The sequence below is a fragment of the Macaca mulatta genome, chromosome 8 (genome assembly GCF_049350105.2).
Source record: "Macaca mulatta isolate MMU2019108-1 chromosome 8, T2T-MMU8v2.0, whole genome shotgun sequence".
NCBI lineage: Eukaryota > Metazoa > Chordata > Mammalia > Primates > Cercopithecidae > Macaca > Macaca mulatta.
In genome coordinates, this window is record NC_133413.1 from 24852740 (window position 1) to 24914134 (window position 61395).

At 46.6% G+C, this 61395-nt stretch overlaps 1 protein-coding gene, 1 long non-coding RNA gene and 1 pseudogene across 5 annotated transcripts in view; 1 reads left to right on the forward strand and 2 right to left on the reverse strand.

Moving 5' to 3' along the window:
- Positions 1-19996, reverse strand: part of LOC106999707 (tumor necrosis factor receptor superfamily member 10D-like) — a 24911-nt pseudogene extending 4915 nt beyond the window's left edge. Inside the window, exons 1-7 of the transcript XR_013396863.1 lie at positions 19970-19996; positions 19749-19893; positions 10636-10738; positions 6080-6193; positions 5248-5359; positions 3954-4211; positions 2736-2949 (exon numbers count right to left, since the gene is read on the reverse strand). The product of XR_013396863.1 is annotated as a tumor necrosis factor receptor superfamily member 10D-like (transcript). The remainder of the gene's footprint in view (positions 1-2735; positions 2950-3953; positions 4212-5247; positions 5360-6079; positions 6194-10635; positions 10739-19748; positions 19894-19969) is intronic.
- LOC144330749 (uncharacterized) lies at positions 12757-19089 on the forward strand. Its single transcript, XR_013397170.1, has 2 exons — positions 12757-14876; positions 18955-19089. It is a non-coding gene; the product is annotated as an uncharacterized LOC144330749 (long non-coding RNA).
- A 4685-nt stretch (positions 19997-24681) lies between the features above and the next one.
- On the reverse strand, positions 24682-53846 carry TNFRSF10D (TNF receptor superfamily member 10d). Of its 3 annotated transcripts, XM_028852462.2 has the most exons (9): positions 53287-53761; positions 42855-42957; positions 36446-36559; positions 34986-35097; positions 33708-33958; positions 33101-33132; positions 32496-32678; positions 27210-27282; positions 24682-27039 (listed from the first exon to the last, which is right to left on the reverse strand). In XM_028852462.2, the coding sequence occupies exons 1-9, from the start codon at positions 53434-53436 to the stop codon at positions 26909-26911; spliced, it is 1149 nt and encodes a 382-aa protein (XP_028708295.2). In that variant the 5' UTR covers positions 53437-53761; the 3' UTR covers positions 24682-26908. The 3 variants fall into 3 exon arrangements, with proteins under 3 accessions (XP_028708295.2, XP_077799370.1, XP_077799369.1); XM_077943244.1 differs by lacking the exon at positions 33101-33132 and having other exon boundaries at positions 33691-33958; positions 53287-53846; XM_077943243.1 differs by lacking the exon at positions 33101-33132 and having other exon boundaries at positions 32496-32699; positions 33691-33958; positions 53287-53846.
- Between the last annotated feature and the right edge of the window lie 7549 nt (positions 53847-61395).

A 61395-nucleotide genomic window follows, 5' to 3' on the forward strand; every position in this document is an offset into this window, starting at 1 on the left:
GCTCATCATCATGAACCATGAGAAATGCAAATCAAAAGTACAATGAGATACCATCTCATACAGTCAGAATGGCGATTATTAAAAAGCCAGTAACAGGCTGGGCGCGGTGGCTCACACCCGTAATCCCAGCACTTTGTGACGCCGAGGCGGGCAGATCACGAAGTTAGGAGATCGAGACCATCCTGGCTAACACAGTGAAACCCCGTCTCTACAAAAATTACAAAAAATTATCTGGGCATGGTGGCGGGTGCCTGTAGTCCCAGCTACTTGGGAAGCTGAGGCAGGAGAATGGCATGAACCCGGGAGACAGAGCTTGCAGTGAGCTGAGATAGCGCTACTGCACTCCAGCCTGGGTGACAGAGCGAGACTCCGTCTCAATAAAAAAAAAAGAAAGAAAGAAAGAAAGAAAAATAAAGCCAGCAACAATAAATGCTGGCGAGACTATGAAGAAAAAGGATCATTTATATACTTTTGGTGGGAATGTAAATTAGTTCGGCCACTATGGAAGGGAGCTTGGAGATTTCTCAAATAATTTTAAAACAACTACTATTTAACACAGCAAACCCACTACTGGGTACATATAGAAAACAAATCTGCCAGGCGCGGTGGCTCACACCTGTAATCCTAGCACTTTGCCAGGCCGAGGCGGGTGGATCACGAGGTCAGGAGTTCAAGACAAGCCTGGCCAAGATGGTGAAACCCCATCTGTGCTAAAAATACAAAAAAATAGCTGAGCATAGGGGCACGTGCCTGTGATCCCAGCTACTCTGGAGGCTTAGGCACAGAATTGCTTAAACCTGGAGGGACGGAGGTTGCAGTGAGCCGAGATCGTACCACTGCACTCCAGCCTGGGTGACAGAGCGAGACTCCATCTCAAAAAAAAAAAAAAAAAAAAAAGGAAAACAAATCATTCTACCAAAAAACACCACTATCCATAATAGCAGTGACATGGAATCAACCTAGCTTCCCATCAACAGTGGATTGGATGAAGAAAATGTGGTATACATACACCATGGGATACTACACAGCCATAAAAAACAATGAAATCATATTGTTTACAGCCACATGGATGAAGCTGGAAGCCATCATCCTAAGTGATTTAACGTAGGAACGCAAAACCAAATACCGCATGTCCTCACTTATAAGTGGGAGCTAAACATCAGGTACTTACGAACATAAAGTCGGCAACAATAGACACTGGCGACTACCAGGGCGGGGAGGGAGGGAGGGAGGAAGGGTTGAAAAACTAACTGTTGTATACTATGCACACAACCTGGATAAAATCATTCATACCCCAAATTTCAGCATCAAACAATATAACCAGGTAACAAATTTGCATAAGTACCCCCGAATCTAAATAAATTTGAAAAAGGAAAAAGAAAAAATGAAAACAAGTTTCCCTCAGCAGTGTATTATATGTAACATAATCCCTGTAATGTAAACAAAATGTACATATGCTTGTATGAATATACGTGGCATATGCATAAAGATTTCCACAAAGAACACAAGATATTCTCTGTTGCATTTACCTGAATTAAGAAGGGCTGGGGCTGGAGGAAGTGTTGGGGGACTACCACTATGACTGAGAACTTTCCTGTAGTGTGGCAGACGTGTGGCTCTGCATTTACCACTTTCAAAAAATATGCAACGTGGTCAGGTGCAGTGGCTTATGCCTGTAATCCCACCATTTTGGGAGGCCAAGGTAAGAGGATGACTTGAGGCCAGGAGTTTGAGACCAGCCTGGGCAACATAGCAAGATCAGATCTCTACAAATTACAAAACAAAGGTGCAATGCGGTTCAGCAGCATGGAGTAATTGCTGACATTTTTTGTTTGTTTTCTTCCCTTTTAATACTTCATTAAAAAAAAAACATGGGGTGTAGCTATAGGAAAGGAAGAAAACAGGTGGAAAGTGATCCTTGTCCAGAAAAGCATTTGACAAATGATCAAAGAGGAGCCAAAAGCAGAGAACAAGAGGAGAATCCCTTCTTAAACAGGCGAGGAGGAAGGAGACAGTGACTCAGAACAGTTCAGAGAGTTCCTCACTTCACACAGCATCACAAAAGAAATGGCACCTACATTCCACTGGTGAATGCTACAAACCAAATCGTTCTTTAAAAGTCCATAAGAAATTAGATAGGATCATCTTATCTTGAAGGAAAGAACTTTCGAAGCTTAAAAAAAAAAAAAAGTGTGTCCAGATTTCACACCTACTTGATGTCATATCAAAACTGGTGAATCCAAGTGAATAGATACGTGTGTTTGCGTAATACAAAAGCACTTCTACGCACTGACTCAGAAATCCTACTTCCTCCCAGAAGCCTCCTTACATACTTGATCAGATATCCGGACAAAGATTTACTGTGAAGTATGTTCAATGTAGTGAGAATTTTGAAGTACATCCAAAACTTCTGCAGTTTCAAGCAGGGGCTCCCTGAGTTTTGTTAAGAGCACACGATAGAGACTGTGCAGCCTTAGCCAGTCATCAAAGAACCCTGTGACACCCACTGTATGCCTGTGGAGATCCAGGTTCTGGGGACAAGGAATAAGAAGCAGATGTCCTGCAGACTGGCACAGTCACCACCTCAGTGCAGCTGCTCCATCCCCTGCAGTCCCTTCTCCCAAAGGCTTCATGTCCCCTTGGGCCAGGAGAACAGAGGCACTGCCATCTCCCACTGTCCTCAAAGTCCTGTGCAGGCAGCAGGCCAGGCATGGCACAGTCCCTGCTCAACTCACCAGCAGATGCTGTGGCTCCTCCGGCAACTGTACAGTCACATCTGTTGGCTCTGCTGGCTCCTGACCTTTGATTTCCTGCTCAGAGACCTGGGTGGGATGCAAGAATCTGGTACTCAGGGTCTCTTTGTGGGCATTGTCCTCTGTCCCGTGAAGGGACATGAACTCGTGAAGGACGTGAACACCAGAAAAAGTCCTTGGGAAGGCAAACAGCCCACTCCAGTCCACACCCAGGGCTCAGCTTCAAGGTCCCCAGTTGGCAGCTGGACCTGCCATCCCCAATCCCTTCCAATGAGGTCACCCCAGGCAGCTGAGGCTCAGCACATCCAGCACCCACTGCTGAGGTGGGTCAGGTGAGCACCCCATCCCCACGGGGCCAGCTGTGGAGTGATGGTGTCACCCAGGCTGCAGGAAGGACGGGGCTGCAGCACGGCCCGCCAGTCTGTGTGCTGCTCAAAATGGCCATGTATCCCCCACAGTCAGCCCAGATACCCCAGGCCACGTCAGAGAGTCAGGGCAGCTACGAGGACAAGGAATTGTGCCCACCCGGGCTCGGCAGTGGTCGGGAAGCAGTTCCTGAACCCATGAAGCCCCCAGTTTCTGGAGAAACCAACTTACTCTGTGCACACGTTCGGGGTCCCCTCCACCACCTGGAAGAGAAGGAGTCTCCATAGCAGGCAGGGAGGGGCCCACACAGCACCTCCCTCCCAGAGGACAGCGGGGCACAGGGGTAGGCTGGGGGCAGGGACACTGGACAAGGAGCCCTGGGGCTGGGAACAGGAATAGGGCCTTGCAATTCGGGGACACCCTGAGGAAGGGGGATGAGAAGGGGAACTAGAGTAAAAACCAACACGTGGAAAATCTCTATGTTCTGTTCTGACCAAGGCTGAATAAATCCTGCAACCACTTCTCATCCTGACCCTTGTCACCCAGTTGAAGAGCCGACCGCCCCCTGCCTGGCTGGGCCTGAAGGTGGGAGGAACTGGCCCTGCCCTCCTACACTTGGCTGGGAGATGAGGGGACCCCCAGCCCTGAGAGAAGCGATGAGACCAGGGTCCTGGGGGATACACGGGATGTGGGGATGGGGCGATCACAAGGAGGAAGATTGAGCCAGGCTTGAGACACTTGGACCAGGGGCAGGGATGGGGATTACTGTCTGTGGGAACAGAGTGGGAGGGGGCAGGGCAGACAGTGTCCAGCGCCCCCACCCTCAGCCAGCACCTACCTGAGCAGATGCCTTTCAGTGAAGAAATGTGTTTCTTCCGACGTAAAATGTAAACAAACGCAACCGCAAACAGAATGATGAAGACTGTAACGATGCCGCCTATGAGGAGACCGCGACGGGCAGGAGTCCCCAGGCTGGTGATCACTGTCTCCTCCGCCACTGCGGTTTTCTCAGTGGAAGTGGCAGCTGATGTAGTGCAGTTGATGTCACTCCAGGGCGTACAATCACTGACCTTGATCATCCCTCTGGGACACCTGGGTACACACAGGGACGGAGACGGGGACTCCTGATGGAAAGCTGGCCAGGTGAGATGAAAGAGGAGCCACCCTCCCTGCCTAATGTCCTTGAGAAGACGTCAGAGGAGGACAGGCTCCTCGTGTCTGCAGGGGGTCCCCCTATGCTCCCTTCTTGAGGCTGGGGAAGGGTCTGAGCATGCGCACTTCAGCCCCTTGGCCTCCCTGCTCTGGGGTCAGAGCTGCAGCTCCAGGAGCCTTCTGTGCTGGGCACACACGGAGCTTCCCTGGGCTGCAGGGGAGGCTGCCTTAGGAGGAGCCACACTCCAGGGGAAGATCACAAGCCCCTGTGGCCACAAGCTGAGCCCCTTCCTCCAGTTAACCCACAGTACCAGTGAGCCCTCGCCCCACCCTGTCTGCTGCTGGGTCCTCCCAATCACAGCAAACAGTGGAGGGCCAGAGAAGAGCAAGTTCCTCTTTGCCCCTAAAACCCAAATAGGAAAAAGAAGGACTTATTGAGAAGTCAGGGACCAGGAGTGAGGCCGGCGGGGTGGGCTTAGGTCCTCATGGGAACTTAAGGCACCTCCACCCACGGCCTTAATATCACTTTTGTGAGCTACAGGCACTTTTTCCTTCATGGGTCCCCGCCTGCATAAAAAATATGAAAAATTACATTTCTTAAAGCAATTTGGAATAAGGACAAATACAAGCCACACTGGATCAAGTGTTTCTTCTGATTTCAAAGGAAATCCCATTTCCTAGATCCCCTGAAAAGGTTCAAGGGACCTAGAAAGTCACCTCCTGTGCCCAGTGAACAATTCAGCCTGGCCAAAGGGACTCATGCTGGGGAGGGGTGGGTAGGGGCTGCTGCAGGGGGTAGGGCTGGGACAGGCAGATGGACCAGGAAGGGCCACTGCAGGCTCAAGAGACTCCAAAGGCTCAGGGATGCCTCATGGGGCTGGAGGCTCCACGGGGTAAGCGGAGATAGGGGTACCAGGTGACTCAGATCTTCTCAGGTTCCTGACAGCTGTCGGGAGCCCCTTGGCTGCTGTCTCACCCTGTGCTGCACTTCCGACACATCTCAGTGGAATTGCCATTCCAGAAACTTCCTGGTTTGCACTGACACACTCTGTTGCTGGTCGTGGTGCAGGGACTCATCTCTTCTTCATCTGATGACAGAGCACAAGGTATTGGGAATGTGTTTCCCTGATGTTTCTCTTGACCCTTCCTCACCACCCCAACCCCTCCCCCTCAGCTCAGCTCAATTCAGTTCGCCAAGGAGTTCTGAGGGCCGGTTTCTGCACCAGCACACTCAGGGCTCACACAGGACACCCACCCTGTACATAAGGACCAATACAAAAGGTCCGTGATTCATTATTCATTACATCAGATTAGGGAAAAAGCACCATTTAGATGACATGGTCAGTAGCAAAGGAGGCACAGGGTATCATCTGAGAGACTCTGCAAGGAGAGGAGCCCTTAGGTGACTTCCCAAAAAACCAGCCTGCTGGGGAGGCGGTAGAGGCCTGAGAACCTGAAGGCTGAGCAAGCCCGAGCACCTGCCAGGAACACAAAGCCCGGGGAAGAGAGCCTGGCCACAGAGCAGACCCGTGCCAACCCTAAAACTCAGCCCCATCCACTCAGCCAGGACTTCTCTGTGCTGTAATGATGCCCCCAGCTCCTTGCAGCCAATAGTTTAGAAGATTTCCCAGCCAGGTGGCATGCATCATAGAAAATATTTCTTTCTATTTTTGTTTAATCAACCAAAGTCATAATCATGAAACAGGGTGATGAAGACCAAGTTGGGCTGGAACTTGGTTCCCTGACTCATGTCGGCTACAACTCCCACCTCATTCCTGCACTCCACCTCTGGACGAGAGGTTCTGTACCTGATTTACAAACTGCACATAGGAGGCAAGAAGGTTCATTGTTGGAAGCATTGGTGTAATCCACACCCTCTGTGCATGGGTTACAGGCTCCAGTATGTTCTGATCTATGAGATCCTGGGAAGGGAGAGAAAAGCCAATGAATGGGTCACTGCAGAATTCCCAGAGGCTGAGAGTGGTGGGGAAACTTCTCTTTTGGCCCTCAGTGGAATCCAGAGAGAGAAATCCACTCTTGTCATCAATTCTGCATCTATTACATACCTTTGACTGGCACTACTGACAGAAATATAATACAAACCACATAAGAAATTTAAATTCTATGAGAACCATATTAAAGTGGTAAAAAGAACGAGGTCAAATTAATTTTAACAATCTAATTTTAACCTAAAATATCCAGAACACTACATTTCAATATGTAATCAATACAAATCTTTGAAATATTTTACTTTTGTGTTTTTGTTGTTCTTGTGCTGCTGTTGTTGTTGTTTGGAGACGAATTTTGGAGATGGAGTTTCACTCTTGTTGCACAGGCCGGACTGCAGTGGCACGATCTCAGCTCACTACAACCTCCACCTCCCAGGTTCAAGCGATTCTCCTGCCTCAGCCTCCCGAGTAGATGGGATTACAGACACCCACCATCACGTCCGGCTGATTTTTTGTAGTTTTAGTAGAGACGGTGTTTCACCATATTGGCCAGGCTGGTCTCAAACTCCTGACCTTAGGTGATCCACCCGCCTGGGCCTCCCAAAGTGCTGAGATCACAGGCATGAGCCACCACACCACACCACACTCAGGCTTTTTTTTTTTTTAACAATAAAATAAAATAACAAAATAAAATCCAACCTCGTCTACATGTGATCTGCCCATGCTGGTCCACCTGACCTGTTTGCTGTCCACTCACTATGGTGGCCCTGTCTTTGCTCAGTATCCCCCAGCCCCTGCACCCTGCGGCTCTCATTCCTAGGCAGGCTGCTCAGGAGCACTATTTCTGGCTCTGCACAACTATCGCTGTCCAACTTTGGATACTGGCCAAAATCACCATCCTCGAGAGGCCCCACCAACCTCGTCTTCGTCTCACTCATCACCTGATTATTCTTCATGGTTCCGATCAGGAATTTCTGACTGTTATTTTGATCTGTGTATCTTAATACTATCCCAGAGAAAAGGTTCCATGAGGGCAGGGCCTCTTATAATTATCCCCATTAGCATGGTGCCTGACTGACAGAAATCATCCAACGTATCCCTATGGAATAAAGAACCATGAAGTGTAGGAAACAGAAGTCTAGAAGCACATAGAGATAAGGGCATGATAAGCTAAGATATCAGTCTTAGATTGTGCCTTCAGGCTAGCACTACAGACCCAGGATCCTGACCCAACTCCACAGATTCAGCTTCCAGGTCTACCCTAGTGCCACATCAGTCCCCATGAACTCAGGCTCCAGGTCCTTGCCTGTGGACCCAAGGATGAGGCCCATCGCAGCACCTGGCTGATATCTGCAGACCCAAGTACAAGGCCTACTCCAGTGCCAGTTCAGCCCCCATGGAGCCAGGCCTCAGGTCACCTCTCTGGATACAGGCTCTGACCACCCTTGAAACACGCCACATGGTCTGTCGAGAATCTGTGAACAGGCCGACTGGTGAAGGGAGTTCCCTGACAAAGCCAGTCTGTAGATACTGCAGTTAATCCCAGATTCATCAAAGTGCACATTCGAACACATTGCCACAGGCTCCTGAGCAATCAGGGAACTGTGATGGCATCAAAGAAACAAAATGAAGCACAAGTAACCAACCTGAAACAAACAGACATTTACAACAGCCTGACAAAGAATTGAAAATACTCATCTTAAAGAAGCTCAGTCAGCTACTAGAGAATACAGATGGACAACTAAGTCATGTCAGAAAACAATACATTATCAAAATGAGTAGTTTAATATATACAGACAGCATAATAAAGAACCAAGTAGAAATTCTAAAATTAAACAGCACAATATCTGAACTAAAAAATTCCACAGAGAATGTCAACAGCAGAGTTGATTAATCAGAAGAATCAGTGAGCTTGAAAACAGAGCATTTGAAATTACTAAGTCACAAGAAGAAAAAGAAAATAAAGAATGAAAAAGAGGGAAGAAAGCCAACAGTACCAATGGTTACCATGAAGCAAAATAATACATGCATTATGGTGGTCCAAGGAGCATCAGAGAAAGAGAAAGGAACAGAAAGTGTAATTAAAGAAATAATTAAAGAAAATGTCCCAAATCTGGATGGGAATGGACATCCACATTCATGAAGCCCAAAAAATCCCACACAGATTAAATATGAAGAGATCATCAAGACACATCACCACAGCATCTAGTGGATCCACATGTACAGTGCAAATTGAAGTTTTAAGGATTGCTTTTTAGCTATACTGTTGCACAAGAAGGATAAGCCTCCATTTGCTTTCTCTATGCCTTCTGTTAATCAGAAAAGGCCTGCTTCTCATTGTCAATGGTAAGTTTTACCCTGCGGTAAATAACCAAAGAAGCAGAGGCTGTTAGAGATGTTTCAGCAAAAAAAAAAAGGGGGGCCAAAGGGGCCTTTGCTTCTGTTTCGGTAGATTTAGTAACGTAGGGGTGAGGGTATGTTTCTGTTTTTGCAGGAGATGAACAAACCATGTGGGTGCCCTCAAGATGTAAAGACCATGGAATGGGAGACTAGAGGGATCCATGGATCCCAACCATGGACCGGGTTCCCCCAGTATGAACCATGCTGAGAAACTGCTGGAGCGCCAGGGTTTTACCTTTTGTTGGGATTCAGAGGTACAATAGATGCTTAACGGACCAATGCTTTCACAAAATGGGGAAAGGACAGCCTCTTCAATAAATGGTGTTGAGAAAATAAGTTATTGACATGCAGAAGAATGAACTAACACCCTTATCTCACATCATATGTAAAAATTAACTCAAAATGGACTAAAGATTAAACATAAGGCCTGATACTGTAAAACTACTCCAAGAAAACAGGGGAAAAATCTTCAGGACGTTGATCTGCACAATGATTTCTTGGCTATGACCCCAAAAGCACAGGCAACAAAAGCAAAAATAGATGAGATTACATTAGACTAAAAAGATTCTGCACAACAAAGTAAACAATGAACAGAGTGAAGAGACAACCTACAGGTTGAGAGATCAATATCCAAAAGATCCAAGATTTTGGTTAACATCCGAAATACACAGGAACTCAGACATCTCAATAGCATGCAATCAAATAATCCAATTAAAATGGACACATGGGCAAGGGACCTGAATAGACACTTCTCAAAAGGAGACATAGAAGTGGCCAACAGATACATGAAAAAATGCTCAACATCACTAATCAGGGAAATGCAAATCAAAACTACAGTGAAATATCACTACACACCTGTAAGAATGGCTATTACCAAAAAGAGAAAAGGTAACAAGCGTCGATGATGATGGGGAGAAAAAGGAACGCTGGTACACTGTTGGTGGGAATGGAAATTAGTACAGCCATTATGCAAAACAGTATGGAGGTTCCTCAAAAAACAAAACATAGAACAACTATATGATCTAGCAATCCCACTATTGGGTATACTTTCAAAAGAAATGACATCAGTATGTTGAAGAGATACCTTCCCTCCCATGTGCACTGGAGCATTATTTACAATGGTCAAGATATTTAATCAACCTAAGTGTCCATCGATGATGAAAAGGTACAGAAAATGTAGTACACAGACACAATGGATTACCATTCAGCCTTAACAAAGTAGCAAACTCTGTGATTTCTGACAGCATAGATGAACCTGGAGATACTATGCTAAGTGAAATAAGCCAGGCACAGAAAGACAAACACCTTATGATCTCACATATGTGGAATCTTAAAAGTTAATCTTATAGAGGTAGAGAGTAGAATGGTGATTACCAGTGCTGCAGTTGGATGGTGGGTTGGAGAGATGTTAGTAAAAGGATACAAAATTTCAGTGAGACAGGGGGAAATAAATTCAAGAGATGTATTGTGCGACATGCTCACTACAGTTATTAAAACAATGTTGGACAGTTCTTCCTTCTATTCACAGGGAATGTATTCCGTGAAACAAACTGCACATACTCTACTCCCTGATACAAATCGGGATAGTATTGCATATAACTCAGGCATATATGCTTTAACTCATCTCTAGGTTACTTGTAATACCTAATATAATAAACATGCTATGTACACAAGTGCTATACTGCATTGCTTTTTATCTACTTTTATTGATGTATTATCATTTTCATTATTTTTTCCACGTTTTTGATCTGTGTTGTTTGCAACCATGAATGCAGAACCTGCAGATGAGGAGGGCGAAGAGGGCTTATCCCAGGGCTCTGTATCCGTACAGCTGAAAATTGCTGAGTAGATTTTTAAGTGTTCTTACCACAAATACATGATAAGTATGTGAATTAGCTTGATTTAGCCATTCCACAATGTGTACATATTTCAAAACATCATGGTGTACCCCATAAATATATACAATGTTTATCTGTCAATTAAAAGTAAACTGATTTTTAAAAATAAAAGTGCACCTGCTGGACACTTCTCCTCGAGGCTGCGCCTCTGTTGCTGTGAGGCCACTGGCGGCGGGGGAACTTCGTCCTGCCGGGAGATGGTGGCAGAGTCAACTTGGACCTGTGGGGACAAGGCAGAGATGGGCGTGAGTGGCTTCCAGACCTTACCTCTCCCAGGCTCCGTCTCATATTCCCTTCACCCCAAGTGACAAAACCCATCAGAGCTTGGGCTTCTTTCCAGCTCCAAACTTTCATCTTTTGCATCCATGTTTGTCCCTTGGCCTGTTAGGGCAGCTATTTTCTATAAAGAAAAACACATCTGTGTCCTTTTCTCATATTATAACTTAAAATAGCTTTACCCCAGAAAATGTGAGCAGAAGAGTTATTTTTATTTTTTATTTTTTTGATAGAGTCTTGCTATGTGGCCCAGACTAGAATGCAGTGGCTAGTCACTGGTGTGATTGTGGTCCACTACAGCCTGGAACTTCTGGCCTTAAGTGGTCCTCCTGCCTCAGTCTCCCAAGTAATGTGGATAACAGGAACACACCACTGTGGTTGGCAAGAAAAGATTTTATAAGAATACAAAAGGCCGGGCGCAGTTGCTCATGCCTATAATCCCAGCACTTTGGGAGGCCGAGGGGAGCGGATCATGAGGTCAGGATATCGAGACCATCCTGGCTAACACAGTGAAATCCCGTCTCTACTGAAAACACAAAAAATTAGCCGGGCATGGTGGTGGGCGCCTATACTCCCAGCTACTTAGGAGGCTGAGGCAGGAGAATGGTGTGAACCCGGGAGGCAGAGCTTGCAGTAAGCCGAGATCACGCCACTGCACCTGGGCAACAGAGCGAGACTCCACCTCAAAAAAAAAAAGAATACAAAAAACACATGAACCCTTCAAGCAGAAATAGCATCTAATATATTTAGTTTGATCAAGTGTTTAATTTACTAGTGGGTGAATTCTGTCTCTCTTTCTCTCTCACACACACACACAAACACACACATAAAGATACACAGTTTTACAAATGAAGGTTATAATATAACCTTAAAGAAAGTCAGGATATAGCATCAAACATTAAGTAATTTCTGCTTTACAAAGGACTTTGACAAGCTGTTCCCACTAAATATCAAAGAGTGACACGAAAAGATGAAACAGCAATTCAGGGATTCCGGCCATGATCTGTGTGTTATAAATGACAACGAGAAGACAACTGGAGAATCAGAACAGAGTCTGCTTATTAGATAGTGGTAACGTGTTGATGTTAATTTCCTTGCTTGTAGAAAGTACACAATAAATAATTCAATAATAGCTTTCATCATGCCAACAGTTATTTTTCAATTTTTTGTGTATAGTTTTTGTAACTTTTAAGTTGGGAGTGTTTTAAAGTACAAAATTAATTTAATTGTAAACTTACATTTAATTAAATTTAATATAATCTTTCTCCTGAGCAAAAACAAAGTGGTTACAACAAAAGCTACTTATGCTGGGCTCTGTTCAACTGCCTGGATCTAAACGAGACAAAATGTAGCTTTCTTCCACATCAAAGCCTGTCTAGTAGTTGGGGACGGCGAAGCTAAGGCACGTTTCCCAAATCCTTCCTTCTCGGGCTGCGGTCCCTCTAGGTTCAGGCGATGCCTCTGTCTCCGTTCTCTGCTCTCACACTCTTACTCCTTCTGAAGACCAACTTTGCATTTTGTCAATTCTTTTTTTTTTTTTTTTTGGAGACAGGGTCTCTCTCTGTCATCCAGGTTGGAGTGCAGTGGCGTAATCTCTGCTCACTACAGCCTCTGCCTCCCGAGCTCAAGTGGTCCTTCGACCGCAGTCCCCAGGTGACAGGGACCACAGACAGGAGTGTGCCCCAACGCCTGGCGAATATTTGTGTATTTTGTACAGCTGGGGTTTCACCACGTTGCGCAGGCTGGTCCAACTCCTGAGCTCAAGTGTTCTGCCTGCCTGGGCCTCCCAAAGTACTGGGATTACAGGCGCAAGCCACCACACACGGTCCGTTTTGTCAGTTCTTTTTGTGGTCTGTATTCTATTTCCTTGATTTATGTTCCTCCTTGTTACTTTGTTTAGTTTAAATTTATGCTTGTATTTTATGATTGATTAATGCAGATCTGCAGGCCATACATTTCACATTTTTTTCTTTTTTTGACAGCTTTAATTAGACACAATTCACATAATTAGTAATTATGATGATTCATATAATTCACCCATTTAATGTCTACATTTCAGTAGTTTTTAATATACTCACAGCTATGCAATCATCGCTATAATCAACCTTAGAATATTTTTATCACTCCACAAAGGAACTGCATACCCTTTGGTAGTAACTCCCCATCTCCCCAACCCCCAATTCTTTAACAGAAACATTGAAAGCTGTATTATTTCACCCTCAGCACTGTTAGCGATTTCCAATCAGTTTTGATGTTATATTGTTATTATTATTTATTTTGAAATATTTTACCTTCCCTTTTGAATTCTTCTCTGAACCACAGATTTTTTTAGAAATGTGCTGTTCAATAACCAAATTTTAGAATTCTCTATAGATACTGTTACTGATTTCCAGTTTCATTTCATTAAGTGTAGAGATCATATCATATGTTTTATAGCCCAGAACCTGGTCTCTCTTGGTGCAAGTAACATGAGCATAGAAAGGAATGAGTGTTCAGTGGATGTTCCACTCCTGCTCTTTAAATGTCAGTTAAATCAAGGTGGTTCACAGTGTGCAGGTCGCTTGCCACTTTACTGGCGTTTTCATCTGATCGTGCTACCAAGTGCAGAGAAACAGCTGATTTAATCTCTTTTTAATTCTGTTTTTGCATCATGTGTTTTGAAGCTGTATTACTAGGCATATACAATTTGTGATTATTACACTCCTTGAAGAATTAACCTTTTTAACTACAAAGGTCCCTTTTGATGTCCCTTAATATTCTGTGTCCTAAAATTGTTACAGTAGGTAGCTAGTCAGGTATGAGCAGGGCAGAAGAGGGCTCCCCGCTTCTGACACCAGCAGTGTTGGGCGACCATCAGGTGGTTGATAACTGTATCTCTAAAGTAATAACTGGTTAAAGCCGATGCCAGTAAAACGCAGTCTCCTAATACATAGAAAACACCTGAAACTGATCAGCAGCTTCCCAATGAGATTTCAGGAATGGGGAGAAGTAAGGCAAGATTCTGTAAGCATGCCAACCTATAAAACCCCGACTCAGGCGGGCCGGCTGTGCACTTAGTTTCTCAAGTCACCTGCTCAGCCATCTTCCAAGTTGTACTTTCCTTCTTTTCTTTCAATTTCTTCTTTTCCTTCCTGTTAAAGCTTTTTAATGAATTTCCACTCCTGCTCTGAAACTTGCCTCCGTCTGTCCTTCTGCCTTATGTCCCTCAGTCCAATTCTTTCTTCTCAGGAGGCGAAGAGTTCAAGTTGCTGTGGACTGGTACAGATTCGCTGCCTTCAACGTAGGGTAACTCGGATCTCGTCCACCGCTAACAAAATCAACTTCATCTGATACTGAGATAGCCACAGCAGTTTTCTTGGCCTTACACTCTGCATGGTGTATCTTTTTCCATCTATTTGCTTTCAACAGACAGCATCTGTGTCTTCCTTTTAAGTCCCATCTCGTATAGACAAGTTATAGCTAAGTCTTATTTTTTTCAGCCCTTCAAACCCTTTCTACCTTTGAACTGTAGTACCCAGTGGATTTACAGTTAGTGCAATAATTGATATCGAAATAGACCTATAAGTTTACCATTTAAACTATGATTGTCTAGTCTAATGTTTTTACTCCTTTTTCCCCTGCACATTTTAATGTTAATTACCTTTTAGAATTCCATTTTAATTGGGTACTGACTTTTTATGCAACATATTTCCATGATCTATGTGCAAGTGCTATAGGGAATACAGTATACACTCAAGCGTTCATATTCTATTGAAGGTTTTTTAAAAATAGATTTATTAAGGTATAATGGATATGAAACAAAGTGTACATTTTTGAAGCATGTAGTTTGGTAGATTGAGATGTATGTATACACTGGAACTACCGCCACAATAAGACGACATGTCTACAGTCCTGCAGTGTTTCTTCATATTTCAATGTAATCCTCTCTTCCGCTTTGCTCCTATGTCCCCAGCAATGCTTCTGCTTTTGTCACAATACATTGGTTGCATTTTAATATGATGAGGAATCAAATGGTATGCATTCTGCTTGGGTTCCTTCACACGACATGATTTTCTGTGTGTGTGTTTTTTTGTTTTTTTTTTGTTTTATTTTGGTTTTTGTTTTTTTTTGAGACAGCATTTTGCTATGTTTCCTGGGCTGGTCTTGAACTCCTGGGCTCAAGTGATCCAACCACCTTGGCAGGACTACAGATGTGAGCCATAGCACCTGCCCACCACCCTAGCCCATTGACTATTATTAATTAAAGGCTATTGAAAAACAGCAGCTGCAAGAAGATCATTTTGACCTCTTTTGTGTTTCCTAAAAGCAGGAGATGAAAGTCCCCAGGGAAACATAGGACAATCTCCTTATTCTTAAGGATGAGAAGTGGGAGCCCAAGAGAATACTCTGCAGACCTTGTTAGAATAGAACCATTCATCTTTTTAGCCTCCACACATTTACTTGCTTCTTCACAAGTTACTTGGTCTAATTCAGTATATAACTGACTCTCATTGCTTCTTCTGTGCCAGGTAAAACTTGCATTAAATAAATGTGTGTGTTGACCGGGCGTGGTGGCTCATGCCTGTAATCACAACATTTTGAGAGGCCAAGGCGGGCGCATCACCTGAGCTCGAGTTCGAGACCAGCCTGGCCAACACAGTAAAACCGCATCTCTACTAAAAATACAAAGATTACCTGGGCGTGAGGGAGGGCACCTGTAATCCCAGCTACTAAGGAGGCTGAAGCAGGAGAATGGCTTGAATCTGGGAGGCAGAGGTTGCAGTGATCTGAGATTGTACCACTGCACTCCAGCATGGGCGACAGAGCAAGACTGCATCTCAAAAAGAAAGTAGTATGTGCTTTCCTCCTGTGTACCTGTCTCATGTCAACTGAATTCTCAGACTCAGCCAAAATAAAAATCCTGTCAAGGGGAGCTTAGCTTCCCTCCATGATTCTCAATGGTGACAGTAACCAGACATCATCCTCCAGGCCAAAAATATCATATCCTATGGCCTTGCACCAGCACAGCCTCCTTCCTGCACAGCCTCTCTGGAGGAGGGGGAAGCAAAGGTGGTGAGATCTCATGCCTCCCTCATGTTACCTCCTATTAGTTATATGATTCCTGGTGTCACTTCACCCACCACACCGTGGGCTCCAGGGAGCAGGATTCACATGGGGTTCGTCTGTCCACCCTGGCTCCAGCAGACTCCAAAGACAATAAAGGGTTCACTGTCTATTTCCTGGGTGAATCACTTTCCCCCCAAGCCCATGAGGTGAACGCAGTGGCGGTCTTGGCTCACCGCCTAAGGACAGGCTCCAGGCTATGGCACAGAGAGGGGACCCCAAAGAGCCGTGTGGACTCTGCTGAGGACCCACAGGAGCTCCCCGAGGCCAAGTGCAGGACAGAGATCAGAGAAGCAGCTGCTCAGAGAACTCTAGCTCTGCAGAGGCCCAAATATGGCTGCCATTATACACAAGGTGAGGCCAAAACTGCTGGAGACATTGCTCGTGAATCTCATTTTGCCACTTGTAAGACAGGGAAAACGATCCACCCTCATCTCCCCGGGTTGTTAGGAAAATCCACTACCTGAAGATGTGCAGGTGCTGGCTGGGAGCAGGACACCAGCTGCCCAACAGCATAGGCTGAGGGCATGGCACTGCCCCCACTGTCCCCATCCCCAACCTGGAAGTTAGAGCCTCGCTGCCCCGCCACTCCCGGATACAGGACAGAGGACCGGAACCGGGACCGTGGCCTCTCAGTAGGGGCTGAATGAGCAGCCCTCTGCAGCCACCTGGATGGAGACCTTTCCTGCTCACTCTTCGAACTCCAACTCAGGCAGGGCGCCCACCAGAAGGACAACTGGAAGCGTGGCAGGTAAACCAGGCTGTGGCCCTGCAGTGCCATCGCTATCCTCACTTGAGGTCTAGCTCCTCTGTTCCTCGATGGCCCCTCCGCATGGCGCTCCACTCCAGTCTTCAAAAGCTTCCGTCCTAAGCTCAGGGAGCCGGTACTGAGGTGCAGGTAGGAGCAGGTGCAGCCTCTGCTGGGTGGAGGACATATGCCCTGGGGATCCAGAGTCCTGAGTGACTGACACCAGCCCTGAGGATGTGATTTGTCCTCCCACACCTGCTAACACAGCCCTCTGAGGTTTACACAGGGCTGTTGAAGATCTTTATCTCCTCTTCACTTTACTGGCATGAGCTGGGGCCTCACCAGTGTCACAGAGCTGGAGGGGAAGCACAGCAGGGCCCAGGTGATCCCAGTCTCCAATCTCAGGAGTCCTTGAGAGCCTCAGAGTCTGAGATTCTGAGCTGTTGGAACTTGTCACTTCCTCCTTTGATGAAGAGAGGGATGGCGTGGAAGGACCTGACACAGAGATTGGACCAGCCCAACATTAACAGAGCCAGGACCTCAGGTCAGGAACTGAGCTCAGCTCCAGGCTCATCTGATGTCCTCCTGACAGCCTGAGGATGGAGACCTTATCTCCAGTCAGAGGCATGGCAGCTGGCAGGGACTGGCCCCAGCTGACCACGGTTTTCCAAGTGCACAGCTGGGAATTTGGTCTTCCCTGCTGCCTTCCCCTGCTGTCTCATATGGATCCCCCGATCATCTACTCCCAGTACCAAAAACTCCTGTATCCTTGAAAATTCCTAATACCATGAAGGAGTGAAAATGCATAACAATGTGATGAATCACGTTTTACCTCCTAGACTAGCAACGAATGAAAGCTAAGTGTAGCAAGGGTGTAGGGGCACAGGCACATTTGTGGACCAGGTGTGACCGTAAGCTGGGTTCAGTGGTTTTTTGGAGGAAAATTCGTGAACATTTAAAGAAACTTCTGAAGTGATTTATCCCGCAGAAGGAGAAGTAGAATTCAACTTGTAAGGAATTGTCCAATAAGCTGGTGCACATGGATATGTGGACACATGATACATACAAGGGTATTTAGTATAATGCTGTTGGAATTAGCAAAGGCAAAGTCAGGATGGGATCTAACCAACTTCCCCTAGGCAGCAACAGTGAATTAACCTGTGGCTTACCCATGCAGTAAAATACAATACCCTTGTTTAAAGGAAGATCAATGTGAATGTACTGCCATAAAACATCTAACGTGATCTGTGTTAGCTTCAAAATTTTAAAAAGCGATTGTGCATTGAAATGCATTTAATAAGGCAAGACTGATGGAGGGATCAAAGGCTCCTTTGGGATGTATAGAGTTCACATTCTCAAAACTGTGAAATTCATGTTGCTGGCCTTGTCTACACTGGTCATCCACACATTCTCTCTTCAGGGCCACTGTCCTGACACAGCCATTCTTCTAGCTGCCTCAGGTAGGTCCACTCACTACAAACTATTGTAGAAGTCAGCTGTGTTATTTTTGAGAGGTGAAAATGTTACCGCTTTTTGAATTTAGTATGAATTTGTTGAAAGAAAACATGCAAACTCTCATGGTTCCTATAACCTTGTTTTGTCCTCCCTCTTTTTTGATATTATAGAAGGAGCCTTAGCTCTCTTGGGAGAAACGTCAATCACTCTGAGAAAGTCCTGGCAGTCTGCACATTTTATTTATAATATGTCCTTATTGCGCACCCCACCAATCTCAGTTTCCAAAGCCAACTCACAACGAGAACTTTACACCTTTCATGCTGAAGGAAGGGGCCAGCCTGTGGTCCTGCCCGTGGGATGCAGAGGGGACACACGGGTGACAGTGGAAGACACTGACTGCAAGCACCTTGGTTAACCGCTTCCTGCCACTCTCAGGGCAGAGGAAGTAAACGTTGTAAAAACAGCATTGGAAAGCTTTTTCACTCCCTGTTTGTTAAACCGATCTCCAAGGAACACGTTTAACAATGTAAACATAGAGTTACCTTTTTTTTTTTTTTTTTTTGGACAGAGTCTTGCCCTGTCGCCCAGGCTGGAGTGTATTGGTGCAATCTCGGCTCACTGCAACCTCTGCCTCCCGGGTTCAAGCAGTTCTCCTGCCTAAGCCTCCCCAGTAGCTGGAACCACAGGCGCACGCCGCCATGCCCGGCTAGTGTGTGTGTGTGTGTGTGTGTGTGAGAGATGGAGTCTCGCTCTTGTCCTCCCGGCTAATTTGTGTGTGAGAGAGAGAGTGTGTGTGTGAGAGAGAGAGAGAGAGATGGAGTCTCGCTTTTGTCCTCCTGGCTAATTTGTGTGAGAGTGTGTTTGTGTGTGTGTGTGTGAGATGGAGTCTCGCTCTTGTCCTCCCGGCTAATTTGTGTGAGTGAGTGTGTGTGTGTGTGTGTGTGACGGAGTCTCTCTTTTCTCCCCCATGCTGGAGTGCGATGGCGCGATCTCGGCTCACTGCAACCTTCGCTTCCCGGGGTCAAGCGATTCTCCTGCCTGTCGCTTCCTGGGTTCAAGCGATTCTCCTGCCTCAGCCTCCTGAGTAACTGGGATTACAAGCTGCTGCCACCACGTCCTGCTAATTTGTATTTTTAGTAAACAGGGGGTTTCACCATGTTAGCCAGGTGGGTCTCCAACTCCTGACCTCAGATGATCTGCCCGCCTCGGTCTCCCAAAGTGCTGGGATTCCAGGCGTGAGCCACTGCGCCTGGCCTGGGTTAACGTTATTAACAAACGAACGAACGAACGAACGAACGAACGAACGAAAGAGGCAACCGCGCTGTGGCTTCCTGAGATTCATTCCGGAGTTTCCATCTTGACTCCCTCCCTCCGTTGATTCTGGAACTTACTCCGGGACAGCTCAGTGTGGTCCTCGCCTCACGGGACAGCCAGGGGGAGCGCGCGCTCTGCTCCCTCGCGGCCGGGTCGCTCCTGCCCAGCCAGGGGACCCCAATCTTCCCGACTCCGATGACTGGGTAGTCCTGCCCCGGCACGCCCTGCCGCAGGCGACCCGGGCCAAGCGTCCCCGCCGTGTCCCCCTCTCTCTCTGCCCACTCCCGGCGCCAGGTGCGCTCTTCCCCAGCCAGGGACCGCGGCGGGTACTCACCAGCAGCCGAACCACGACGATGACGAAAACAAACGTAAGGGTCTTGCGGCTAGCAGCCATGGTGTGGTTCCCGACGCCGTCCTGGCTCCTAGAGAGCGCCCTGCTCGAGCGCTCGAGGCGGTTGGGGCGCTCTGTCCGCAAAGTCCTATGAGAAGGGAGGTGGGTGGAGGCTTTTCGTCCCCCTGAAGTTTGGGTAAAAAGCGCCAAACTCAATCAGAAACCGTCCGGAAACGGTCCCCGTAGCCCATGCGCCTGGAAAAGTTTCCGCAGCTACACTGCCAGAATTGGCGCGCGCCTCCACTTTTATACCCCGGAGGAAAAGGCGTGGTCACTTGTTCTCCCTTCCCGCAGTCACTTCCAGGCACTCAGAAAAGGGGCACGGCCTCCCCCAGTACCTCGGGGAGGGCCCAGGTTGTGTGCGTGGGTGCATGGACGGAGAGGAACTAGTTCTTGCCGGCAGTGGTGACCCAGGGCCTGTGGTTTGATTCCAGGTCCTGTCCAGGCTGTGGCAAGCAGAAGGGGCAGGAGCTGAGGCGCTTCCCACTGCGCTGCTGTAGTCGGGGTAGTGAGGTTCAAAGGCGGCACTGGAGGCCTGTCCTGAGCCTGCTCCCTCCCCGGGACGCCTGTCTCTCCTCTTGTTAAACCCTGAACTACTTCCTGGCTTAAGGACTTCAGTCCACTCTTAGCTTCTGCTCCCACTCCCTCCCCCAACAGCGGCCTCACTGACCACTGCTCTGATGCCACTGCCTCCAGCCCCCTTGCAGCTGTGACCCAGCACCAAGCTTCTCTGGCAGGGGCTTGGCACCCCTCAGTAGCAGGTGCCTGGCACCAAGGAGGGACCCAGTGAGCGCATGAGTGGACAGAATGAAGGACGCAGAGGCCATGACGGGCACATGCAGAGGCTGAGGAGTAGGTAGGAGGGAGAGGAAAGCCAGGGGCATCCCTAGCCACAGCCTGGCACCCTTTGCATGGTCAAGGCACAAACACTCCCTGACCAGCCTTCAGGGCTCTAGTACTGAGGCCCCATGGAGACAGGGGAGTCAGGGGAGTGGCTTCCAAAGCCTGTCCCCAAGTCTAGTGTCTACCCAGGTCCAGCTGTCTGACCTTGGGCCACTTACCTCCCCATCCAGTTAAGCACACTGCCGCTGTGAGGACAGACCCAATGTGTGGTATTGAAGGGTGCCAGCTGGTGAGCCTAGGCACTCAGGTCAATGGCACGACTCCTAGACCCTTGGGGTCAGTCGGCTCCTGATGCCTCACATGGTGGATAGAAGAGGATAGCGCTATAGAAACTAAGGTTTTATGGCTCATGAGAAACCTGGGATTGAAATGTCATCCTCTCCACAGGCTTGGATTTGAGCGATGGAGCACCCTGAGCACCTGCCAGGCCCCAGGCCCTGAGTTAGGATCAGAAATGTGTGCCAGGTCTCCGTGGCACTGAGGAGTTTGTGGGGTCAGGAATGTGTGCTGGGTGCAGATCCAGGCAGGAGGTGAGAGGACAGGGACTTCAGGAAGACTGACAGCATTAATGCAGAGCCACCAAAGCCTGCAGGAAGCTCTTTAGAGCACCTCAGGCCCCTTGGCCCTGGAGGCTGGACCACACAGTGTAGACTAGAAACCAGATTGCAGGTAACGACGCATTCTCTGTGCCCTATGTGGGACACTGACTAGGGCTAATGGCAAAAGGCTGTGAGCACCTCCTGGGAACTGGGCCTTTAGACTATAAAGTTTCCATTTAAGAGGGACTTACTAGCTTGCGATGGAACACTAACTGAAGCTCCCCCTGTGACTGAGGGACATAAAATAATCTTGAAACCTGAAAAACTCGTGATGTCTTCAGTGATCTTGGAAAAGCTGTAACGGGGAGGGCAGTCCCAAAAGAGTTCTATTACAAAATGGAAATCGTTTATATGGGATCCTGGTGCCTAAGGAAGGCAATGAGGAGACACTCATGAGCAGGGAGCCTCTGTTCCTCTCAGACTGACTCTAGAACTGGGTGAGGAGCTGCTGGATTCTAGGGTCACCTGGACACTTCCCTATACACAGCTCTTTACTGACTGACCAAGAGCTACTTAGTTTGTAGACCGTTGTTCCTAGGTGAATAGAGCAACAAGAGCGAGACTCTGTCTCCAAAAACAACAATAACAACAACAACAAAAACAAAGTATAAAACCAAACTGTGCTCTGACCACCTTGGGCCATGTCATCAAAAGCTCCTGTGGCTATGTCATGGGTGCGCATCTTCAACCTGTCTCCGATTTTCATGGTTTACATAAGTCTGCCTTTCTTCATGGTCCAGGATACAGAGCCCTCCTGTGCAAATAACTCACAATCTTCCCACACTCAGCTATCATCAGACACCTGCAGGTTGGCTCACTGCAACCTTGGCTTATCAGTACTGCACAAAGCCCTCTTCAACAGTCATCATAAATGCTAGCCTATAAAATCTCCAACAAGCCTTTGTCACTTTGCAGTCAGCTCCTCTTCTGCGAGCTTGCCCATTGCCTCCTTGCTACACGTTTTCCTACTTTCTCTAATAAATCTACTTTATCTACTTATTTATTTATTTATTTAGAGATGGAGCTTCACTCTTGCTGCCCAGGCTAGAGTGCAATGGTGCGATCTCGGCTCACTGCAACCTCCACCTCCAGGGTTCAAGCAAGTCTCCTGTCTCAGCCTCCCGAGTAGCCGGGATTACAGGCATGCACCAACAAGCTCGGCTAATTTTTGTATTTTTTAGTAGAGACAGAGTTTCACCATGTTGGCCAGGCTCTTCTTGAACTCCTGACCTCAGGTAATCCACCCGCCTTGGCCGCCCAAAGTGCAGGGATTACAGGCATGAGTCACTGCACCTGGCCATAAATCTGCTTTTCTTTACCTACAACTGTTTTGGAAAAATCTTTCATTATTATTATTATAATAATACTTTAAGTTCTAGGGTACATGTGCACAATGTGCAGGCTTGTTACATAGGTATACATGTGCCATGTTGGTGTGCTGCACCCATCAACTCGTCATTTACATTAGGTATTTCTCCTAATGCGATCCCTCCCCCCGACCCCCACCCCATGACAGGCCCCGATGTGTGACGTTCCCCTCCCTGTGTCCGTGTGTTCTCATTGTTCAACTCTCACTTATGAGAGAGAGCATGTGGTGTTTGGTTTTCTGTTCTTGTGATGGTTTGCTGAGAATGATGGTTTCCAGCTTCATCCATGTCCCTGCAAAGGACATGAACTCATCCTTTTTTTGGCTGCATAGTATTCCATGGTGTATATGTGCCACATTTTCTTTATCCAGTCTATTATTGATGGACATTTGGGTTGCTTCCAAGTCTTTGCTATTGTGAATAGTGCCACAGTAAACATACATGTGCACGTGTCTTTATAGTAGCCTGATTTATAATCCACTGGGTAAATACCCAGTAATGGGATTGCTGGGTCAAATGGTATTTCTAGTTCTAGATCCTTGAGGAATCACCACACTGTCTTCGTGCCACTGGCCCAGAAAACCTGTCTCTCCCCTGTGACACTTACTTACTGCTGGGTAAGATAAAGGGAAGAAGAAGAGGGAGAACAGAGCAGGAGGAAAAGCAGGGTTGGTCCAGAGAGGAGGAGGGTGGGACTGGAGGAATGTAGCCCCCAACCCCCATGGGGCAAAAGCTGGGCCAAAATTGCCCCTTTCTGTTTTCTTTTCTTTTTTTTGAGATGAAGTATCGCTCTGTCTCCCAGGCTGGAGTGCAGAGGTGCCATCCCGGCTCACTGCAAGCTCCGCCTTCTGGGTTCACACCATTCTCCTGCCTCAGCCTCCGGAGTAGCTGGGACTACAGGTGCCTGCCATCACGCCCGGCTAATTTTTTGTATTTTTAGTAGAGATGGTGTTTCACCGCGTTAGCCAGGAGGGTTGGATCTCCTGACCTCGTGATGTGCCCACCTCGGCCTCCCAACATGCTGTTTTCTAACCTTGACCCAAATTTCACCGCCCACATCGTTTTTAGGTGTAAAAGATGCAGTCCCATGGAGGGGCAGAGCCAGGAGGCAGTGGGGCTGTGGGCTCAGAGCTCAGGAGTCGCCTCGCCTGAAAAAGTTGTTCTAGCTGAGAGGGACTGGCCCTGGGGTGGGCTCCAGGAAAACCCTGGTTAGGTCTGAGATAGAGCAAACTTGAAACAAAGACCACTTCTGCCACGGCTGCGTGGCGCCAAGACCTGGAGATCAGGGGTTAAATCCTCGAGAGAGAGCAGGCGGTGGCAACACAAGCAGCTCCAACCCTGGGGAAGCCATGTTGTCCCGGTCCAGGTCTCCAGGGCTGTGGCCCCCTCCCCTCCACAGCCTCCAGAGCAGCTGGCAGGCAAGCTCCGGCGTGTGCTGCCCTCTACAGGCTGCTCAGCCTCCATGCAGCTCACCCAGCCCAGGGCTCCAAGTGAGGCCATGGGCAGCGCAGGAGGGAAGCAGTGGGTAGCCCGGAGCAGCCCCACCTCCCCTCTGGGGAAGGCAGACAGCATGGGGGCATGCCTGGGCCTCGCGTGAGCTGTGGGTGAGAGGGAGAGCGGGTCCTCCAGGGTAAGGGGAGCGGGAAATGGGTCTCCCAAGTGCCTGTAGGGCTGAGCAACCTGGGTCCACTGATGGGGATGCAGGCAAGGGCTGCTGTCCCTCTCTCCAGAGGGAGGGGCAGACAGGAGAGAAACAGGGAGGAGGTGCGTGCGAATTCCAGTGCCCAAGAACCTGGCCCTTTAAAATCTAGGGAGTTATAGGCAGGAACCTCGACCCCTTCCCACCTCCAGCCCCCCAACCCCCCACCCCACCCCCAGGCGGGCCAAGCCTGAAGGCAGAGAAGGGACAAGGAAGGAATCCCAGCAGGAAGGAAGCCCTGGCCTCCTGTCAATCAGAGCTGCGTCACAGGAGGAGGGGAGGATGGAAATAAATGAACACCACAACTCTTTTTCTATGAGGTTTCACATTTATTTTGGTCATAAATATATGAGCATTTCATAAATAACCAGGTGTTATGTGCTATTTGACCTCGGTATAAAGCAAAACTTAAACAAATATCCAACCCCCCAAAACCCCAACAACTTCACGTTCTCAGGAAGCTTACTTTAAAGGAATAAGCTTAAACACTGATAAGGCTAATAGGCCAGATACATCTTCAAGGAAGGCCTCTGAGGAAGGGACAAGGGAGCTGGGTCTGGACTGGCTCCCTCTGAGCTTTGAGGCTGAGTGTCCTGCACCGAAGGCCCAGCAAAGGCAAAGACCAGGAGGCAGCAGCACCCTGTGCCTTCCAGAAGTGCAGGGGACAACGCATGGGACGCCAGATGGAAGTGGGAGAGGATGGAAGTGCGTAGACCAGAAAGGCCACCCCCTCCTAAAACTCCACGGCCACAACACTCTGCATGTGCGATCTTCAGACAATTCTAACTTTGTCCCACCAAACCAGTCCCGGAACAAAACACACAATGCCCTGAGATGGAAAAGATTGAAACCCCTAGAATGACTACATCTGTAATTTATCCTACCACGACTGGACTGCTGTGGAGAAGGGTTTGCTGGAACGAGGCTACACTGATTACTGAGGTTCTTAAATAAAATAATGGAATGTGACACAAGGACAAATGTGTCACCCATTTGAGGTTCCGTTGTCATAGTGTTTAAGAATTGGTATTACTCAGATGAATCAGATGCTTACAGAGAAGTCAAGCGACTCAAATAGGGAATCTGTACCCTAAATGCAGCCCAGGGACTCAGGGTCACAGACCACCAGAAGGGAGAGGGGCCCATCCACTCCTGAGTCGGCAACCATTTCACACCATTCCCAAGCACTGTCCACTCCTCCCTCCTGATGCCATGGCACATGCTGGGGCAGATAAACACCTGCTCTGCCCTGAGCCCAAAGGAGGCCCAAGATTCACTAATGTTCAACGGTAATGGCGCTTGAAAGAGAAACTCTTCACAGTCTCAGATCTAACTTAGTTCTGTCTTCATCTGCTGTGGACACGTAGGAAGATGCAGTTCCATGACTGTCCCAGCAGGACAAATCAGACACATGGCTTCCCAAAGATACCATGCTCTTCAAAATCCTGGGCATATGTAAACGTCTACTTATAAATAAATATGGCTATATACCTCTAAAATTATCAAGTAAGACAGGCTGGCCCCCTGAGAAGTTGCCAGTCATCAAACCCTTGTCCAGTCTCAGGGCGTAGGAGGGAGAACTGGAACACAGTCAGTGCCTCCCACGGAGGGAGGATTTCTCCCTTCGTCACTAGTTATATTTCCAGTCATTTTTGACTGCTGATTTGCACCCCTAGAGAACCGATGTAAACAGCCTAATAAGTGCATTTCCTAGAGTTTTTCCATGCTTACATCATTATACAAAAATCGGAAAATAGATAATACAGCATACAGTAATAAGCAATACAAATGTTTCTCTAATTAAGGTGGGGGTAAGCCCCAATAATCCCATCTTAACGCTCAAAACTCTAAGTCGAACCCTCATAAATCCATATGCTCATGATGTAGCATAGGACTATGTCTTGATAATCTCATCATTAACTCAGAAATATCCTAAAATGAAAATACAGCTAATAACCAGATAATCCCATTCTAAAGTTAAAAAACTATAAGGTAAACCACTGTGGCTATGCGGCATCTGTAGTTAGATGTCATTAAATGCACATACCAGTAGAGATGGAGCTTGCAATATAAGAAATAGAAAAAAAGACTTGTCTCATGATGAACAACTGGAAAGAATGACATCCTAAAACCACTTTTTTTCTTTTTAAATTGAGACGGAGTTTCACTGTGTTGACCAGGCTGGTCTCAAACTCCTGAACTCAAGCGATCCACCAACCTCAGCCTCCCAAAGTGGTGGGATTACAGGCATGAGCCACCGCACTTGGACGAAAACCACCGTTAATACACAATCGTATAACTCTATGCCGCCAAGAGACTTATACAAATTTCCCCAGTTTCCTTATCACACGCAGTATTTCATAAAAATTACTTCAAGTGCATTGACAAAGTTCTAGGACTTTGGTAAGCTGCACCATATTGGATAGCAGAGTTAGTTGAGGCATGGTTCAAGTACTGGACTGTCTCTTCCAGGCTGCTTCCCCTTCTAGAAGAAAAGGTAAACGAGGAAAGCTCTGGTTTCCTGAAGAGATTCTTTCACAGGGACGACGTAGCAAAGCCTGCGTCATCTTCATAAAAGAGCTTCTCAGAGTCCACCATGTGGTCCTGAATTGTTTCCTTTGCATGTCCTTCCTCCAGTGTTGCCGAGGCATCCAGCAAGGTGTTGACTGAGAAGAGAGAAGAGATTTAGAGTCTTGATGCTCCAAGGACAATCAGCACAGGATTGACATGGGACCCCCTGCTTCCAGCAGTGAATGCTCCAGAAGAGCCCTCTCGCTATAGGGACAGCAGGTAGGACACTGTCCCTATTCCCTGTCTCAAGGCACAAAACACTTACTCTCAGTGGGGTCAGCGTCATTCACTGGAACCGGCAGCGTCTTCCTCTGACGCCCTTCAGCTTCTGCCTGTTCCTGTAACACACAGTGGGGAATGCTCTGGTCAGAGTCAGGAGTCCTGCAGTCCAGTACTGACCCCGACCACCAGCCAGCAAGAGACCTGCAGCGCTTCCCATCTCGGGTCTCCATGGAGATGGAGACAAACCTCTGGTCCTGCATAGCTCTTGGGCTCTGTGTGCTGGTGACTCATTGAGACATAAGTGGCATGCAGTAAATGTTCACTTTGTAAGTGTTCTGCCCAACTTTGACTACTGTATATGCCCGGGTAATTATCCCCTGATCAAGACATAGAACATTGCCACCACCCCAGAAAGTCCCCTTCTGCCCCATCTCATCAACTCCCACCCACCCTCACAGGAAATGATCACTTCCTTACACAATTCTCACCAGCAGAAGTCTCGGCAGAAGAGTATATATGAGAGCACCCAGGAAAACCTAACAAAATGATTTATTCCAAGACTGTAAATGACCTTTGATCATTAATACTGTACCATATCCATAGTGTAATTAAATAAAACAGCAGTCTCCATGGACGCTGGAGAGACATTTGGTAAAATTAAACACCAATTCTGATCTTTTTCAGAACCTTTTAGAATAGTAGGTTGCGTTCTTGATTATGAGAATTTCTATATGAAACCAAAAGTGAACGCCATTCCTCAGGGTGACACTTTGGAGGTCTTCTCCAGAAATCAAATCAGGACCCAAATACCTGCCTTCCCTAAGCACAGCTGAACATGGTTCTGAAAGGTCTGGCCTAGGCAACAAGATGGAAAATTAAAATGAGGCGAGACTCTTGGAAGAGGGCAGACACAATAATCATTATTTTCAATGTCATTTAAAATCCCTAAGAATGAAACTACAATACTGAAATAGAAATGTATGTTTGGAGGAATCTTAAAAACATAGCAGATGCAATAAATTAGCAAACAGAATTACAAGGCTATCCAACTCATGCTGGATACGAAATACTAAACAGCCATAAGAAACAGGAATAATTGATTTGAAGAGGAACACAAATCACAACTCAGTTACAATAAAATACTTGACACCAAATGTTATCTCCTTTGATAAGGAAATACTGAATACTTATTTCTGAATAAATATTATGCTGAATATTATTATACTGAATAAATATACTGAATCTAGAAATACTGAATATTTTATATTCACTATTTATATATAAATTTATGTATGTATATATAGATTTTATATATAAATATATATAATAAATTATATATATATAATAAATATATATAATATACATAATAAAATATATAATTTATTTGTATATAAATTTATTAGTTTATATAATTATTGTTTATTATATAAATTCATATATTTATATATTTTTATAAACTATTTTGTAAACTAGTTCAACCATTATGGAAAACAGTATGGCGATTCCTCAAGGATCTAGAACTAGATGTACCATATGACCCAGCCATCCCATTACTGGGTATATACCCAAAGGACTATAAATCATGCTGCTATAAAGACACATGCACACATATGTTTATTGCAACACTATTCACAATAGCAAAGACTTGGTATCAACCCAAATGTCCATCAGTGACAGACTGGATTAAGAAAATGTGGCACATATACACCATGGAATACTATGCAGCCATAAAAAAGGATGAGTTTGTGTCCTTTGTAGGGACATGGATGCAGCTGGAAACCATCATTCTTAGCAAACTATCACAAGAACCGAAAACCAAACACCGCATGTTCTCACTCATAGGTGGGAACTGAACAATGAGATCACTTGGACTCGGGAAGGGGAACATCACACACCGGGGCCTATCATGGGGAGAGGGGAGGGGGGAGGGATTGCATTGGGAGTTATACCTGATGTAAATGACGAGTAGATGGGTGCTGATGAGGTGATGGGTGCAGCACACCAACATGGCACAAGTATACATATGTAACAAACCTGCACGTTATGCACATGTACCCTAGAACTTAAAGTATAATAATAATAATAAATTAAAAATATATATATAATTATATATATTATATAAATTCATATATTTATATATAAATATGTATTTATTTATATATAAATACTGAATATTTATAAAATATGTATAAATATTTACATTTATATTTATAAAATATTCAGTATTTCTAGATTAATTTTTAATTTTAAAGCGAATTGACAAAAATGCCGAGTTTTTTCAGAAGGGAAGGATGGAGGAAATCTTTTAATTGTGAATTTTATCTGGGTAAAATGATACATTTTGAAAAAGTATGGAAGAGGTGTTTGCTCTTTTGGATATTAAAAAACATTAGAAAGTTCCCATTGGAACATGCCTCACAATGGTAAGAGCCATCTATGACAAACCCACAGCCAACATCATACTGAACGGGCAAAAGCTGGAAGCATTCCCCTTGAGAACTGGAGCAAGACAAGGATGCTCACGCTCACCACTCCCATTCAACGTAGTACTGGAAGTCCTAGCTGGAGCACTCAGGCAAGAGAAAGAAGGAAAAGGCATCCAGATATGAAATGAAGAAGTCAAAACTCTTCATGGACGATATGATTCTACACCTTGAAAACCCTGAAGACTCCACTAAAAGGCTCCTGCAACTAATAAACAGCTTCAACAAAATTTCAGGATACAAAATCAATGTATAAAAATCAGTAGCGCAGGGCACTGTGGCTCACACCTGTAATCCCAGCACTTTGGGAGGTGAGGCAAGTGGATCACGATGTCAGGAGTTCAAGACCAGCATGACCAACATGGTGAAACCCTATCTTTACTAAAGAATACAAAAATTAGCCGGGTGTAGCCGGGTGCAGTGGCTCACACCTGTAATCCAGCACTTTGGGAGGCCGAGGCGGGCGGATCAGAAGGTCAGGAGATTGAGACCATCCTGGCTAACACAGTGAAACTCCATCTCTACTAAAAATACAAAAAATTAGCTGGGCGTGGCGTCCCAGCTGCTCCGGAGGCTGAGGCAGGAGAATGGCGTGAACCTGGGAGGTGGAGTTTGCAGTGAGCTGAGATCGTGCCACTGCACTCCAGCCTGGGTGACAGTGAGACTCCATCTCAAAAAAAAAAAAAAAAGGAAAACAAATCATTCTACCAAAAGACAGACACCATTATCCATAATAGCAGTGACGTGGAATCAACCTAGGTTCCCATCAACAGTGGATTGAATGAAGAAAATGTGGTATATATACACCATGGGAGACTACACAGCAATAAAAAAGAATGAAATCATATTGTTTACAGCCACATAGATGAAGCTGGAGGCCATCATCCTAAGTGATTTAACGTAAGAAGGCAAAACCAAATACTGCATGTTCTCACTCATAAGTAGGAGCTAAACATCAGGTACTTACGAAGACAAAGTCGGCAACAATAGACACTGGCGACTACCAGGGCGGGGAGAGAGGGAGGGGAGGAAGGGTTGAAAAACTAACTGTTGGATACTATGCCCACAACCTGGATAAAATCATTCATACCCCGAATTTCAGCATCAAACAATATAACCAGTTAAGAAACTTGCATATGCACCTCCTGAATCAAAATAAATTTGAAAAAGGAAAAAGAGGCCGGGCACGGTGGCTCAAGCCTGTAATCCCAGCACTTTGGGAGGCCGAGGCGGGTGGATCACGAGGTCAGGAGATCGAGACTATCCTGGCTAACATGGTGAAACCCCGTCTCTACTAAAAATACAAAAAACTAGCCGGGCGTGGTGGCGGGCGCCTGTAGTCTCAGCTACTTGGGAGGCTGAGGCGGGAGAATGGCGTGAACCCGGGAGGCGGAGCTTGCAGTGAGCCGAGATCACACCACTGCACTCCAGCCTGGGAGACACAGCGAGACTCCGTCTCAAAAAAAAAAAAAAAAAAAAAGGAAAAGGAAAAAGAAAAAATGAAAACAAGTTTCCTTTGGCAGTGTATTATATGTAACATAATCCCTGTAATGTAAACAAAATGTACGTGCTTGTATGAATATACGTGGCATATGCATAAAAATTTCCACAAAGAATCACAAGATATTCTCTGTTGCATTTACCTGAATTAAGAAGGGCTGGGGCTGGAGGAAGTGTTGGGGGACTACCACTATGACTGAGAACCTTCCTGTAGTGTGGCAGACGTGTGGCTCTGCATTTATCACTTTCAAAAAATGTGCAACGTGGTCAGGTGCAGTGGCTTATGCCTGTAATCCCACCACTTTGGGAGGCCAAGGTGAGAGGATGACTTGAGGCCAGGAGTTTGAGACCAGCCTGGGCAACATAGCAAGATCAGATCTCTACAAATTACATAATAAAGGTGCAATGCGGTTCAGCAGCATGGAGTAATTGTTGACATTTTTTGTTTGTTTTCTTCCCTTTTTATACTTCATTTAAAAAAACATGCGGTGTAGTTATAGGAAAGGAAGAAAACGGGTGGAAAGTGATCCTTGTCCAGATAAGTATTTGACAAGTGGTCAAAGAGGAGCCAAAAGCAGTAAACAATAGAAGAATCATTTCTTAAACAGGTGAGGAGGAAGGAGACAATGACTCAGAATAATTCAGAGTTCCTCCCTTCACGCAGCATTGCAAAAGAAATGGCACCTACATTCCACTGGTGAATGCTACAAACCAAATTGTTCTTTAAAAGTCCATAAGAAATTAGATAGGATCATCTTATCTTGAAGGAAAGAACTTTCGAAGCAAAAAGAAAATGTGTGTCCAGATTTCACACCTACTCAATGTCATATCAAAACTGGTGAATCCAAGTGAATAACTGGATGTATGTGTTTGTGTAATACAAAAACACTTCTACGCACTGACTGAGAAATCCTACTTCCTCCCAGAAGCCTCCTTACATACTTGATCAGAAATCTGGACAAAGATTTACTATGAAGTATGTGCAGTGTAGTGAGAATTTTGAAGTACATTTAAAACTTCTGCAGTTTCAAGCAGGGGCTCCCTGATTTCTGTTAGGAGCACACGATGGAGACTGTGCAGCCTTAGTCAGTCATCAACGAACCCTGTGACACCCACTGTATGCCTGTGGAGATCCAGACTCTGGGGACAAGGAATAAGAAGCAGATGTCCTGCAGACTGGCACAGTCACCACCTCAGTGCAGCTGCTCCGTCCCCTGCAGTCCCCTGTCTCCCAAAGGCTTCATGTCCCCTTGGGCCAGGAGAGCGGAGGCACTGCCATCTCCCACTGTCCTCAAAGTCCTGTGCAGGCAGCAGGCCAGGCATGGCACAGTCCCTCCTCAACTCACCAGCAGACGCTGTGCCTCCTCTGGCGACTGTACAGTCACACCTGTTGGCTCTGCCGACTCCTGACCTTTGATTTCCTGCTCAGAGACCTGGGTGGGCTGCAAGAATCTGGTACTCAGGCTCTCGTTGCGGGCATTGTCCTCTGTCCCAGGAACTCGTGAAGGACGTGAACGCCGGAAAAAGACCTTGGGAAGGCAAACAGCCCACTCAAGTCCACACCCAGGGCTCAGCTTCAAGGTCCCCAGTTGGCAGCTGGACCTGCCATCCCCAATCCCTTCCAATGAGGTCACCCCAGGCAGCTGAGGCTCAGCACATCCAGCATCCACTGCGGAGGTGGGTCAGGTGGGCACCCCATCCCCACGGGGCCAGCTGTGGAGTGATGGTGTCACCCAGGCTGCAGGAAGGACGGGGCTGCAGCACGGCCCGCCAGTCTGTGTGCTGCTCAAAATGGCCATGTGTCCCCCACAGTCAGCCCAGATACCCCAGGCCACGTCAGGGAGTCAGGGCAGCTACGAGGACAAGGAATTGTGTCCACCCGGGCTCGCCAGTGGACGGGAAGCAGTTCCTGAACCCAGGAAGCCCCCAGTTTCTGAAGAAACCAACTTACTCTGTGCACACGTTCGGGGTCCCCTCCACCACCTGGAAGAGAAGGAGTCTCCTTAGCAGGCAGGGAGGGGCCCACACAGCACCTCCCTCCCAGAGGACAGCGGGGCACAGGGGTAGGCTGGGGGCAGGGACACTGGACAAGGAGCCCTGGGGCTGGGAACAGGAATAGGGCCTTGCAATTCGGGGACACCCTGAGGAAGGGGGATGAGAAGGGGAACTAGAGTAAAAACCAACACGTGGAAAATCTCTATGTTCTGCTCTGACCAAGGCTGAATAAATCCCACAACCACTTCTCATCCTGACCCTTGTCACCCAGTTGAGGAGCCGACCGCCCCCTGCCTGGCTGGGCCTGAAGGTGGGAGGAACTGGCCCTGCCCTCCTACACTTGGCTGGGAGATGAGGGGACCCCCAGCCCCGAGAGAGGCAATGAGACCAGGGTCCTGGGGGATACACGGGATGTGGGGATTGGGCGATCACAAGGCGGAAGATCGAACCAGGCTGGAGACACTTGGACCAGGGGCATGGATGGGGATTACTGTCTGTGGGAAGGGAGTGGGAGGGGGCAGGGCAGACAGTGTCCAGCGCCCCCACCCTCAGCCAGCACCTACCTGAGCAGATGCCTTTCAGTGAAGAAATGAGTTTCTTCCGACGTAAAATGCAAACAAACGCAGCCGCAAACAGAATGATGAAGACTGTAACGACGCCGGCTATGAGACCGTAAAGGTCAGGAGTCCCCAGGCTGGTGGTCACTGTGTCTTCCGCCGCGGGGGTTTTCCCAGTGGAACTGGCAGCTGATGCACTGCAGTTGATGTCACTCCAGGGCGTACAATCACTGACCTTGATCATCCCTCTGGGACACCTGGGTACACACAGGGATGGAGACGGGGACTCCTGATGGAAAGCTGGCCAGGTGAGATGAAAGAGGAGCCACCCTCCCTGCCTAATGTCCTTGAGAAGATGTCAGAGGAGGACAGGCTCCTTGTGTCAGCAGAGGGTCCCCCTATGCTCCCTTCTTGAGGCTGGGGAAGGGTCTGAGCATGCGCACTTCAGCCCCTCGGCCTCCCTGCTCTGGGGTCAGAGCTGCAGCTCCAGGAGCCTTCTGTGCTGGACACACACGGAGCTTCCCTGGGCTGCAGGGGAGGCTGCCTTAGGAGGAGCCACACTCCAGGGGAAGATCACAAGCCCCTGTGGCCACAAGCTGAACCCCTTCCTCCAGTTAACCCACAGTACGAGTGAGCCCTCACCCCACCCTGTCTGCTGCTGGGTCCTCCCAATCACAGCAAACAGTGGAGGGCCAGAGAAGAGCAAGTTACTCTTTGCCCCTAAAACCCAAATAGGAAAAAGAAGGACTTATTGAGAAGTCAGGGGCCAGGAGTGAGGCCGGCGGGGTGGGCTCAGGTCCTCATGGGAACTTAAGGGAGCTCCACCCACAGCCTCATTATGATTTTTGTGAGCTACAGGCACTTTTTCCTTTATGGGTCTCCACCTGCATAAAAAATATTTAAAATTACATTTTTTTTAAACCAATTTGGAATAAGGACAAATACAAGCCAGGCTGGATTCAAGTGTGTTCTTCTGATTTCAAAAGGAAATCACATTTCCTAGGTCCCCTGAAAAGTTTCAAGGGACCTAGAAAGTCACCTCCTGTGCCCAGTGAACAATTCAGCCTGGCCAAAGGGACTCATGTTAGGGAGGGTATGGGAAGGGACTGCCGCAGGGGGTAGGGGTGGGGACAGGCAGATGGACCAGGAGGGGCCACCGCAGGCTCAGGAAATCCCATAGGCTCAGGGACGCCTCATGGGGTCAGGGGTGAGACAGAGGTACTTGGTGACTCAGGTCTTTTCAGGTTCTTGAAAGCTGTCGGGAGCCCCTGGCTGCTGTCTCACCCTGTGCTGCACTTCCGGCACATCTCAGGGGAGTTTGCATCCTGGAAGCTTCCTTTTTCACACTGACACACAGTGTCTCTGGTCGTGGTGCAGGAGCTTGTATTTGTTTGACCTGACAACAGAGCATAAGGTTTTGGGAATGAGTTTCCCTGACATGTCAGTCCACCCTTCCTCACCACCCCATCCCCTCCCACTCAGCTCAACTCAGTTCACCAAGGAGTTCTGAGGGCCGGTTTCTGCACCAGCATACTCGGGACTCATACAGGACACCCACCCTGTACATAAGGACCAATACAAAAGGACCGTGATTATTTATTACATCAGATCAGGAGAAAAGCATTGTTTAGATGGCAAGGTCAGTAGCAAGGGAGGCGCAAGGGCATCACCTGAGAGACTCTGCAAGGAGAGCAGCCCTTGGGGGACTTCCCAAAAGCCCCGGCCTTGACTGGGAGGAGGAAGGGGCCTGAGAACCTGAAGGCTGAGTGAACCCGAGCACCTGCCAGGAGCACAGAGCCCGGGAGGAAACAGCCTGCTCCCGGAGCAGACCCGTGCCACCACTGGAACCCAGCCCTGTCCACTGGGCCAGGCCTTCTCTGTGCTGTAATGACACCCCCACCCCCTTGCAGGCAATAGTTCAGAGGAGTTCCCAGCCAGTTGCCAGGCATTATAGAAAAGATTTTGGTTGGGCACAGTGGCTCACGCCTATAATCACAGCACTCTGGGAGGCTGAGGTGGGTGGATCACCTGAGGTCAGGAGTTCGAGACCAGCCTGGTCAACATGGAGAAACCCTGTCTCCACTAAAAATACAAAAAACTGGCCTGGCTTGGTGGCTTACATCTGTAATCCCAGGACTTTGGGAGGCTGAGGCGGGCGGATCACGAGGTCAGGAGATCAAGACCATCCTGGCTAACACGGTGAAACCTCGTCTCTACTAAAAATACAAAAAAAATTAGCCGGATGTGGAGGCGGACGCCTGTAGTCCCAGCTACTCAGGAGCTTGAGGCAGGAGAATGGCGTGAACTCAGGAGGCGGAGCTTGCAGTGAGCCCTGATGGCGCCACTGCACTCCAGCCTGGGCAACAGAGCGAGACACAGTCTCAAAACAAACAAACAAACAAAATCAGCCAGGCGTGGTGGCGCATGCCTGTAATCCCAGCTACTCAGGAAGCTGAGGTAGGAGAATCGCTTGAACCTGGGAGGCGGAGGTTGCAGTGAGCCAAGATCATGCCATTGTCCTCAAGCCTCGGCAACAAGAGCGAAACTCTGTCTAAAAAAAAAAAAAAGAAATCTTTTTTTCTTTTTTTTTTTTTTTCCAATCAACCAGTCATAATCATGGAACGGGGCATGATGAAGACCAAGTTGGGCTAGAACTTGGTTCCCTGACTCACATCAGCTACAGCTCCCACCCACCTCATCACTATGCACTCCACCTCTGGGCAAGGGGTTCACACATTCTGTACCTGATTTACACACTGTACATAGAAGGCAAGAAGGCAAATTGTTGGAAGCAATGGTGTAATCCACACCCTCTGTGCACGGGTTACAGGCTCCAGTATGTTCTGATCTATGAAATCCTGGGAAAGGAGAGAAAAGCCAATGAATGAGTCACCACAGAATTCCCAGAGGCTGGCAGTGGCTGGAAAACTTCTCTTTTGGCCCTCAGTGGAATCCAGACGGAGAAATCCACTCTTCCAGGTTTGGTCTTGTCATCAGTTCTGCATCTATTACATACCTTGGACTGGCACTGCTGACAGAAATATAATACAAACCACACGCAAAATTCAAATTCTATGACAGCCGTATTAAAATAGTAAAAAGAAAGGTCAAGTTAATTTAAACAATCTACTTTTGAACCTAAAATATCCAAAACACTACATTTCAATGTGTAATCAATATAAATATTTGAAATATTTTATCTTTTTTTGGCAGGGCGCGGTGGCTCACGCCTGTAATCCCAGCATGTTGGGAGGCCGAGGCGGGCAGATCACGAGGTCAGAAGATCGAGACCATCCTAGCTAACACGGTGAAACCCCGTCTCTACTAAAAATACAAAAAATTGGCCAGGTGGCGCCTGTAGTCTCAGCTATTCGGTAGGCTGAGGCAGGAGAATGGCGTGAACCCAGCAGGCAGAGCTTGCAGTGAGCCGAGATCGTGCCCCTGCACTCCAGCCTGGGCGACACAGAGAGACTCCATCTCTTGAAAAAAAAAAGGAATATTTTATTTATTTATTTATTTTTGGAGACAGAGTTTCACTCTTGTTGCCCAGGTTGGAGTGCAGGGGCACGATCTCGGCTGACTGCAACCTCCACCTCCCAGGTTCAAGCGATTTTCCTGCCTCAGCCTCCCGAGTAGATGGGATTACAGGCACCTACCACCACACCCGGCTAATTTGTTGTATTCTTAGTAGACATGGTGTTTCACCATATTGGCCAGGCTAGTCTCAAACTCCTGACCTCAGGTGATCCACCCTCCTCGGCCTCCCAAAGTGCTGAGATTACAGGCATGAGCCACCACGTCATGCCCAGTCTACTTTTTTTTTTAAAAAAACAATAAAATAAAATAACAAAATAAAATCCAACCTCGTCTACATGTGATCTGCCCATGCTGGTCCACCTGACCTGTTTGCTGTCCACTCACTATGGTGGCCCTGTCTTTGCTCAGTATCCCCCAGCCCCTGCACCCTGCGGCTGTCATTCCCAGGGAGGCTGCTCAGGAGCACTATTTCTGGCTCTCTGCACAACTATCCCTGTCCAACTTTGGATACTGGCCAAAATCACCATCCTCGAGAGGCCCCACCAACCTCGTCTCCGTCTCACTCATCACTTAATTATTCTTCATGGTTCCTATCAGGAATTTCTGACTGTTATTTTGATCTGTGTATCTTAATACTATCCCAGAGAAAAGGTTCCATGAGGGCAGGGCCTCTTATAATTATCCCCATTAGCATGGTGCCTGACTGACAGAAATCATCCAACGTATCCCTATGGAATAAAGAACCATGAAGTGTAGGAAACAGAAGTCTAGAAGCACATAGAGATAAGGGCAGGATAAGCTAAGATATCAGTCTTAGCTTGCACCTTCGGGCTAGCACTACAGACCCAGGATCCTGACCCAACTCCACAGATTCAGCTTCCAGGTCTGCCCTAGTGCCACGTCAGTCCCCATGAACTCAGGCTCCAGGCCCTTCCCTGTGGACCCAAGGATGAGGCCCATCACAGCACCTGGCTGACATCTGCAGACCCAAGTACAAGGCCTACTCCAGTGCCAGTTCAGCCCCCATGGAACCAGGCCTCAGGTCACCTCTCTGGATACAGGCTCTGACCACCCTTGAACGACACCACATGGCCTGCCCAGAATCTGTGTACAGGCTGATTGGTGAAGGGCGTTCCCTGACAAAGCCAGTCTGTAAATACTGGAATAAGTCCCTGCTTCTTCAAAGAGCACATTCCCACACATTGCCTCAGGCTCATGAGCAATCAGGGAATCATGACAGCACCAAGGAAACAAAATGAAGCACAAGTAACCAACCCGAAACAAACAGACATTTACAACAGCCTGACAAAGAATTGAAAATACTCTTCTTAAAGAAGCTCAGTCAGCTACTAGAGAATACAGATAGACAACTAAGTCATGTCAGAAAAACAATACATGAACAAAATGAGTGGTTTAATATATACAGACAACATAAAGAACCAAGCAGAAATTCTAAAATTAAACAACACAATATCTGAACTAAAAAATTCCAGAGAATGTCAACAGCAGAGTTGACTAATTGGAAGAAAGACTCAGTGAGCTTGAAAAGAGATTGTTTGAAATTACCAAGTCACAGAAAGAAAAAAAAAAATAAAAGAATGAAAAAGAGGGAAGAAAGCCAACAGTACCAACGGTTACCGTGAATAAAAACAATACATGCATTATGGTAGTCCAAGGAGCATCAGAGAAAGTAAAAGGAACAGAACGTGCAATTAAAGAAATAATTAAAGGAAATGTCCCAAATCAGGATGGAAATGGATATCCACATTCATGAAGCCCAAAAAACCCCAAACAGATTAAACATGAAGAGATCTTCACCAAGACATATCTTAAACAAATTCCAAAAATCAAAGGCAAATAGAATTTTGAAACCAGCAAGAGAAAAGCAATGTACACAAAGGAAACCTTATACAACTATTGAAGGCTTCTCAGCAGAAAACCCACAGGCCAGGAGAGAGTGGAATTACACAAAGTACAGAAAGGAAAAAACCCTTGCCAACCAAGAATACTGTACCTGGCAAGCCTGTCCTTTAGAAATGAAGAGCAGTAAAGGCTTTATCAGACAAACAAACAAACAAACAAACAAAAAAACCATTGGAGTTCATCTTTAGCATTTCTTGCCTTACATGAAATACATAAATTCTTGCCTTACAAGAAATGCTGAAGAGAGCTATTCAATCTGAAAGAACAGAACACTAACTGGATACACCAAACTATGTGAAAATACGAAACTAGAAAATATGAAATTCAGAATATTCTAATACAATCATAATAGTGTACAAATTACTTGTATCATTAGTATAAAAGTTAAAAGACAAAAGTATTTTTTAAAATGATAGTTAATACAATTTGTTAAGGAATATACAACATAAAAAGATGTAAATAATGACATCAAAAACATAAGACAGGGAAAGAAAAAGTGTCAAGTTTTTTTATGAGACCAAAGATAAATTGTTATCAGTATAAAATAAAGTTAGACATGAACTCAACTTACAAATTCAATAGTGTTTTTATACACTAACAAGAAACTATCTGAAAAATCCCATTTATAATAGCCACAAAAAATGCTTAGGAATAAATTCAACCAAGGTGGTAACTGTATTTTTTTCTAATTTGGTCTTGAGGTTTCTCTCTGTAGAGTGGCTATAAATTCTAGCCTTACCTTGGAGGGGGGATCCAGGAGATTTCATCACGGATGTTCACAGAAAACTTATTTATCCTGGTGGACTGTCTAATGCCTATTTAGGTGTTCATCTTGTGGGTGTCCCTTCCACAAGACAATTACTTTTACTAGCAGAAGACCTTATGGTTCTTGTCTGACCTAAGTCCAGCTTTAAGTTATCTCTACTCTTTAGGAGATAGCGACTCTTTAAGAGAGCCAAGATGGAGAAAGATGTTAGGTTCAGATGTGTCAGTTAGGGAAAACACAGAGGAAGCAACACAACAAAACACAGGAAACACAGAAGTGCTATATTACTTACAGACTCCAGAGAAGAGGATAGCACACTTTGCAGCACTTATGGGAAGTGGTGAGCCATCCAGTCCAAGGACACAACCCGGTGTGTGGGGAGCAAGAGACAGAGAAAGAGGACCCATGGGACTACACCTTTATAAAGATCCATGGGCATTATACCCTAAGCTTTCCCACAGGGATTGTGGAAGACAACACCTGCAAAGAAGGTTCACACTGCTCTGGTGTGAACCATTGGGTTTTATTGTAGTCAGTTGCTGTGGGATGTGTTGGATTTGGGGTCAGGGAGATGAAGAACAAATGTGCTAGATCAAAAACAATTGAAGAGGGAAAGGAATTATTAATTGGGCAAAAGATGCTGTGGTATGATTGGGTTTTAAACAACTTATATGGGGCCTAAAAATGGATGTCAAGGCAGCAACTCTTTTAAATAAATTTATGACAGAGGTGAAAGATCTGAAAACTGTAAAATATTGATGAAAGACATGGAAAGTAACAAAAATAAACGGAAAGACAGTACACATTCATGGATTAGAAAACTCAATATTGCTTAATTGTCCATATGACCCAAAGTGACCTACAGATTTAATGCAATGCCTATTAAAATTCCAATGACTTTTTTTACCAAAATAGAGGAAACAATTCTAAAATGTGTACGGGACCACAAAAGACCTCAAATAACCAAAGTGATCTTAAGCAAAACAAAACAAAAAGAACAAAGATGGAGGCATCATACTGATTTTAAAATATATTACAAAGGTATAGTAATCAAAACTGAATAGTAATGGCATAAACGAAGATAAAACTGATGGAATGAAATAGTGAACCCAGACATAAATCAATGTATTTACAGTCAACTGATTGTGACAAAGATACCAAGAACACAAAATGGGGAAAGGACAGCCTCTTCAATAAATGGTGTTGAGGAAAGTAGATATTGACATGCAGAAGAATGAAATAAGATCCTTATCTCACATCATATGTAAAAATCAACTCAACATGGACTAAAGATTAAACCTAAGCCCTGAAATTGTAAAACTACTACAAGAAAACATAGGGGAAAATCTTCACAGCGTTGGTGTGGGCAATGATTTCTTGGCTATGACCCCAAACACACAGGCAACAAAAGCAAAAATAGACAGATGAGATTATATCAGACTAGAAAGGTTTTGCACAACAAAGGAAACAATGAACAGAGTGAAGAGACAACCTACAGGATGAGAGATGGATATCCAAAAGATCCAAGATTTTGGTTAATATCCAAAATACACAGAACTCAAGCATCTCAATAGCATGCAATCAAATCATCCAATTAAAATGGATGCGTGGGCAAGGGACCTGAATAGACACTTCTCAAAAGACGACACAGAAGTGGCCAACAGGTATATGAAAAAAATGCTCAACATCACTAATCAGGGAAATGCAAATCAAAACCACAATGAAATATCACTTTACACCTGTAAAAATGGCTATTATCCAAAAGACAAAAGATAACAAGTGTTGATGACGATGGGGAGAAAAAGGAACGCTGGTACACTGTTGGTGGGAATGGAAATTAGTACATCCATTGTGGAAAACAGTATGGAGGTTCCTCAAAAAAACAAAACATAGAACAACTATATGATCTAGTAATGCCACTATCGGGCGTACATCCAAAGGAAATGACATCAGTATGTTGAAGAGGTATCTTCCCTCCCATGTGCACTGGAGCATTATTTACAATGGTCAAGATATTTAATCAACCTAAGTGTCCATCGATGATGAAAAGGTACAGAAAATGTAGTACACAGACACAATGGAATACTATTCAACTTTAACAAAGAAGGAAATTCTGTGATTTCTGACAGCATAGATGAACCTGGAGATACTATGCTAAGTGAAATAAGCCAGGCACAGAAAGACAAACACCCTATGATCTCACATATGTGGAATCTTAAAAGTTAATCTCATAGAGGTAGAGAGTAGAATGGTGATTACCAGGGTTGCATTTGGATGGTGGGTTGGAGATCTGTTGGTCAAAGGACACAAAATTTCAGTGAGATAGGGGGAAATAAATTCAAGAGATGTATTGTGTGACATGTTGACTACAGTTACTAAAACGATGTGTTGTACAGTCCTGCCTTCTATTCACAGGGAATATATTCCATGGAACAAAGTCTGCACTTACTCAAGTTCCTGATATAAATTGGGATAGTATTGCATATACCCCAGGCACATACGCTTTAAATCATTTCAAGGTTCCTTGTAATACCTAATGCAATAGACATGCTATGTAAATAAGTGCTATACTGCATTTCTTTTTATCTACTTTTATTGTCGTGTTATCATTTCCATTATTTTTTCCACATATTTTTGATCTGTGTTGGTTGCAGCCACAAATGCGAAACCCACAGATGAGGATGGCTACAGAACCCACAGATGAGGAGGGCAAAGAGGGCTTATCCCAGGGCTCTGTATCCGTACAGCTGAAAATTGCTGAGTAGATTTTTAAGTGTTCTTACCACAAATACACGATACGTATGTGAATTAGCTTGATTTAGCCATTCCACAATGCATACTTCAAAACATCATGGTGTACACCATAAATATATACAATGTTTATCTGTCAATTAAAAATAAACTGATTTTTAAAAATAAGAGTGCACCTGCTGGACACTCCGCCTCAAGGCTGCGCCTCTGTTGCTTTGAGGCCACTGGCGGCAGGGGAACTTCATCCTTCCGGGAGATGGTGGCAGAGTCAACTTGGGCCTGTGGGGACAAGGCAGAGATGGGCGTGAGTGGCTTCCAGACCTTACCTCTCCCAGGATCCGTCTCATATTCCCTTCACCCCAAGTGACAAAACTCATCAGAGCTTGGGCTTCTTTCCAGCTCCAAACTTTCATTCTTTTGCATCCGTGTTTGTTCCTTGGCCTGCTAGGGCAGCTATTTTCTATAAAGAAAAACACATCTGTGTCCTTTTCTCATATTATAACATAAAATATCTTTACCTCAGAAAATGTGAGCAGAAGAGTTATTTTTATTTTTTATTTTTTTGATAGAGTCTTGCTATGTTGCCCAGGCTAGAATGCAGTGGCTAGTCACAGGTGTGATCATAGTCCACTACAGCCTGGAACTTCTGGCCTCAAGTGATACTCCTGCCTCAGTCTCCCGAGTAATGTGGATAACAGAAACACACCACAGTGGTTGGCAAGAAAAGATTTTATAAGAATATAAAAGGCCAGGGGCGGTGGTTCACGCCTGTAATCACTGCACTTTGGGAGGCTGTGGGGGGCGGATCGCGAGGTCAGGAGATCGAGACCATCCTAGCTAACACAGTGAAACCCCATCTCTATTAAAAATACAAAAGATTAGCCAGATGTGGTGGCGGGTGCCTGTAGTCCCAGCTACTTGGGATGCCTCAGCATCCTCCAGAATCTGGGAGGCGGAGGTTGCTCTGAGCCCAGATCACGCCACTGCACTCTAGCCTGGGCAACAGAGCGAGACTCCGTCTCAAAAACAAACAGAATACAAAAAACACATATAACCCCTTCAAGCCGAAATAGCATCTAACATATTTAGTTTGACCAAGTGTTTAATTGACCTAGTGGGTGAATTCTGTCTCTCTCTCTCTCTGCCACACACACACACACACACACACACACACACACACACACACAGATACACAGTTTTATAAATGAGGGTTATAATATAACCTTAAAGAAAGTCAGGATATAGCATCAAACATTAAGTAATTTCTACTTTACAAGGGACTTTTTGACAAGCTGTTCCCAGTAAATATCAAAGAGTTACAGAAAAAGATGAAACAGCAATTCAGGGATTCTGGCCATGATCTGTGTGTTATAAATGACAACGAGAAGACAACTGGAGAATCAGAACAGAGTCTGCTTATTAGATAGTGGTAACGTGTTGATGTTAATTTCCTTGCTTTTAGAAAGTATACACTAAATAATTCAATAATAGCTTTCATCATGCCAACAGCTATTTTTCAAATTTTTGTGTATAGTTTTTGTAACTTTTAAGTTGGGAGTGTTTTAAAGTACAAAATTAATTTAATTGTAGACTTACATTTAATTAAATTTAATATAATCTTGCTCCTGAGTAAAAACAAAGTGGTTACAACAAAAGCTACTTGTGCTGGGCTCTGTTCAACTGCCTGGAACTAAACGAGACAAAATGTAGCTTTCTTCCACATCAAAGCCTGTCTAGTAGTTGGTGACGGCGAAGCTAAGGCACGTTTCCCAAATCCTTCCTTCTCGGGCTGCAGTCCCTCTAGGTTCAGGCGATGTCTCTGTCTCCTTTCTCTGCTCTCACACTCTTACTCCTTCTGAAAACCAACTTTGCATTTTGTCAATTCTTTTTTTTTTGGAGACAGGGTCTCTCTCTGTCATCCAGGTTGGAGTGCAGTCTCTGCTCACTACAGCCTCTGCCTCCCGCGCTCAAGTGGTGCTTCGACCGCAGTCCCCAGGTGACAGGGACCACAGACAGGAGTGTGCCCCAACGCCTGGCGAATATTTGTGTATTTTGTACAGCTGGGGTTTCACCACGTTGCCCAGGCTGGTCCAACTCCTGAGCTCAAGCGTTCTGCCTGCCTGGGCCTCCCAAAGTACTGGGATTACAGGCGCAAGCCACCACACACGATCCGTTTTGTCAGTTCTTTTTGTGGTCTGTATTCTATTTCCTTGATTTATGTTCCTCCTTGTTACTTTGTTTGGTTTAAATTTATGCTTATATTTTATGATTGATTAATGTAGATCTGCAGGCCATACATTTCACATTTTTGACAGCTTTAATGAGACACAATTCACATAATTAGTAATTATGATGATTCATATAATTCACCCATTTAATGTCTACATTTCAGTAGTTTTTAATATACTCATAGCTATGCAATCATCGCTATAATCAATCTTAGAATATTTTTATCACTCCACAAAGGAACTGCATGCCCTTCGATAGTAACTCCCCATCTCCCCAACTCCCAATTCTTTAGTAGAAACATTGAAAGCTGTATTATTTCACCCCGAGCACTGTTAGCCATTTCCCACCAGTTTTGAAGTTATATTGTTATTATTATTTATTTTGTAACATTTTACCTTCCCTTTTGATTTCTTCTATGAACCACAGATTTTTTAGAAGTGTATTTTCAATAACCAAATTTTAGAATTCTCTACGGACTGTTACTGATTTCCAGTTTCGTTTCATTAAGTGTAGAGATCGTATCGTGTGTTTTATAGCCCAGAACCCGGTCTATCTTGGTGAACGTATCATGAGCATAGAAAGGAATGAGTGTTCAGTGGATGTTCCACTCTTGCTCTTTAAATGTCAGTTAAATCAAGGTGGTTCACAGTGTGCAGGTCGCTTGCCTCTTTACTGGCGTTTTTATCTGATCGTGCTACCAAGTGCAGAGAAACAGCTGATCTAATCTCCTTTTCATTCTATTTTTGTGTTATGTGTTTTGAAGCTGTATTACTAGGCATATACAATTTGTGATTATTATTACACTCCTTGAAGAATTAACCTTTTTAACTACAAAAGGTCCCTTTTGAGCTCCCATAATATTCTATGTCCTAAAATTGTTACAGTAGGTAGCTAGTCAGGTATGAGCAGGGCAGGAGGGCTCTCCAGCTTCTGACACCAGTAGGGTTGGGCGACCATCAGGTGGTTGATAACTGTATCTCTAAAGTAATCATTGGTTACAGCCGGGCATGGTGGCTCACACCTGTAATCCCAGCACTTTGGGAGGCCACGGCGGGCGGATCACGAGGTCAGGAGATCCAGACGATCCTGGCTAACATAGTGAAACTTCATCTCTACTAAAAATACAAAAAATTAGCCGGGCGTGGTGGGGGGCACCTGTAGTCCCAGCTACTCGACAGGCTCAGGCAGGAGAATGGCGTGAACTCGGGAGGCGGAGCTTGCAGTGAGCGGAGATCGCGCCACTGCACTCCAGCCTAGGTGACAGAGGGAGACTCCTTCTCAAAAAAAAAATAAAAATAAACGAAAAACTGGTTATAGCCGATGCCAGAAAAAAGCAGTCTCCCAATACATAGAAAACACCTGAAACTGATCAGTAGTTTCCCAATAAGATTTCAGGAGTGGGGAGAAGGCAAGATCCTGGAAGTATGCCAACCCATAAAACCCCAACTCAGGCAGGCGGGCTGCACACTGTTTCTCAAGTCACCTGCTTGGCCAACTTCCAAGTTGTACTTTCCTTCTCTTTCCCTTCTTTCCTTTCCTTCCTGTTCTAAAGCTTTTTAATGAACTTTCACTCTGCTCTGAAACTTGCCTCCATCTCTCCTTCTGCCTCATGCCCCTCAGTCCTATTCTTTCTTCTCAGGAGGTGAAGAGCTGAAATTGCTGTGGAACCATAAGGATTGGCCACCTTCAACGTAAAGTAACTCAGATCTCGTCCACTGCTAACAAAATCACCTTCCTCTGATACTGAGATAGCCATGGCAGTTTTCTTGGCCTTACACTCTGCATAGTGTATCTGTTTCCATCTATTTACTTTCAACAGACAGCATCTGTGTCTTCCTTTTAAGTCCCAGCTCGTATAGACAAGATATAGCGGAGTCTTGTTTTTTCAGCCCTTCAAACTCTTTCTACCTTTGACTGTAGTGTCCAGTGGATTTACAGTTAGTGCAATAATTGATAGTCGAAATAGACCTATAAGTTTACCATTTAAACTATGGTTGTCTAGGCTGGGCACGGTGACTCACACTTGTAATCCCAGCACTTTGGGAGGCCAAGGTGGGTGGATCATGAGGTCAGGAGATCGAGACCATCCTGGCTAACATGGTGAAACCCCGTCTCTACTAAAAAAATACAAAAAAAATTAGCCGGGCATGGTGGCAGGCGCCTGTAGTCCCAGCTACTCGGGAGGCTGAGGCAGGAGAATGGCGTGAATCTGGGAGGCGGAGCTTGCAATGAGCCAAGATTGCGCCGCTGCACTCCAGCCTGGGCGACAGAGCGACACTCCCTCTCCGGAAAAAAAACCCAAAAAACTATGATTGTCTAGTATAATTTTACTCCTTTTTCCCCTGCATATTTTAATGTTAATTACCTTTTAGAATTCCATTTTAACTGGATACTGACTTCTTATGCAACATATTTTCATGATCTATGTGTAAGTGCTACAAGGAATACAGTATACATTCAAGTGTTTATATTCTATTGAAGGTTTTTAAAAAATAGATTTATTGAGGTATAATGGATACGAAACAAAGTGTATATTTTTGAAGCATGTAGTTTGGTAGATTAGGATGTATGTATACACTGTGGAACTACCGCCATTACAAGATAATGACAAGTCTACCGTCCTGCAGTGTTTCTTCATTTTTCACTGTAATCCTCTCCTCCGCTTTGCTCCTATGTCCCCAACAACACTTCTTCTGCTTTTTGTCACAATACATTAGTTGCATTTTAATAAGACGAGGAATCAAATGGTATGCATTCTGCTTAGGTTCCTTCACACGACATGATTTTCTGTGTGTGTGTGGTTTTTTGTTTTGTTTTGTTTTATTTTGGTTTTTGTTTTTGAGACACCATTTTGCTATGTTTCCCAGGCTAGTCTTGAACTCCTGGGCTCAAGTGATCCACCCACCTTGGCAGGACTACAGATATGAGCCATCACACCCTGCCCACCCACCCTGACCCATTAACTATTATGAATTAAAGGCTATTGAAAAACATCAGGTGCAAGAACATGCTTTGACCTCTTTTGTGTTTCCTAAAAGCAGGAGATGAAAGTCCCCAGGGAAACATAGGACAATCTCTGTTGCGGGAAGTCAGGGACCCCGAACGGAGGGACTGGCTGGAGTCGCAGCAGAGCAACATAAATTGTGAAGATTTCATGGACATATATCAGTTTTCAAAATTAACACTTTTATAATTTCTTACATCTGTCTTTACTACAATCTCTGAATGTAAATTGCAAAGATTTCATTTTAATATGGACATTTATCAGTTCTCAAAATTAATACTTTTATAGTTTCTTACACCTGTCTTACTTTAATCTCTTAATCCTGTTGTCTTCATAAACTGAGGATGTACGTCACCTCAGGACCACTATAAGTGTATCTAAATGTACAAATTGATAGTAAAATACACGTTTTTGAACCATATGAAATCAGTGCACCTTGAAAAAGAACAGAATAACAGCGATTTTAGGGAACAAGGGAAGACAACCTCAAGGTCTGACTGCCTGTGGGGTCGGGCAGAATAGAGTCATATTTTTCTTCTTGCAGAGAGCCTATAAACGGATGTGCAAGTAGGAGAGATATCGCTAAATTCTTTTCCTAGCAAGGAATATAATATTAAGACCCTAGGTAAAGAACTGCATTCCTGGAGGGAGGTCTATATACGGCTGCTCTGGGAGTGTCCTACGTGGTTGAGATAAGGACTGAGATATGCCTTGGTCTCCTGCAGTACCCTCAGGCTTACTAGGATTGGGAAACACCAGCCCTGGTAAATTTGAGGTCAGACCGGTTCTCTGCTCTCGAACCCTATTTTCTGTTGTTTAAGATGTTTATCAAGACAATACATACACCGCTGAACAGAGACGCTTATCAGGAGTTTCTGATTTTGCCTTGTCCTGTTTCCTCAGAAGCATGTGATCTTTGCTCTGCTTCTTTGCACCTTTAAAGTATGTGATCTTTGTGACCTACTCCCTGTTTGTACACCCCCTCCCCTTTTGAAATCCCTAATAAAAACTTGCTAGTTTTGTGGCTCAGGGGCATCATGGACTTGCTGATATGTGATGTCACCCCCGGAGGCCCATCTGTAAAATTCCTCTCCTTGTACACTTTCTCTTTATTTCTCAGACCGACTGACACTTAGGGAAAATAGGAAGAACCTACGTTGAAATATTGGGGGCGGTTCCCCCAAGAAATCTCCTTATTTTTAAGGATAGAAGTCAAGGCCAAGAGAGTACTGTGCAGACCTTGTTAGAATAGAACCACTCATCTTTTTAGCTTCCACATATTTACTTGCTTCTTCACAAGTTACTTGGTCTAATTCAGTACATAAGTAACTGACTCTCACTGCATCTTCTGCACCAGGTAAAACTTGCATTAAATAAATGTGTGTGTTGGCCGGGCATGGTGGCTCATGCCTGTAATCCCAGCATTTCGGGAGGCCAAGGCGGGTGGATCACCTGAGCTCAGGAGTTTGAGACCAGCCTGGCCAACATGGCAAAACCTCATCTCTACGAAAAATACAAAAACTAGCCAGGTGCGAGGGTGGGCACCTGTAATCCCAGCTACTCAGGAGGCTGAAGCAGGAGAATTGCTTGAATCTGGGAGGTAGAGGTTGCAATGAGCTGAGATTACACCACTGTTACTCCACCATGGGCGACAGAGCAAGACTCCATCTCAAGAAAAAAAAAGTAGTATGTGCTTTTATCCTGTGTACCTGTCTTATGTCTATTTAATTCTCAGGCACAGCCAAAAAAAAAAAAAAAAAGCCCTTAAAGGGGAGCTTAGCTTTCCTCTATGACTCAATGGTGACTCTATCCAAACACCATCCTCCAGGCCAACAATACCACATTCTAAGGCCTTGCACCAGCATGGCATCTCTGGAGGAGGGGCAGGCAAGGGTGGTGATCTCATGCCTCCCTCACTGTACCTCCTTTAGTTATATGATTCCTGGTGTCACCTCACCCACCACACCGTGGGCTCCAGGGAGCAGGATTCACATGGGGTTCGTCCATCCTCCCTGGCTCCAGCAGACTCCAAAGACAATAAAGGGCTCACTATCTATTTCCTGGGTCAATCACTTTCCCCCCAAGCCCATGAGGTGAGCACAGCTTACAGCCTAAGGACAGGCTCCAGGCTGTGGCACAGAGAGGGGACCCTGAAGAGCCCTGTGGACTCTGCTGAGGACCCACAGGAGCTCCCCGAGGCCAAGTGCAGGACAGAGATCAGAGAAGCAGCTGCTCAGAGAACTCTAGCTCTGCAGAGGCCCAAATATGGCTGCCATTATACAGAAGGTGAGGCCAAAAACGCTGGAGACATTGCTCCTGAATCTCATTTTGTCATTTGTAAAAGAGGGAAAATGATCTACCCTCATCTCCCCAGGTTGTTAGGAAAATCCACTACCTGAAAATGTGCAGTCACTGGCTGAGAGCAGGACACCAGCTGCCCAACAGCACAGGCTCGGGGCATGGCACTGTACCCACTGTCCCCATCCCCAACCTGGAAGCTAGAGCCTCGCTGTCCTGCCACTCCCAGATACAGGACAGAGGACCGGAACCAGGACCGTGGCCTCTCAGTAGGGGCTGGGAGAGCAGCCATCTGCAGTCACCTGGATGGAGACCTTTCCTGCTCACTCTTAGAACTCCAACCCGGGCCAGGCACCCACCAGTAGGACAACTGGAAGCGTGGCAGGTAAACCAGGCTGTGGCCCTGCAGTGCCATCACTGTCCTCACTTGAACTCTGGCTCCTCTGTTCCTTGATGGCCCCTCCACATGGTGCTCCACTCCAGTCTTAAAAAGTTTCTGCCCTAAGCTCAGGGAGCCGGTACTGAGGTGCAGGTAGGAGCAGGTGCAGCCTCTGCTGGGTGGAGGACATGTGCCCTGGGGATCCAGAGTCCAAAATGACTGACACCAGCCCTGAGGATGTAATTCATCCTCCCACACCTGGTAACACAGCCCTCTGAGGTTTACACAGGGCTGCTGAAGATCTTTATCTCCTCTTTACTTTACAGGCAGGAGCTGGGGCCACACCAGTGTCACAGAGCTGGAGGGGAAGCACAGCAGGGCCCAGCTGTTCCCAGCCTCCAATCTCAGGAGTCCTTGAGGAGCCTCAGAGTCTGAGATTCTGAACCATTGGATCTATTCGATTCCTACTTTGATAAAGAGAGGGGCGGCGTAGAAGCACCTGTCACGGAGATTGAACCAGTCCAACGTTGACAGACCCAGGACCTGGGGTCAGGAACAGAGCTCAGCTCCAGGCTCATCTGATATCCTCCTGAAAGCCTGAGGACGGAGACCTTATCTCCATTCACAGGCATGGTGGGTGGCAGGGAATTGCCCCAGCTGACCATGGTTTCCCAGGTGCATAGCTGGGAATTCGGTCTTCCCTGCCACCCTCCCCTGCTGTCTCATCTGGATCCCCCAGTAATCTACTGGGAGTAGATTTGGTACTTTGGTACTCCTAGTACCAAAGAACTCCTGTATCCTTGAAAATTCCTAATACCATGAAGGAATGAAAGTACACAGCAATGTGATGAATCACGTTTTACTTCCTAGACTAGCAAAAAACGAAAGCTAAGTGTAGCAAGGGTGTAGGGACACAGGCACATTTGTGGACTAGGTGTGAGTATATGCTGAGTTCAATGGTCTTTTGGAGCAAAATCTGTGAACATCTAAAGAAACTTCTGAAATCATTTATCCTACAGAAGTAGAAGTAAAATTATACTTCTAAGGAGTTGCCCAATAAGCTGGTGCACATGGATATGTGGACACACAATACATACAAGGGTATTTAGTACAACATTGTTGGAATTAGCAAAGGCAAAGTCAGGGTAGGATCTAACAAGCTGCCCCTAGGCAGTAACAGTGAATTAACCTTTGGCTTACCCATGCAGTAAAATACCCTTATTTAAAGGAAGATCAATCTGAATGTACTGCCATAAAACATCTAATGTGATTTGTGTTAGCTCCAAAATTTTAAAGAGCGATTGCACATTGAAATGCATTTGATAAGGCAAGACTGATGGAGGGAACAAAGCCTCCTTTGGGATGTATAGAGTTCACATTCCCAAAACTGAGATTCACGTTGCTGGCCTTGTCTACACTGGTCATCCACGCATTCTCTCTTCAAGTCCACTGTCCTAACACAGCCATTCTTCTACCTGCCTCAGGTAGGTCCACCCACTATAAACTATTGCAGAAGTCGGCTGTATAATTTTTGAGAGGTGAAAATGTTACTGCTTTTCTGAATTTAGTATTAATTTGTTGAAAGAAAACATGCAAACTCTCATAGTTCCTATAATCTTGTTTTATCCTCCCCCTTTTGTTTTGGTATTATGTAAGGAACCTTAGAAAGTGCTGTTGGCAGAAACGTCAATCACTCTGAGAAAGTCCTGGCAGTCTGCACATTTTACTTATAATACGTCCTTACTCTGCACCCCACCACCAATCTCAGTTTTCAAAGCCAACTCACAACGAGAACTTTACACCTTTTATGCTGAAGGAAGGGGCCAGCCCGCGGTCCTGTCTGTGCGATGCAGAGGGAACACACGGGTGACACTGAAAGACACTGGTTAACCGCTTCCTGCCACTTTCAGGGCTCTAGAGGAAATTAAAGTTGCAAACACAAGCGTTGGAAAGCTTTTTCACCGGCTGTTTGTTAAACGGATCTCCAAGGAACACGTTTAACAGTGTAAACATAGGGTTAATTTTTTTTTTTTTTTTTTTTTTTGACAGAGTCTTGCTGTTGCCCAGGCTGGAGTGCATTGGTGCAATCTCGGCTCACTGCAACCTCTGCCTCCCGGGTTCAAGCAATTCTACTGTCTCAGCCTCCCAAGTAGCTGGGATTACAGGCGCCTGCCACCATGTCTGGCTAATTTTCGTATTTTTAGTACAGACGGGGTTTCACCAAGTTGGCCAGGCGGGTCTCCAACTCCCGACCTCAGGTAATCCCCCCCGCCTCGGCCTCCCAACGTGCTGGGATTACAGGTATGAGCCACCACGCCAGGCCTGGGTTAATGTTATTAATGAACGGACAAACGAAAGAGGCCACGGCTCTGTGGCTTCCAGAGGTTTACTCCGGAGTTTCCATCTTGACTCCCTCCCTCCGTTGATTCTGGAACTTACTCTGGGGCAGCTCAGTGCGGTCCTCGCCTCACGCGACAGCCAGGGGGAGCGCGCGCTTTGCTCCCTCGCAGCCGGGTCGCTCCTGCCCAGCCAGGGGACCACCCAATCTTCCCGACTCCGACGACGGGTTCGTCCTGCCCGGGCATGCCCCGCCGCAGGCGACCCGGGCCAAGCGTCCCCGCCGTGTCCCCCTCTCTCTCTGCCCACTCCCGGCGCCAGGTGCGCTCTTCCCCAGCCAGGGACCGCGGCGGGTACTCACCGGCAGCAGAACCGCGACGACGACGAAAACAAACTTAAGGGTCTTGGGGTCCGGGAGCCATGGTGTGGTTCCCGACGCCGTCCTGGCTCCTGGAGAGCGCCCTGCTCGAGCGCTCGAGGCGGTCGGGGCGCTCTGTCCGCAAAGTCCCATGAGAAGGGAGGTGGGTGGAGGCTCTTCGCCCCTCTGAAGTTTGGGTAAAAAGCGCCAAACTCAATCAGAAACCGTCCGGAAACGGTCCCCGTAGCTCGTGCGCGTGGAAAGGTTCCCGCAGCTACACTGGCAGAATTGGCGCGCGCACCTCCGCTTTTATACCCCGGAAAAAGGCGTGGTCACTTGTTCTCCCTTCCCGCAGTCACTTCCAGGCACTCAGAAAAGGGGCACGGCCTCCCCCAGTACTTCCGGGAGGGCCCAGGTTGTGTGCGTGGGTGCATGGACGGAGAGGAACTAGTTCTTGCCGGCAGTGGTGACCCAGGGCCTGTGGTTTGATTCCGGGTCCTGTCCATGCTGTGGCAAGCAGAAGGGGTAGAAGCTGAGGTGCTTCCCACTGCGCTGCTGTAGTCGGGGTAGTGAGGTTCAAAGGCGGCACTGGAGGCCTGTCCTGAGCCTGCTCCCTCCCCGGGACGCCTGTCTCTCCTCTTGTTAAACCCTGAACTACTTCCTGGCTTAAGGACTTCAGTCCACTCTTAGCTTCTGCTCCCACTCCCTCCCCCTACAGCGGCCTCACTGACCACTGCTCTGATGCCACTGCCTCCAGCCTCCTTGCAGCTGTGACCCAGCACCAAGCTTCTCTGGCAGGGGCTTGGCACCCCTCAGTAGCAGGTGCCTGGCACCAAGGAGGGGCCCAGTGAGTACATGAGTGGACAGAATGAAGGACGCAGAGGCCATGACGGGCACATGCAGAGGCTGAGGAGTAGGTAGGAGGGAGAGGAAAGCCAGGGGCATCCCTAGCCACAGCCTGGCACCCTTTGCATGGTCAAGGCACAAACACTCCCTGACCAGCCTTCAGGGCTCTAGTACTGAGGCCCCATGGAGACAGGGGAGTCAGGGGAGTGGCTTCCAAAGCCTGTCCCCAAGTCTAGTGTCTACCCAGGTCCAACTGTCTGACCTTGGGCTACTTACCTCCCCATCAAGTTAAGCACACTGCCGCTGTGAGGACAGACCCAATGTGTGGTATTGAAGGGTGCCAGCTGGTGAGCCTAGGCAATCAGGTCAATGGCATGACTCCTAGACCCTTGGGGTCAGTTGGCTCCTGACCCCGCACATGGTAGGTAGAAGAGGGTATCACTATAGAAATGAAGGTTTTTTGACTCACCAGAAACCTGGGAATGAAATGTCATCCTCTCCACAGGCTTGGATTTGAGCGATGGAGCACCCCAAGCACCTGCCAGGCCCCAGACACTGACCTAGGGTCAGAAATGTGTGCCAGGGCCAGGCGCAGTGGCTCACACCTGTAGTCCCAGCACTTTGGGAGGCTGAGGTGGCAGGATCACGAAGTCAGGAGTTCAAGGCCAGCCTGGCCAACATGGTGAAACCCCATCTCTATTAAAAATACAAAAATTAGCTGGGCATGGTGGCGGGCACCTGTAATTCCAGCTACTCTGAAAGCTAAGGGAGAAGAATCGCTTGAACCCAGGAGGTTGCGGTTGCAGTGAGCCGAGATTTATGCCGCTGCACTCCAGTCTGGGTGACAGAGTGAGACTCTGTGGGGAAAAAAAGAAAAGAAAAGAAATGTGTGCCAGGCCCCAGGCACTGAGAAATGTGTGGGGTCAGGAATGTGTGCTGGGTGCAGGAAGTGAGAGGACAGGGACTTCAGAAAGACTGACAGCATTAACACAGAGCCATCAGGACCTGCAGCAAAGTCCTTAAAGCACTTTAGCTCCCTTGGCCCTGGAGGGTGAACCACACAGTGTAGACTAGAAACCAGATTGCAGGTAACGACGCATTCTCTGTGCCCTATGTGGGACACTGACTAGGGCTAATGGCAAAAGGCTGTGAGCACCTCCCGGGAACTGGGCCTTTAGATCATAAAGTTTCCATTTAAGAGGGACTTACTAGCTTGCGATGGAACACTAACTGAAGCTCCCCCTGTGACTGAAAGACGTAATCTTGAAACCTGAAAAACTCGTGATGTCTTCAGTAATCTTGGAAAAGCTCTAATGGGGAGGGCAGTCCCAGAAGAGTTCTATTACAAAATGGAAATGTATTTTAGTGCAGTGGTGCGATCTCGGCTCACTGCAACCTCCGCCACCCAGGTTCAAGCGATTCTCCTGCCTCAGCCTCCCAAGTAGCTGGTATTACAGGCACGTGCCACCATGCCCGGCTAATTTTTGTATTTTTAGTAGAGATGAGGTTTCATCATGTTGGCCAGGATGGTCTTGATCTCTTGACCTTGTGATTCACCGACCTCGGCCTCCCAAAGTGCTGGAATTATAGGCGTGAGCAACCTCACCCGGCCTACAAAATGGAAATGGTTGACATGGGATCCTGGTGCCTGAGGAAGGCAAAGAGGAGACACTCATGAGCAGGGAGCCTCTGTTCCCCTCAGACTGACTCTGGAACTGGGTGAGGAGCTGTTGGATTCTATGATCACTTGGACACTTCCCTATACACAGCTCTTTACTGACTGACCAAGAGCTACTTAGTTTGTAGACTGTCATTCCTAGGTGAATGGACAACATCCTATTTGGAAGGCCACCCCTCTGACGGAAGAAGGCAAAGGCAAATCGGCCGGGTGGGTTGGATTGCATGCTGTTTTCCTAGCGTTGATGGAAGATTTGAACAGCAGCAAAAGCCCCTGTACTTGGGTTTTTTTCTGGCTCATGGACAGTCGTCAACATCCCAGTCATAGAGTTGGGAAGGAGAATGTGAAAGTTGATCGCACAAATTGGGTCATTCTTGTCATACCCAACTAAAACAGTCAAGAGGTCATGGGGAAGAAATCAGTGTATTACCCCTGAACTGCAATTTTCTGTAAGCCTGGCAGCTGTAAGCTGAACCTATTAATAGTTCTATCTAATATCTATTGACACAACCTGCTGCTGCTCTAAGACCAGCTTGACCCACTGCAGTCACTCACCAGTCAGAGCATGCCACTTCTTCGATTTGTACAGCGCCAATGAACTTTCTGGAAAAAAAAAAAAAAAAAAACTTAGTATTTCTCCTTTTAAAAAAAAACCTTTAAACTTCTCTTTGTTCTTTGGACATACCAAAGACAACTTGGTCTTTGTGTATGCCAAGAATTGCAATTCTTGCTTTCTAAATAAAGCGTATTAAATTTGGATATTCGTCTCTACATTTTCCATTGTTTCCAAGAGTAATGGAAAACTGGCCTATTGAAGGGATGTCCATATGGGGCCCGACCCTATGGAAATCTCTAGGGGTACTTGAGGAGTGCATTAAAATAGGACATGCCCATAGCGGTCAGTAGAACCCACCCTCAGGTTTGGAAAGTGACTGTAATCAGCAAGAGATACCCCTGTGTACTCCCTTGAGGTGGTCACCAGGGTCCACGAAGTAAAATGAGTGGATATGGGGGAACCACAGCGATGCAGAGATGGGCTGAATTGAAACACGTTCCTCTTGCTGTCTCTCAGAGCATAACGCCAATAAGCGCTGTTCTGTCCGCCAGCGGGAGAGACACAGACTGCCTATGGTTATGAGGCAGATTCCCTGATGGGGAGGCCCTGAACATTCTTGGAAAGTGAGACTGAGGGCAGGGTCCTGGGGGGTACAGGTGAGTCTCCACGGGAACAGAAACTGACTGTGGATTGTCTTTTGCTTACCTGGTGGAGGCTGCAAATGCCCAGAGTGCTATTAATATAAAAGAACTGAAATAAGGTATTATTCTAGTTTGGGCCACTAAGCCGCACTTCCTTGGACCAAGAAACATGCCGTTCAGTGCATAGTGCTTAGCCATGGGCAGAGAGATATCCTCCTTAGAGTAATAATTTGATAGGGAAGCAGAACAGTCAACTGAAACATTATCTACAATGGGGGGAGATAACAAGCATGAAGGGCTAGCTTCCACGCCTTCACCGGTGTGTGCCCCTACTCCACACAAGTGGGCTAAAGGAGTGTCCCCACGGGACTTTCCTCCATTTTTCTAGTGAATCTGGGGACAAGGGGGTGGGGAGGATGCTTGTATAATGACTGTCATTTTGTTGTTGTTGGGTTTTTTTGAGACACAGTCTAGCTCTGTCGCCCAGGCTGTAGTGCAATGGCACGATCTCGGCTCACTGCAATCTCTGCCTCCCGGGTTCAAGTGATTCCCCTGCCTCTGCCTCTCAAGCACCTGAGACTACAGGCCCCCGCCACCTCACCCAGCTAATTTTGATATTTTTAGCTGAGACAGGGTTTCACCATGTTGGTCAGGCTGGTCTCAAACTCATGACCTCAGGTGATCTACTCGCCTTGGCCTCCCTTAAGTGGTGAGATTACAGGCAGCGTGAGCCACTGTGCCCAGCCAGTGACTGCCATTTTTGTCTTTCTTCCCCACGTTACCTCAACTCTCCCCTCCTCTCCACCTGCCACCTGGTGCAGTGGCCACAGGATTGGGGCTACAACTACGAGTGCTGGAAGCAGCGACGACTCCTAAGCCAGAAACTGAGACTATGTGTTTAGACTTTTCTGTCAATTTTCTTATAGACCTCATGGATGTGGGTTGTGCTTTGCCCCACCCGCCAAAATAGAGGCTAACCGTATATGCAGCTACATTGCCTGATATGGTTTGGATGTGTGTCCCTCCAAATTTCATATTGAAATAGGATCTCATATTGGAGATGGGCCTGGTGAAGGTGTTTGGGTCGTGGGGGAAGAACCTTCATGAATGGCTCACTGCCCTCCCCACAGTAGTGAATGAGTCCTTCCTCTATTAGTTCACTCAAGAGCTGGTTGCTTAAAGGAGTCTGGCACCTCTCACGTCTGTCTCTTGCTCCCTCTCATCCTGTGATGTGCTGGCTCCCCTTTGCTTTCTTCCATGATTAGAAGCTCCCTGAGGCTCTCACCAGAAGCTGAGCAGATGTAGGTGCCATGCTTGTACAGCCTACAGGACTATGAGCCAAATAAACCTGTTTTCTTTATAAATTACCAAGCCTCAGCTATTCCTTTATAGCAACTCAACATGGACTAATATATTGCCTATTGGTAAAATAGCCCATTAGTTCTGCACCTGTGTAACCCTGCCCTGTATGAATGGAAGTGGACTGAGGGGATACGCTTGCTGCCTGAGTATTGCTGTCAGCAAGCTGGCCCATCACAATTGCTTTTAAAGTGGAAAACTTTGAATATAAGTGAAAAGAAAAAGGAAAGCTGAAAGTGAAAGAATGAATAAATGGTTTATGTCATGAGGAAAATCTTATATTACGGTAATACCAAGAAAGAGACGCAGAGGAAGAGAAGACATTGTCTCTTAGCTCAATTATCTCAGATGTCTGAGAGGGGGAAGTTCCATATTTGCTGAGACCTGTCCTGCTTTTGGAACCTGACAGGTGGAATGGAGGCCTACAAACCTGAGTGGCCTCTTCTTGGGAGACTTTTGTTTTTTTTTTTTTTTTTTTTTTGAGACAGAGTTTCTCTCTTGTTGCCCAGGCTGGAGTGCAATGGCGTGATCTTGGCTCACTGCAACCTCCCGGGTTCAACCGATTCTCCTGCCTCGGCCTTCCAAGTAGCTGGGATTACAGGCATGTGCCACCACATCCAGCTAATTTTGCATTTTTAGCAGAGACAGGGTTTCTCCATGTTGGTCAGGCTGGTCTTGAACTCCTGACCTCAGGTCATCCACCAGCCTCAGCCTCCCAAAGTGCTGGGATTACAGGTGTGAGCCACCACACCTGGCCCCTGGGAGGTATTTTTATATGATATGATGCTGGAGTTGACTAATTATCAATGACTGAGGAGGACCTAGTAACCTACCAGTATCTTTTGAATTGTGTATCGTTTTGCTATGAGAGAGTCCATGGACAGAAATCAGTCTGGTCTCTGGCCATGGACTCCCTCATAGCAAAAGGATATGCAACTCAAAAGATCAAATATGTATTATTTTATTTTATTGATCTCTGCCCTGTTTCCTGCAACAAAGCTCCTAAAATCCTTGGAACCTCTCAAGTAATTAATGTTTTTTTGTATGTCAGTGAGGTGATTGATGGCTGGAGGCTCTTGGACAGCCTCAGGAGGGGAACCAGCCTGTGATCAGAGGGTTGAAACTTCAGCCCCTGCTGAAGTTTTGCTTGGGTTTTGCTTACCTGGTGGAAGCTACAAATGCCCTCCCTCATCCCAGCCTCTGGTGAGAGAAGAGGGGCTGAATGTTGAGGTTGTCACCAATAACCAGTGATCAATCATGCTTGAGCAATGAAGCCTCCAAAAAAGCCCAAAAAGACAGAGTTCAGAGAGCGTCTGGGTTTGTGAACAAGTACACATCCATATGTAGGGAGGGTGGCACACTCTAATTCCACAGGGACAGAACTCCTGCACTGGGCGCCCTCACAACCCTCACCTTCTTCATCTGACTTTTGATTGATATCATTAAAAATATCCTCTGTAGGCTGGGCGCGGTGGCTCAAGCCTGTAATCCCAGCACTTTGGGAGGCCGAGACGGGCGGATCACAAGGTCAGGAGATCGAGACCATCCTGGCTAACACGGTGAAACCCCGTCTCTACTAAAAAATACAAAAAACTAGCCGGGCGTGGTGGTGGGCGCCTGTAGTCCCAGTTACTTGGGAGGCTGAGGCAGGAGAATGACGTAAACCCGGGAGGCGGAGCTTGCAGTGAGCTGAGATCCGGCCACTGCACTCCAGCCTGGACGACAGAGCGAGACTCTGTCTCAAAAAAAAAAAAAAAAAAAAAAAATCTTCTGTAATAAATTGGCAATAGCAAGTAAACTGTGTTCCTGGCTTTTGTGAGCCGGCCTAGTGAATGATGAAACCTGAGAAGGAGATCATGGTAATTTCCAGTTGGTGGCTCCCAGGTCGAGTTCCAATTAGCTTAGTTGTGGGGGAACCAGGAGGTTTCACAATGACTCAGTGGTCAATGAAATTCTTACTAATTCGCAGTTTATTGTGTGGCTTTTGCACATAAACACTCCCGTAAATATGTTCAACACACACAGGCAGTGGTGAGATGGTGGGGAAGGGACCATGGTGAGTGTCTCAGAAGACCAGCATGCTGATTGACACACTGGCAGGTCCAGGTTTCCTCAGAACATGGGCCAGGATGGGGGTCGCTGCTCTTCTCCCATAGCCCGTGGGAAAGAGGTCTCAGAGTTCTTGTGGGCAGCGCTGCAGCAGCTGCTTGGCTATGGTCAGTGTCTTTGCGGTTTTTATGACACTCTGCAGGCATGCCCGTAGCCAAGATCTCAGCTGCCTTCTGGCTTCACTTTCTTGTCTGATCTAGGGGGTGCCTGTCCACAGCAGGTCCTCTCATCACCTGAGTCCACCACACATACACTTCTCACTCTGAGGGGTCAGCAATTTCAATGTGGGCTGATCATCTGTCACAAGTGACTTTATTTTGAGACATTTAGGGTCACCAAACACTATTATATATCAGTAGCCAAGTCAGACAGAAGGTGTGGACGACTTGAGGACACTGTATTAGTCCGTTTTCACACTGCTATAAAGAATGGCCCAAGCCTGGGTAATTTATAAAGGAAAGTGATTTAATTGACTCACAGTTCCACATGTCTGGGGAGGCCTCAGGAAACTTACAGTCATGGCGGAAGTCGATGTGGAAGCAAACACCTTCTTCATAAGGTGGCAGAAGGGAGTGAAGAGAGTGAACGAGGAATTGCCAAACCCTTATAAAACCATCAGATGTCGTGAGAACTATCACGACAACAGCATGAGGAAACCACCTCCGTGATCCAGACATCTCCCACCAGGTTCCTCCCTTGACATGTGGGAATCGCAATTCGAGATGAGATTTGGGTGAGGACACAGAGCCAAACCATATCAGACCACCTGCTTATGATTTGCACCTGAAGTGGGGGGGAGTCTTGTGGGACTGAGTCCTTACCCTGTGGGGTCGGCACTACCTCCGTTTCTTGTCGGAAGTGAATTACGCGCACTCATCTGAGGTGGGAGAATTGGTCAGGGTGAGAAAAATCCACACATCTGT

Excerpts from the sequence above, each read along its gene's own strand:
- TNFRSF10D (XM_077943243.1), bottom strand. The coding sequence starts at position 53,436 with ATGGGACTTTGCGGACAGAGCGCCCCGACCGCCTCGAGCGCTCGAGCA. Across the intron at positions 36,560-42,854 it reads TGAGGCGGAGTGTCCAGCAG|GATTTCATAGATCAGAACAT; the intron begins GTGCACTCTTAT and ends CTCCTTTCCCAG. Across the intron at positions 27,040-27,209 it reads TGACGCTGACCCCACTGAGA|TCAACACCTTGCTGGATGCC; the intron begins GTAAGTGTTTTG and ends CTCTCTTCTCAG.